The sequence below is a fragment of the Gobio gobio genome (genome assembly GCF_949357685.1).
Source record: "Gobio gobio genome assembly, chromosome: 20".
NCBI lineage: Eukaryota > Metazoa > Chordata > Actinopteri > Cypriniformes > Gobionidae > Gobio > Gobio gobio.
In genome coordinates, this window is record NC_137113.1 from 33,316,993 (window position 1) to 33,380,821 (window position 63,829).

Sequence of the window (63,829 nt, forward strand, 5' to 3'; positions counted from 1 at the left end):
GACGTCGTTACAAAGTCCATCTCACTACAGTGGTTCTACAATAACTTTATGGAGTGACGAGAATAGTTTTTGTGCGCAAAAACCCCCTAAATAACGACTTATATAGTGATGACTATTTCAAAACACGGCCTCATGAAGCTTCGAAGCGTTATGAATCAGTGAGCCGAGTCAGCAGTTTGACACGCGATCCAAATCATGATTCGACTCACTGATTCATAACGCTTCGAAGCTTCATGAGGCCGTGTTTTGAAATCGTCATCACTATACAAGTCGTTATTTAGGTTTTTTTTGCGCACAAAAACTATTCTCGTCACTCCATAAAGTTATTGTAGAACCACTGTAGTGAGATGGACTTTGTAACGTCTTTAGTACCTTTTAAGGGTCTTGAGAGTGTCCCGTGCATTGTGCTAATGGAGGCCTTTCAGAGCCATCAGATTTCAACTAAAATATCTTCATTTGTGTTCCGAAGATGAACAGAGGTCTGACGGGTGTCGAACGACATGAGGGTAAGTAATTAATGACAGAATTTTCATTTTTGGGTGAACTAACCCTTTAAGTAAATGAGAACAATGAAAGAGTTTAACAGTCGAGAGATGGTTTCTAAAACTCAATCAATAAAAGCTTGAACAGTCCTCTATACAGAACGATAAAAATCTGTATTTAGTATTCAGTGTCATATTTTTCTATGAGTAAAAAAATACACTTAAATGTTAAATCAGGTTTGTCCAGCCTGCCACGGCAATGCTACTTTTATGACCATACAAGTGTGTGAACATTAAAGAATCAACCAAATAAAACGATATTACTGTAATGAAAAATGTGTCATTTGTTTACATTAGTTAAACATGTCAATTTTCATATTCACATACTCTTTTCAAAAATGTTAAACTTAAGTTCAAATCCTTACATAATACAAAATTAAATAAGACAGCAATTTGCTACAATACAATATTGAAATATATTACGAATCTAAAAAAAAATGAAGTACTATCAAAACAATTAAATGTAAAAGAACACCTACACAGTGTTAGTGTTATTACAATTTCATTACAATCAATACAAAAGGGTAAAACTTAATTATTTTGTACATGGATAATATAACGTTCTGTAGTGAATTACAAACAGTTGAGAGTGTCATTCTTGTTTTGTAAAGACATTTTACAAAAGAAACAAATTATGTAAAGCTCCTGTTAGTGTATTTTAGGTCATTGTTTTATGAGTGGCAAAGTGTGTTTGTTGGTTGAAAACCTTTTTCTAGTGTTCTGAAAGAATAGCTTGATTTGAGACATGTATGAAGTGTTTTGCTACTTTTAGTGCATTTTGAATGTGAAATAAACTGCTGTGCCAAGCAGAAAGTTGGTTATGTGTGGAGTTTTGAAAAAGTGACCTATTGAAAAATGCGTCCAAACTATTGTAAAAAAATAAGTTAAAAAAAGTAACAACAGTCCATAGTCAATTATTCCTTACTTAATGCATTAACTACAACACTGACAGTGAACAATATATTTTATTAAATTCATTCATCTTAGCAAATAGGTTAATGTTAACAAATTCAACTTTTAATTAAAAAATGTTTTACAAGTAAATGTTGGAATTAACATTAATAAATGCTGTAGAAGTCATTCTTAATTTATGTTAACTAATGTTAACAAATGGAACCTTATTGTAAAGTGTTACCATAAACTATAATTACATACAAGAGTCGTGTGCATAAAGTACAATCCATTAAATCGTAATAGCTCATAATCATTGCAGTGGTCACATATTGTGCAAATAAAAAAAATTAACCCTGAGTCTCATTAATCCAAGTATTAAATTCAGTAATTTAGTGCAATAATAGAGTACTACTGGAATTCTGGCAGCGGCATATTAAAGCATAATATGTTTTACGGAATTCCAACAACATGCAACATTCACAGATTTAGCAATGACAGCATTACTCAGCATATTTTAAAATGTATAGTCATAAGCTTTGCTAATTTTTCATGCAGTAGTTTCTATTTTTCTGTTGCCAATTGTACATAAAGCTAGGTTTTAAAGTAGCTTTCCTTAAATCCGTTTTTTCTGAATTTAACACAGAATAATCCTTTTATGGATACATTCTGGGCTTGTATTTTTTCCGGTAACATGTTTTCCAGTACTCCATGGTCATCATATAATGCGTCATCTGATTGAAATATTAAAAATAAGGGTGGTCCATCATGGGCATAGATTATAGCAGCATGTCAGAACAGTCTGCTGCCAAAACCTTTATTATAAGTGCATTTGACTGTATTTTTATTTTTTTTAACATGTCCCATCTGCATAAACAGTCAACCTCTACATGGGAAAACGATAAAGTATGTAAATGCTCTTTTCTAGATGTATGTAACCATTTAGAATATTCATTCAACATTTCAGAATACATTTTCTTTAGGAAAAATGATGAACAACTATACAAGTCAGGAACACAACCAGAGAGAGAGAAAAACTACCATCTAAATCATAGTTTAAGTGATTCTTGAAATGTCTTTAGAATTCTGTGGATTCTACAGCTGATGTCCAGAGTAACAAAATAACAAATGTACTGTTCTCATGAACACCTAAACAAAACAGTACTTTTTTTTTTTTTTACTAGAGATGCTCTCAATTTAATGAGACAGTTAACATGTGCCTTTGCATAGTTTTACAGTTTTTGAGAAAGGGATGGAATACCAGGAACCAAGTTTCTAAAAAGATACAGCAGTTTTCAGATTAGTTTGCATTTTAGCCCATTGTGTTGAGTGTGCTCAGATAATGGTAAATGAGCTCATATTTATGTTCAATCTGCAAATTAGAACAACATTTAAAAATGTTGAAAAATAAGACATATATCAAGTATGGGTGAGCTTTCGTTTACCATAATACCATATTCAATGTGCTGTATGTACAGTATATAGGCCTAAATTTAATCTGAAATCTTTTCATCATATTGTGTCTCTTCGGAAGACTTGGACTAAACCGCTCATATATACCACTCATTCATATGGATTACTTTTTCTGCATCTTCGTGAACTTTTTGAAGCTTGACATTTTTGGCCTTTGGCTTTAAATCGACGGATTTAAATGATACTAAAAATATCTTTGTTTTTGTTCCAAAGATGAATGAAAGTCTTGTTGGAATGACGTGGGTCAGTAAATGATGATGTACGCCAACTGAATGTGCATCGTATTAACAATGACAATAGCTTAATTTATTGTGTGTCAGTTGTGTAGTTGTTGTAATTTTGAAAACTTACTTGGCAAGGACATCCGGTCCCCGGATTTGTGTTTTTTTGTTTGTTTGAGACCAGCAGGTTTTAGAGGTGTCTTTCTCTGCAGTACAACAAGAAAAGTTTCCTGATGATCATTAACTGCTGTGCTGCTAGTTCCCATTTAATCATACTCATGAAGTTATGAAATTCACAATGAAAGGACAGTTGTGTCAATTGAAACTCAAACTGAAGTTTTGGTTGCAGAATCTGTTTGAGTTGTCTTGATTTGAATCTTTCCTCATTATTAGTCCATCAGATCCAGGCACCATGTGGTCTCTGAGCTCTCAGATTCGCTTTGAAGTCCTACACTGGATCCGCTAGACCTGCTCTCTGATGTCTCGCCGTCCTGGCCCAGCCTTTGATTACCCAATAGGCACTCCCGACTGGTGTGCTCTATCTCAGATGACTCCTCGAGAGAACAGTGAACACCCGATTCCTTTGGAGAGGGTGGAGAATTCTCTGGTAGGAAAGTGGAAGGGACCACATTCTGGTTCTGACTGAGGGCCACTTCTGGAGTCCTGTGCAACTCTACCAGGGTTGGAGTGGAGTAGGAAACGGCTGGTTCTGTGGAAATGTGTAGGTGTGAATACGAGCTAGGCGTGACCTTGCAGGACAAAGAGTTACCACCCAAGTTTTGTGAAAAAAATGTATTCAAAACAGGCTGCGATTGGCTGATATTGGCATGAGCTCCAGCACAAACGCCCAGTGGTAAGCCCTCTGCTCTGGGGCCTTCTCCAGGTGTTGGCACCTGGGTTCCTGGGCTGATGCTAAGGAGAGTGGAGCCAGTGGAAAAGTGATGGTGGCTAATTGAGGAGTGGATGGAGCTCCAGTCATGGGAACAGGGGTCATTTGCTGTGACAGGACAGTGTTGATTAGACTCCTGCTGGTGAAAGTGTCCCTGTTTCTCAGTGTGCTGAGTAAAACCAGATCCATCTGCACATACCAGAGAAATATTTTAATCAAATGATGCTAAAGAAAAGTAAAAGTCTTTATAGAGTAAAATAGAGAAATGCAAATGGTTTGTGGTCATACCACCAACTCTGCTATGACTCCATGATGTGGACCCCAGGTGACTCTCAGGGACAACATGATCTTTGTGCTGCACGTGGATGCTGGATCCCAAGATGTAGGCTGGAGACAAACTGACAGAAGAATTGGACATCATGTGGACTCCATAGGGACAGGAGGACAAAGGTGCTGCGTAATGACGAATGGCTGTCTGTGCTTGCAGCAGGTGCATTATGTGATGCAGATCCTTTGTTAGAATTGACACTTCCTCTTTCAGATTGCCCATCTGGAGAGAGTTATAGGGAAATTGCGTTAAAATATATTAAAAAGTAGTACATTTACATAGTATTCGAGGGTGTCATGTGTAATATTGTGTCTTCTGCCATTTATTTCTTCTGCTGAACACAAAAGAAGATATTTTGAAGAATATGTCGATGGGCCCCATTAACATTAACTGTTTGGTTACCGACATTCTTCAACATATCTTATTTTGTGTTCAGTAGAAAAAATTAATTCATATAGGTTTGGAACTTGAGGGAATTTTGATGTAAATGATGACCCAAATTTTCATTTTTGGGTATCCATTTAACCCTCATCCTTCCCTTGCACTTTATAATAAATCCTTCCTTCGCGGGTCAAAATGACACGAAACCCTAAAATTATACTTCATTTTTTTTATGTGCAGAAAGATTATTTTATTTCATTTTTATAGTATTTTTTTCTATTTGTAATGCAATATTTTGTTTAGTTTTTTTGTTATTTTATTTACCTTTACATTTTTTTAATTTAATAAATAAATCATAAATAAATAGTAATTTAAGCACATTCTTTTGACTTCAATTCAAAATAACTCACAATTTCATGCATAACCCTTTTAATTCAGCTCAAAATATCGTTGTCTTTGCCAACCTCTTGTGGAACAAAGATAATATAACATGATATTTCATGACTCTTGCCACTATGGCCTTATAGCTCTGTTGGAGAAAATGAGTTGTTCCGCTGGGTCCTAAAGTCAGTTTCTCTTCAGTATGCATTCAGATACACGTGTAGATATTATAAAATAATTTGGTAGTTTTAGCATTTTCAGTTTGAATTTCGAGCATTTTTAGGTTTTTCAATGTGTATTAAAGCATTCCTCGCATTCAATTCATTCCTATGGGGGTCGAATTGACCCAGGAGGGAAGGATTTGTTACTTTTTTTAATTTCTCACAAAACTCCTCGAATCCAGTAAAAAAAAAAAAATTGTGCATTCGTGGTTCAAGTGCGACAAAAGTCCTAGGGTCTTGGACCACTCTGATGAATTCTCAATTTTTTAATTTTTTAAAAAACTTTTTTTTCTTTTTCTAAATGACCCGAGGGAAGGATGAGGGTTAACTTGAATTGTTAATATAATATTTTTTGTACTTCATTTTCATTTGAGTGCACCTCATGTCAATTCCGATTACTGAGCTTGTAAGTAGAAACATTTGAGGTTTTAATATCTCTGTGTTTAGGAATGATAGAATGTTACCGTACCTTCTTGCTAAGTTGGGCAATGGTCTCTCTCACTTCTTTTGTCTCCTGAAGCAGTGAATCATTCGCCTGACCAGACCCTGCAATAAAACAAAGAAGCAATGACCCAAATGATCTATAAGTTACTTAGATTCAAATATCCTTTCCATCCAGTATCTTACCACCCAATGATGTCACTGTACTAGTTTTGGCAGTTGTGTCCTCCACATTGAAATGAAACACATGTCCGTTGTCCTCAATTCCATCTACAACTCTATAAAAAGCCAAACAGTCAGTTATAGAGTCAGTTAAAAAAATCCTTTAAAATGACTCAATAAAATGCAATTATTGATTAAAACGGACCTGTACATGCCTATAATTTTCAAATAATTCTGAAGACTTATGGTTAGATTTTTCAAGGGTGTTTGAGTAGGTTTGAAGTTAGCAGGACAGTGGACCTTAATTGCCAGAGTTGCTTAGCCCTGAACTAGGGTTCGGAGTTTTGTTCCTTTCAAAAATTTCAAATGTACAGTCTTTCACTTTTTCTTAACTTGAGTTTTTTGCGCTGTGTTCCACACAGTCTACTCTGCTCTAGGCGGACCCTGGCGGCAGCTTTTTGGTCAGAGCTTGTTGAATCAGTGTTGGGCAGTCGGTGAGACTGCTTTTAGACAGCTTGGCGAGAAAAGTAATCCGGAAAAATTGAAAATGATGGCACGCATTGAAGGCTGTTCTAATTTTAGGTCTGGAATGAATAAAGTGAAGACCAACTGATCAACATGATTCAAAATCATAGTCTTTGCGGTGTTCAAGGGCAACATTTTGGACCAGACACAGGGAGTGTAAGGTGATAACACAGTCAGTTTGGTGTGTCACAGCCTTAAAGGCACAATATGTAAGATTTTTTTATTAAAATATCCAAAAACTACTAGGACAATGATATATATTTTGTTGACCTGTATACTTACATTATCCCAAACGTTTCCAACAATGTTTAAATCCAGAGAAACCAGCTATTTTAAAGTGTTACGAGCCGTGTCCTTGCGTTGCCTGTCAATGAAATCATATCCGCGCTATCCTTGATTTCCGTAGAAACCATAGAAACACGCATTAATATATTATGTATTTTATTAGACAGGTGAGCAACTGTTTGGATATGCATTTATCAACAGAAAACGAATCGTTATACGGCGCAACACAGTTAGTCTTATTGTTTAAATCGCTTGTTTTCTTGATTCACCACGAGTAAAGTTTTTACCATGCCTGAGAGAAAACACTATTTTATCAAGTGGCTAACATAGCATAATAAGAGAGAGCTTTCTCCATTATCATACAATATATTTTAAAATGAATTACATGTCATTTAGCAACAGTCATCCTGTTTTTATTAATATGATATTCAAATATCAATCTAGATTACTGCAAGTCTGACTCATTATAGTCATAGTCATACCAGCCACTGAGCGAACACACAGAGTAACGTTATAACAACTTTCAACACACTTAAAGGGTTACTTCAGTGATTTAGCATTAGGCTTTGTATCAGTACAAACCCGGTATAGTATATTTGAATGATCTTGCTTGCCCCCCATCATATACCCCTGAGACTAATATATTTTATGTCTGGAAAAAAGCCTCCGATGACGCAAATATCATCATTTTGTGATCATCTGGTCTGTCAGCTCCTCTGATGAATGAAATCTGACTCCTGCTGCGTTTGTGCTGCGACACTCATTCAGCTCGTGCTGTATTGAGCAGACACGTTCAGTTTTTATTGCAGTGTCTGTTCTTTAACTTTCAAAAATACATTTTCTGGCTTTTCTCAGTCTAGAAGGCACCAACATCAAAAATAATTACACATTTCTACTACATAAATGACCCCAATTTAAATACACATGCATCTTTCCAGCGCTGAAGTACCCCTTTAAATGTATTTAGTATGATTGTTTTAACCATGTAAAACAGCGCTGCGTTACCCTACATACGAAAAGAACGAAAACGTCAGACTGCAGCATAAACATAATACTGTAAAAGCTCAGAGACCGTTGTTTCGCACAGGTTTCTCTCATTAGCATCCACTCCCAAGGGCTCTCTGCGTGTTCTGCTTCATACCACTGTAACATTAATAAAACTTGAATACATTCGCTCATTCATGAACATGAGTCTGTCGGATTTCTTTCCATCAGTTGTGGTGGTGAAGAGTCAAGACGACAACTCCCATGATTCCACATTCATTCATGACATCATCAAGCTAAGCCTTTATTTTGTTTCCCAAAGAGGTTGCTTTGTGAGTGACCTCTAGCTGCAAACTTACATACTGTGCCTTTAAGATCACTTGTCACAGCAAGTAGCAAATGGGTTTGTAGAGCTATGGCATGAAAGTCAAAATTTATCTTCAACTCATGAAAGAGAAATGCATTCATCCAAACATTTAATGGGGTGATGTATTACAGGTTTTTTTTTTTACACTTTTTTCCAAACTCTTTACCCAATGAGCACAAGAGCAGTCTATGTGGGCTAAACTGTGGATCATTTGTCATTGCTTTGACCCAAAATACATACCTCAATCAGGCATAACATTGTGACCACCTTCCTAATATCGTGTTGGTCCCCTTTTTGCTGCCAAAACAGCCCTGCCCCATCGAGGCCTGGACTCCACTAGACCCCTGAAGGTGTGCTGTGGTATCTGGAACCAAGATGGTAGCAGCAGATCCTTTAAGTCCTGTAAGTTGCGAGTTGGGGTCTCCATGGATCGTACTTGTTTGTTCAGCACATCCCACAGATGCTCTATTGGATTAAGATCTGGGGAATTTGGAGGCCAAGTCAACACCTCAAACATGTTGTGCTCCTCAAACCATTCCTGAGCCATTTTTGCTTTGTGGAAGGGCACATTATCCTGCTGAAAGAGCCACCAGGGAATACCGTTTCCATGAAAGGGTGTTCATGGTCTGCTACAATCCTTAGGTAGGTGGTACGTGTCAAAGTAACATCCACATGGATGTCAGGAGTCATGGTATCCCAGCAGAACTTTACCCAGAGCATCACACTGCCTCCGCCGGCTTGCCTTCTTCCCATAGTGCATCCTGGTGCCATGTGTTCCCCAGGTAATGAACACACACGCACCTGGCCATCCACGTGATGTAAAATAAACCGTGATTCATAAGACCAGGCCACCTTCTTCCATTGCTCCGTGGTCCAGTTCTGATGCTTACATGCCCACTGTTGGTGTTTTCGGCGATGGACGGGGGTCAGCATGGGCACCCTGACTGGTCTGTGGCTGTGCAGCCCCATACTCAACAAACTGCGATGCACTGTGTATTCTGTGTAAGACACCTTTCTATCAGAACCAGGATTAACTTCTTGAGCAATTTGAGCTCCAGTAGCTTGTATGTTTGATCAGATCCACAGGGGCCAGCCTTTGCTCCCCACGTGCATTAATGAGCCTTGACCGTCCATGACCCTGTCGCCGGTTCACCACTGTAACTTAGATACTGACCACTGCAGACCGGGAAGAGCTGCAGTTTTGGAGATGCTCTGACCCAGTGGTCTAGCCATCACAATTTGGCCCTTGTCAAACTCGCTCAAATCCGTACGCTGGCCCATTTTTCCTGCTTCTAACACATCAACTTTGAGGACAAAATGTTCACTTGCTGCCTAATATATCCCACCCACAAACAGGTGCCGTGATGAAGAGATAATCAGTGTTATTCACTTCACCTGTCATAATGTAATGCCTGATCTGTGTATTATAGCTACATCTTTCAAATTACATTAATTAATTTCTCACTTACATAAAAACTCTTATTTACCACAGGCCAATTTGCACACACATACAGTTTTTCTTTTTCAATTGCTAACAAGCAAGGTCAATACTGAAGCCACATTTCCAAAACTCTTCACACATTCAGCAAAACAGAAGTCTCTGCGGACCAAACAGTGAATAATTTTTCTTTGCTTTCACACAAAATGCATTCAATGACCACATTTTCCAAAATCCATGAACACTTTTGTCATTCCTACTACACCATCTGCAAAACTATATATTTGCAGCATATATTCGAATGCTAACACACTGCTTTCAAAATGTATGAAAGCACAGTAAAATCAGATTGATTGCAAACATTTCTGCAGGAATTATATGGAAATATAAAATCTTAGCAGAATATTTAACACAATCAATTACAATTTCAGCTGAAAGCCAGACCCAGGTGTCCTATTTTTAGTCTCTATTACAGCAGTCATTTTTTTCCTCGTCATCTTTTGGTAAATTGGGATGGCTTCAGAATGATTTTGTTTGGAAACATGGTGGGGAAAGAAAAGTGTATTCCATACATTTTCTTTCACCAATTTAACATGTGCTTGTTCTATGTAGGGTTATGGGGAGGCTGGACCCTTTCCCAACGTCTTGGGTCGTAGGCAGGAAAACACCAACACAGGGATGACACACACACATTCGTATTCACACTCACACCTACGGGCAAACTTACAGTCTCCAATTCACCTGTCCTGTAAGTCTTTGGATCGTGGGGTAAATCCAGAGGAAACCAACGTCAACACAGAGAGAACATACAAACTCCACACAGAAAGGCCTCCTGCACAGCTGGGACTCCAATCCTGCACATACGCCATTATACTATATGCCATTATACTATGTTTTTAATGTTTTTTTTTAATTATTGCCTCAGGAATTTGTAACTAATTGATGCATTTCTCATTCATTTTTTGCAGCAATACAGTCAGTAAAATGAAAAGATCTTATAATCCAATGATGAAATACTGATTTATGTGCAAAATCATTTAAACTTTAAAGGCCATTATTTTATGAGTAACAAAGTGTGTTTGTTGGTTGACAACTTTTGCTAGCGTTATGGAAGAATTACTTAATTTGAGACATGAATGAAGTGATTTGGTGGTTTTAATACATTTTGGATGTGAAAATGTACTGCTATGCCAAGCTGAAAGTTGGTAAGGAAAACTGTGTGAAGAGTTTTGAAAAAGTATTGAAGTATTGAGAAATGTGTCCTACTGATTGTAAAAATGTGTAAATCTTAAGACTCTTACCTTGGACTAAGATCTGGTGGTCCAAAGCAGTTGAGAGTAGGGATGAGCAGTTTGACAGGTTTGCGTCCTGTACCTTCAGAATCTGTCTGTGTCCTATGGGTGGGTTTAGGTGTAGATAAGGGTGAAGGATGGGTTTGTTTCTGTACTTTGGTCTGCGGTTTGGGGGAGGGGTTTGGACTCCTCCAGCCTCTGACAGGTGAACGACAATGTCTCAGTGCGTTGAATTGCAGTAACTCCTCCCCTAAAAGGTTCCCCAAGGATGTACGTCGCACTGGGCTGCCTAGATTGGGCAGAAGAAGATTTCGGCATGTATTGGAAGCAGGTGGGACGTGGAAGTACTTGTTTGGATCATCAGCCTTTTCAATAATGGATGGAGGCTTATTGTCAGTTGAGGCACAGGAGTCAGGGTAGTTGTGCTGCAGGGTGAAGACAAACAAATGACAACAGTGGTATATGAGAGAAACATAATAAATGGCATAAAGTAGAACACCCAATATGGCAACGTTAGTAAAGTAACTCCCGCCTTTCAAGTGAAAGAGACAGTTCAGTTATGTTTGAAATTTAAAACAGTTTCTGTTGGTTTTGTAGTATAGGTCTAAGGAGTATAGATTGTGGTTAGGTTTACAGATGGCTACATAAATCCCTTTTTCTAAAAGAGACTACAGTGTTTCAAAGATTGGCAAATTCTGGTTTGAGGAGGAAATTCCACTCAAAAGACAGAAACAAATAATTTAAAATAATAAAGTACCATTCAGTTTGAATGAACGAGTTGTACATTTGAACATTTTCCATGCCCTATTTTTGTCCATCAAGAAAACAAAGTAATGCTTAGTATTTTAATGTGACATTAATAAGACGAGAATCTGTGGCAAGAGCTTTTTTTTAAATCTGCAGTGTTATGTTTTTCTTTGTATTCTGATTTAACAATATGAAAAAGACCACAGATACTGTGCAGGCTGCACATCCATTTTCTCCCCAAACCTTCAGTCATGTCTCTTTCCTGGTTTGCTTTCATACAGGTGCTTTAAAAGGGAATTTTCTCTATTAGCAGTGTGTCCTGAAATGTTTCTAAAGCAGGGAAATATAACATTTATCTGTCAAAATGAGGGAAAGAACTTTGAAACATCCATCAGCTCCAGTTAATGAACGTTTTTAATTAACGGAATATAGACATGTTACATTATGTAGTCTTACACTCACCTAAAGGATTATTAGGAACACCTGTTCAATTTCTCATTAATGCAATTATCTAATCAACCAATCACATGGCAGTTGCTTCAATGCATTTAGGGGTGTGGTCCTGGTCAAGACAATCTCCTGAACTCCAAACTGAATGTCAGAATGGGAAAGAAAGGTGATTTAAGCAATTTTGAGCGTGGCATGGTTGTTGGTGCCAGACGGGCCGGTCTGAGTATTTCACAATCTGCTCAGTTACTGGGATTTTCACGCACAACCATTTCTAGGGTTTACAAAGAATGGTGTGAAAAGGGAAAAACATCCAGTATGCGGCAGTCCTGTGGGCGAAAATGCCTTGTTGATGCTAGAGGTCAGAGGAGAATGGACCGACCGATTCAAGCTGATAGAAGAGCAACTTTGACTGAAATAACCACTCGTTACAACCAAGGTATGCAGCAAAGCATTTGTGAAGCCACAACAAGCACAACCTTGAGGCGGATGGGCTACAACAGCAGAATACCCCACCGGGTACCACTCATCTCCACTACAAATAGGAAAAAGAGGCTACAATTTGCACAAGCTCACCAAAATTGGACAGTTGAAGACTGGAAAAATGACAGTTTTTCCAGTCTTGTCAGTTTGCAGTCTCGATTTCTGTTGAGACATTCAGATGGTAGAGTCAGAATTGAGTAAACAGAATGAGAACATGGATCCATCATGCCTTGTTACCACTGTGCAGGCTGGTGGTGGTGGTGTAATGGTGTGGGGGATGTTTTCTTGGCACACTTTAGGCCCCTTAGTGCCAATTGGGCATCGTTTAAATGCCACAGCCTACCTGAGCATTGTTTCTGACCATGTCCATCCCTTTATGACCACCATGTACCCATCCTCTGATGGCTTCTTCCAGCAGGATAATGCACCATGTCACAAAGCTCGAATCATTTCAAATTGGTTTCTTCAACATGACAATGAGTTCACTGTACTAAAATGGCCCCCACAGTCACCAGATCTCAACCCAATAGAGCATCTTTGGGATGTGGTGGAACAGGGGCTTTGTGCCCTGGATGTGCATCCCACAAATCTCCATCAACTGCAAGATGCTATCCAATCAATATGGGCCAACATTTCTAAACAATGCTTTCAGCACCTTGTTGAATCAATGCCACATAGAATTAAGGCAGTTCTCAAGGCGAAAGGGGGTCAAACACCGTATTAGTATGGTGTTCCTAATAATCCTTTAGGTGAGTGTATATGTTACTACAGTAATACTTGAAGTACTTTTTTTAATGTTGTTTATATTTCTATTTGGTGTTCTTAATATGCTGAAAGACAATTAATTGCCATGCGCAAATCCATAAGTCAACACCATTGCTGAGTATTTTCTCCTTAAAACTGCAGTGAAAAATAAACAATCTCAAAAACACGGTTTGAAGTCGCTGGTGTTCTCTACATAACAAACCTGTAGTAACCAATAACGCATGGGCTTTAGCATATCATGAACTACTCTCTAAAGTAGGGGAGTCTCAAGAAAAGCCAGGTTATCCCGGTATATTTTTCTGTTGATATGAAAAATCAGAATTACATATATAATGTCTATCACGACGTTATGATGAACTACAGTATATGCGGTTCTCCACTGACGTTCTAAGTTGTTCAAAGTGTTTATTTAGGATGCAGATTTTTAGAAGGCAGCTGTCCGACTCTGAGTTGGCAAGCAAGAACATGGTTGGCAACACATTATTAGCTGTTTATAGTCAAGCCAAAGGCTAATTATATCAATTACCATTATGTGTCCGACGTAGCGATACATAAAACGCATTACCATACATCAACTTGTAGATGAGCCTATAATTCACTCTTCCACTTGTTCTTCTGAATCAGTTTCTGGTTCAAACATGGTGGAATTAAACCAGTATTTCCACTTGTGATCTAAAACTTATGATAAATAGTTTGAAACACATCTGAAAAGTCCATCGATGTTTTGGCCTTTACTGTACGGGTCTGAATTTGCATTTCCTTCGAGGCTGACGCTTAAAGGCCTGTTTACACCAACACACATTTGGTGTGAAAATTCATACCATTAAACATTGCAATAAACATTTTAATTTGAATGAACAGCCGGTGATGAGTCTGTTCACACCAACACAAACATTTGCCATCAATACAACAGATGTTTTTTATAGAGAGATGTTCTAATCTCTTTTCCAAGAAAAAACTGCCTAAAATAAAATGTGCTCTTTTGGTCATAGAACCACCGCTGTTACATAAAGACTTGGTGGCTCCCACAAACAGACTATTTTGTGACAGTGAATAGCAGAGAAACAATCTGGAACTGGTTCTCTTGTTTCTGAACTCTTGTATTTAGCGTTTTTTGATAAACATTTTAGTGAATACAAAAATCTGAATAGCTGTTTGAAAACATTTTTGACATGCTTTCTTCTACGGGATAAGCAGGTGTAGTCATGATTCATTCAGTCATGAAAAGCCTTTCTGCCTTGCATTTGGTGTGAAAGGGCCTTAAGCTGCTAAGGCCTGTGTTTATGTGAATACTTGCCAAGATGGGCATTTTGACAAAATTCTGTGGATATTTTGATTGTTCACTAAACCATGAATAAGAATTCACTTTGATACTTGCATAGATGCACTCTTTCTGTGTGCTTCAGTTGATTGTCAGACAGTGCAAATGCCTAATTGACTTCTCTTCTGGGGCTTACTTTCTTTTGTATTAAAAATAAAAAAATCTACAAAAAATCATTCAAGCACTGCTTGAAAGTCAAATCTGTTTACTATTATTTCTACAAAGGACTGAATAGGCAAGTAAACTAACCAATTTTGATATGACAGATTTGATGACGATAATGACTTGTTTAGTGTACTATGCATGTAAGTATGCATGTTCGAGATTGTAGTCATACCTCAGTCTCACTGCCCTCTCTCAGATTATATGTGAGGTTATGGTGGATGTCGGTAGTGAAGATTTTGGCATACTCAGGATATAGTTCGAGCACATCACTTAAACCTTTCACACTGATGTACTGTAGGTCACAATATGTCAGGGCCTTCACATCTGCATTCGTCTTGATCACATGATTCTGGCTTGGAAGGTCTGAGCCAATCAGATCTCCTTTTCCTGTAATGACATCAACACTATATTAAAGCTGTTACTCTTTTACAATTCAATTCCATATCAATCTAATGTTTAATTATGTTTATCTATGTATAATACTGCAGTTGTTAAAAGAATGTTTTGGGTTCAATATACTTTTTACAGTAATGCAATGGAAAGGGCAAGGTATTGCGCTAAAGACTTAAAGGATTAGTTCACTTTAAAATAAAAATTACTCCATGATTGACTCACCCTCAAGATATCCTAGGTGTATATGGCTTTCTTCTTTCTGATGAACACAATTGGAGTTATATTAATACATATCCTGATGTTTCCAAGGTTTATAATGGCAGTGTATGGGGCCCACGAGTTTGAAGCTCAAAGTTGAATATGGAAGACAGTCTGGCAGAAGCTAGATATTTTATTTTATAAAGTTTTAAATATGGATATTTTTCTACACAAACGCATCGCTTCACATCAGAAGGCCTTTATTAACCCTCCGGAGCTGTATGGAGTACGTTTATGATGGATGCACTTTTTTGAGCTTCAAACTCATGATCCTCATTCACTGCCATTATAAACCTTGGAAACATCAGGATATTTATTAATATAACTCTGATTGTGTTCATCAGAAAGAAGAAAGTCATATACACCTAGGATGTCTATGGGATAATTTTAAAGTGAACTAATCCTTTAAATTTAACATGAGATCATGTATGGTTTGTTAGGATAGGCTGAGATACAACTATTTGAAAAACTGGAATCTGAGGATGCAAAAAAAAATCTAAATATTGAGAAAATCGCCTTTAAAGTTGTCCAAATGAAGTCCTTAGCAATGCATATTACTAATAATCGTAAATCTTTTATATATTTACGGTAGGAAATTTACAAAATTATCTTTACTTAATATCCTAATGATTTTTACATAAAATACAAATTTATAATTTTGACCCATACAATGTATTGTTGGCTATTGCCACAAATATACCCATCCAACTTATGACTGGTTTTTTGGTCCAGGCTCACATTTGTGCTTTTAAACTGTCTGACACAATTGGTCCTAATGTCCTACTCTCACCAATGGGATTCAAACCAGCGTCACAGGCATGGGAGGCGGCTGTGCTAACAAGGACGCTAAAGACCACAGTCGCTAGCATCAATTGCTAGTGCACCTCTTGAGGCCAGGAGAGTGAGGTTAACATGCACAGCACTTTACTATCTAGACTCTGTTACATTCAACCCCCTAAACCTCCATCCAGTTCAGAGCACAATTATAAACGGTCCTACTCACACCGCTCTGAGTGGGATTCGAACCAGCGTCACCAGCATGGGAGGTGATGCTAAAGGCTACAGCCTCTAGCATCAGTCATGACTTGACAGTGCACATCTTGAGACTAGGGGAGTGAGGTTTACTTGCACAGCTCTTTACTAGCTGGCCTCCATTACACTAAGGGTCAGATTTACAAACAGCTTGTGGCAGCGCAAAACCCTCTTTTGGCATTAAAAACTACTGTCAGGATTCACTAAAAGGCACGCAGTGAAAAATTAGCGCTGAAAGGCGTAGACACAGTTATTTTTGCGCATTACCTTATTGCATGCATTTGTAGGAGTTTCCCTTTCAGACGCAAAATTTATGAGTGGAGAGTATTGCAAGGTTCTAGTCAATTTACTGGTATTTGCACCATTATTTTCAACCCCAAAAAACTTAAACCAGACGCTAATTGCGCTGCATAATGCGCTGATTGCGTAGGTCATTATAGAAATGATCCGACTGCGTCTGTGTTCTTTAATTTGCGCGTTGTAAGTAGATGACTTTCCACTACCATCCTCGCTTTATTGGAATTGTGCTCTCATGCTAATTTGCCCTGTTTAGTAAATCTGACCCTAAGACTTCTATTGTGGGGTGTTTCTGTAAACATGATTTTAATTTGTTTTCACAAACTGGAGAACAGTTGAAATGTTGTGGTAATTGACAGCATGTCACAGATGTTGTACATTGAACCTGAAACATTTCTTCAACATAATATAGTACTATTACATTGTGCCAGCTGTCAAAAGGTAAAAAAGCTACAAAGAAATGTTACAAACCCAAAGTGTGTTACAAACCCAGAATAGCCAAGACCATGTTGTCCTTTAGAACCTCCAGTGACCCAGAACAGACAAAGTAGTTGGCCTGCAGTGCATCCCCTTGTCTGATGAGATATTCTCCCGGCGTACAGAAAGAGGTTTTGATGTGAAGGGAGAGAGAGCGCAGGCAACCCCTACTAGCACCCTCAAACACAGGCAGTTGCAGGATGTCTTTGTTTAAGTGCATGGCTATATCAGCACGTAACTCGTCAGGAAAATCACGCAAGAGCTGCAGAAAAGACAGAAAACCTCCTTTACTATTTGACAAGAATGATATAAAACATTGATTTTGGTTATGAAGATTCAAACAAATAGATGGAAACGCAGTTGCTAGGCTGTTCTGTGGGCTTTTTAGCCAGTTGCTATGGTGTTCGTTATTCAAGAATGTAAGGTTGTCTCTAAGCTGTGTGGATGCTTCCTCATTTCCTCTGTCCTCCACCTGTGACCCATTAACCCGTTCAAAGTTAGCCATCTTGAAGTCCTCTCAGTTCCCTAATTGGACTGCAAGGAAAGAGACGTGATGCAGCTTCCAAAGGAGCTGTAAGCGAGGATGTGCATCCAATGTGAAGCCTGACGCACGTATAAATTCTTCTCCCCCTTCCCATCTGCCACAATAACTTTAATTTATGTTTTATCTTTGCAGTTTAAATAAACCGTACATCTAATATCTAGCTCTAGCTTATGACATTTTTAAATAACCAAACTTTAACAAAATAAGGGCAGATCCCTTGAGCGCAGCTGATGACGCTGTGAAGTGGTGTTCGAGGGATCATGAATGTTCCAATATACAAATAAGGTTTCCTTTGATTCCTCTGTACTACACTTGATTGTAGATGTGATTCTCTGGCCAAAAAATAAACCATACAGAAAAAGCCTGTAAGGCTTGCAATGCCCCATTCGCGTGAGAGCCCGTTCAAAAGAGACATCTGCCTGATAGTGGGGGGAATCATAGTTACCCAACACCAATTTATTAATAGGAAATTAAAGGGAAATATGTAGATTTTAAATAAGTAGATTTTGCTGTTTACAAGAAAAATAAATGTGTTCAAAATGTTTATTTTTGGCCAAGTAGCATTCTCCAACACAATACTTATTCAATACAATACTCACTTAATACATGCAGTAAATGTAAAAAAATAAAAAATAAAAGAAAGGACATCCTCACCTCATTGACATCAATGCCATTATTCACAGACCAGGTGGTCTGGAAATACTCCAGCATGCGTTGTTTCAGCTGCCGTGGCAGCCGGTGAACACGAATGAAGTCCTTCAGATCTTTCATGCGCGTGTGATATTGTGAGCGACGTGAGTACATGCGCTGGATGATGGCTGTTACATTCCCAAACACCACAGCGTGCATGAGAGCTGTTAGAGAAAGAATCAATATGATTCATAATCTAGCAATAAGGGTGTTAAACATGCAAACATGTACAGTACTATGAAAAAAGTCAGTGATCTTGTTTTTGGTTGTTATTATGAGGTTTTGGCTCATGTGCAAGTGATTTTAGTTTAACTGTGTTCAGATTGTGGGGATCAAGGGTCAAGAAGTACTAAACTTCATTTTCTGAATATTAAAGTGCCCCTATTATGGCATTTGAAGGGTTCCTATTTCTGTTTTGGGAGTCCCCAACAACAGGTTTACATGCATGCAAGATCAAAAATCACTTTCATTGTCTTATAATATGCATTTATTTTTACCTTATTTGCTCAATGACTCCCAAAGGATTCACTTAACGATACATTTTTCTAAACCTCTCCTAAACCGCTAATCTGCGGTGATTCGTCAGATGACCCAGTCAGTTGTGATTGGTGTACTGCGTGCAGCGCATGTCGGAAATGGAACGCCTTTCACCATTAGAGGATTATGGCTTGTCAAGTGTTGAAAATTGTATACAGTGTATGAAACAGACATGGCATCAATTTTGCCTTACCAATTCGAGCCAGAGTCCAACGAGGCAACGTCCAGAGTTGCTGATGAACCAGAAAGTCAATCGCAAACACGACTGGAGTAGGACTGTTCTCAATGGTAAGTGTCAATGTAGTTTATGGCACTTCAAGCCGATTGAACATGCGGAATCGGAGTAAGAATGTCTGAGAAGTGACATTAATCTGTTGTGCTGTAATCTGTTTAATCTTGCTGTCTGTCGCCATTTGTTATTTCAGTGTAACGCGTGACGCAACAAATTAATTATTGAATTTATTTAGGTGTACGTGTGGGAACTGTATCAAGATGCCAAGTGAGGCTGAAAATGTGGGCAATATGCTAATGTTTCGTCTTGAAGTCACAGCGAAACGGCTTGGGATTCGTTTTAAAAGCGTTTTGTTTAATTGACGCAGAGTCGACTCTTACTTTTGAGAGACAATAACTTTATATACGGTGCACTTTCAGATTTAAAACTTTGCAGGATGCTTTCATTCACTTATATGTTACACACAACATGAAAGGTAATTTTCAAAAATCCATAATAGGGGAACTTTAAGAAAAAATAAACAAATAAAATCATAGATCTAGGACTAACGTGGTTAGTTGTGGGATTTTTTTACATTTTTATCTTTAACCTAGCTGTGTCTCATTTCGAAGACTTCACCCTCAATTTCTTCAATATTTCTTCAGCCTTAATAATATATGTGGCTGACAAATGCTACCTTTGTATGATAATAAGACCAAGACAGGACAGCACGCCAAATATGCATACCATTTATTATCAGAATTATTTGTAAGTGTGAACTCGGGAACCTACTATTTGGGATATTCACTGTAGTGTTTTATAAAAAAATGTTAAAAAAATATTGAATGAAGATATAGAATAACGAATTGCCATTAGTAGGTAATTATGCAGGATGTAATGCAGTACAAATGAGTAATAATAATAATAATAATAATAATAATTAATTACATTTATATAGCGCTTTTCTAGGCACTCACTCAAAGCGCTTTTACATAGAAGGGGGGAATCTCCTCAACCACCACCAAAGTGCAGCATCCACCTGGATGATGCGACGGCAGCCATATTGCGCCAGTACGCCCACCAGCTGATTGGTGGAGAGGAGACTGAGGGATGATACCAATCGTATATATATATGGGGATGATTAGGAGGCCATGATGGACAGGGGCCAATGGGCACATTTTTTTGGCCAGGATGCCGGGGTTACACCCCTACTCTTTATCGAAGGACATCCTGGGATTTTTAATGACCACAGAGAGTCAGGACCTCGGTTTAACGTCTTATCCGAAGGACGGTGCTTGTTACAGTATAGTGTCCCCATAACTATACTGGGGCGTTAGGACCCACACAGACCACAGGGTGAGCACCCCCTGTTGGCCTCACTAACTCCTCTACCAGCAGCTACCTAGTTTTCCCAATTTGGTCTCCCATCCAGGTACTAACCAGGCTCAGCCCTGCTTAGCTTCAGTGGGAAAACAGTCTCTGGCTACAGGGTGATATGGCTGCTGGCTGTAGTAGTACTCCATTAACACTTCAGCTACTACTATCATAAAAATGAATGGTCTAGAATTCTGTGGAGGTTTCTGCTTACCTCCAATGAGCATAGTACAAACAGAAAAGATCTTCTCAGCATCCGTGTTGGCACAAACGTTTCCAAAGCCCACACTGGTCAAACTGCTCAAGGTGAAATACAGAGAGGCGATGTAGGCACTGCGAACTGAAGGACCACCAACTGTACTGTTCAGATAGGGCTTGTCCAAACGTCTGCCCAACTCATGCAGCCAACCTGACATAGAAAGAAACAAATGTTATACATTCATCTAAACATTACACTTTCAACATTAAACCATCAAGCTTTGCACGGTGATGTTAAATATACACGTATATTTAAATATAAGTGTTAAGAGGTACATAAGGTACATTGTAATGCTTCTCATTTCTCACAATGCTCTATTAACAAAATTGTTGGAATAATATGAATGGGAAAAATGAACCTGGCACGTTGCATACCCAAATGCATATTATAAGTGACTCAGATTCAGGACACATGCAGAGATGGGGCTTGTGTGAGGCAGAATTTACTGTGAACCAAACTACTTGTTGTGGGACACAGTGTTTCAGCCAGAAGGCATCTCATGTGCAAAAGTCCCCAATGGCTTGATGGCAGACGCATCTTCCCCAGCTTTATACATGCCAAAAACTGATGAATAGCTTGTATGCGCTCGACTGTGAAACACACATAAGGTGATGATACACGGGGCAACTTTTTGAGCAATGTTGCTGGGCAATGTTAATGTCAATGGGCAACCAGGTGAGACACAGGGCCCACAACCAATCTAAAGTATCCAGATAGACATTTGTTGCCCATTCTCAATGGGAGAGTGCCCAAGCAACATTGCCTGGCAACATTACTCAAAAAAGTTGCCCTGTGCATCATCACCTATAGTCACTGCAGAGTTGGAAATCTTAGTTGTTGATTTTTTTACAATCTTTAAGACCTAAACTGTGGAAACTTTTTAATTGGTTTGGCACAAAATACATTCAATAACTACACTTTTCAAATTAAAAGAATTATTTTCTCACTCAAACACAACCACCAATGTACCTACCAAACAATTTGCGCTTTTACATACTACATTAACATAATACAAAACTATACAAGAGAACATTTGAGTGCATTTTGGATGTTAAGGCGGACACCTTATCCCGTCTCCACAGTCCTGAAGAGAAAGCTGAAGAACCTGAGCACATTCTTCCTGAGAAACTTTTTGTGAGCCCCATCAATGCCCTCCTCCAATGCCCTCTGCCCTCCTCCAATGTCTCCACCAACACTCCGACGGGTTGCCCACCAGGTTTGCTATACATTTCCCAGACACGGCGCACTCCTCTCATCCACAATTCCCACACGTCACTGGGCACTGGCCACCCTGTGGTCAATGAGACCCTCTCGCTGCTAAAAGAACGCTTCTGGTGGCCGAACATACGGCTGACGTCAGAAGGTATGTGAGAGGTTGTAAGGAATGCGCCATCTGGAAGAGCCCTCAACATCTTCCCTCTGGAAAACTCCATCCTCTGCCCGTTCCCAACAGACCCTGGTCACACCTAGGAGTCGACTTCATTACTCCCTGCTTCTGATAACTGTACCTGCATTCTAGTGATAATAGACTCTCGAAGTCATGCCGCCTGATTCCTTTGGAAGGACTTCCCACTGCCATGCAGACCGCCGAGCTAATATTCAACCATATCTTCAGACATTACGGAATTCCCGAGGATATCGTGTCGGATAGAGGGCCGCAATTCATCTCCAAGGTATGGAAGGCCTTCTTCTCACTCCTAGGTGTGACCATCAGCCTCTCCTCAGGGCACCATCCACAGTAGAACGGGCAGACAGAGCCGAAGATACAGGAGATTGGTTGCTTTCTCCGTACCTTCTATCATGGCCACCAGAACTCTTGGAACCAGTTCCTGGGTTGGGCCGAGTACGCACAGAACTCGCTGCGGCAACCTACCACCGGACTCATTCCCTTCCAGTGCGTTCTCGGTTACCAACCCCTGTTATTCCCTTGGTCCGGGGAACCGTCGGATGTGCCTGGTGTCGACTACTGTTTCCGAGAGAGTGAGAGGGTTTGGGACTCTGCACACCACCAACTGCAACGGGCACTGCGCAGGCGCAGAATGATAGCCGACCTTCATTGCTGCGACGCCCCAACTTACCAGCCAGGACAGAAGGTCTGGCTGTCCACCAGGGACATCAGGTTGCGTCTGCCATGCCGTAAACTAAGTCCCAGATTCATTGGCCCCTTTTCCATCGTGAAGCAGATCAACCCTGTCACTTTTCAACTCCGATTACCTCCTCAATACAGAATCCATCCCACCTTCCATGTCTACTTGTTGAAACCTCACCACCCCTCTGTTTCTGTTTCCACAGAGACTGGAGCAGCCGCTGAACCCCCCCTTCCTCTCATCCTAGAAGATGGTGCCACTTACCAGGTTCACGACATCTTGGACTCCCGGTGCCGTGGTGGTCTTCTGGAATACCCTGTGGACTGGGAGGGCTACAGTCCCGAGGAACGCTCATGGGTACCCAGAAACGACATACTTGACCCTAACCTGCTTGACCATTTCCGCGTCACTCATCCGGAGAGACCCGCACCCCGGGACAGAGGCCGACCCCCACGACGGGGTAATGTCACAAACATGCCAGGCTCCACCTTCACCCAATCACAGCACACTTCCTCTCCTGAGTACTGATCACGCACACCTGCACCACATCAGCACGGCAATCCACTCCAGCACAAAAGACACTCTCTCACACTCAGTCTTTGTCCAGTCTCGTTTGCATTAAGACTTACCTGAATGCTTACCTCTAGGACTCCCAAATCTACTTACCTGTCTCCAGTGTTGTCTCCAAGTCTCCCTCGTTGCCTCCTCATCTCCTGTGAAGTTCTCCCGATTCCTCTCCGCTCCTGTCAGTCTCCAGTCTGTTTCCATCTGCAAGTATAAGGACATTATCACTCAGTTATCCACTTCAGTATCCAGGCACTTCCACGTTCACTCACCTGCACTGCTGATACCTCATCTGGTCGTTCAATAAATACATCCGTTACCTGCTTTCGTGTCTCTGTCCCTTCTGTGTTGTAACACCTGTCATCTCATATATAAAAATCTGTACAAACAATAGAACTAATGAAACTACGGCCGACTTAACTTTGTCTGGCTAAAATGATAATTATTAAAACTTTATACTGTAAATGTTGGCCTGTAAGAGCAATGTCTACCAACAGCTGTAAACCTCCTCCCTCCACACTGTTTGCAATGGCTAATGCCAATTGGATTGGGTGGCATTGTGCAAATTCTGGGAATCAGAGGCACAGAAAGGGGATGTTTTATCACTCTGTAATGTTTATATGGAACCGAAGTGCTACCACAAGTATTTCTGAGGAAAATCTAATCACTGGTTCTGTTGAAGTTGGTTAGGTTAGTCACATCAAATCAAAAAGCTTTGTTTCAAGCTCAGTTATCACACTATTGAAAAGATAGAATATTTATGTTTTTTGTACAGCTGTTTGTGGAGTTCCACACTGGTCTATTTTTGCAGTTTGCAACCCCTAAACACCATGTAAACACCCAAAATGGTAATTTTACACATTGATCAGATGGCCTCTTCCTCTATGAGACTTGCTCTGAGTGTTTTTTCTATTCAAACATCACATATAACCTGAGCAGAACACCAATCAGCTCTTTCTAAGATTTATTTGATTGATCAGAGTATGTGAATATCTCACCAATGTCCCAGGCTCCATTGGCATTGGTCTCCATCTCTTTGCGGCCGATGATATACCAGATGCAGGCCATCCAGTGAGCCAGCAGAGCGAACATCGACATGAGCAGTGTTAGCACCATGGCACTGTACTGCGAATATCTGTCCAACTTCTGCAGCAGTCTTAACAGACGCAGCAATCGCACAGTTTTCAGCAGGTGCACTAGAGATGTCTTGAACAAGCAAAAACATGTGTGGTTTCAATAACCTGTGTAAATATGAATAACTTGTAATCATATAATTTGTTGTAATTATAAAAATGGAATATCATGATAAATGAACAAGGTAATCATTCTGTACCATGGCATATACACACTATATTGCCAAAAGTTTTGGGACGCCTGCCTTTACACGCACACTTTAATGATATCCCATTCTTAGGCTCAATCCCATTACCCCTTACCTTTCCCCTACAATTCGTTTTGCGTGTTCACATGAAGGGGTAGGGGTGTCTCGATTCTCTTTTGGCTGGAGTGGTGGGGTAAGGGCCATCTTCAAACAAATATTTTTCGGGACAACACTTCGAACAAAGGGGTATGAGGAATTTCCCTGCATACACAGACTACCGTGCTGCTACAATGCATGTAGCGACGTTGCCACTCGGGATCAATCACTTGTGTGTCACCTGGGTGCCAGTTTCTGGCAGTTTGAGTGATGTGAACACAAATTAATAATACAGTTAAAAGAAATATCTGGTCATCCTTCATAACGCAGTCGCTTTTTACATCACATATCGTCTGTAAACTTTGCGTTATCAAGGCAACAACTGACTTTGTATTACATTGCAAAGAGCTCTGTTATCGCAGCACCACAGTAGAAAACAAAACCATATCTGTATCGGCTGGCTCGGATCGGCAAGGAATGGAACACTTTAACAAAGAGAACAGTTTGGCCCGATGGAAAAGTGGCTCCACCAGTCTTGTATGTTCTGTATCGTCTTAGCAAAATCGAAGGATCATACGTTTTCAAACTGAAAACAAGCGCTGTTTTCTTACAGCGCAAATACAGCGCAAAACAACGTTGAGAGTGAGTAATCTGATAAATGTGCTCACGCCTGATTTCTGTTAGACATGGACACTTCATTTATACTGTTTATACTAGTTAAATGTTAAAGGACACTAATAAAAGAAACAGTGTATGATGACATGTAATGGTGTAGTAGTGGTGTCCCATTTCTTAGGGGAATATTTTCACCCCTACACCTTGGGAAGGGGTAGGTGAAGGGGTATAAAATAGAATTGGGATTCGGCCTTAATCAATAGGGTTTAATATGGAGTTGGCCCACACTTTGCAGCTATAATAACATCAACTCTTCTTGGAAGGCTTTCTACAAGGTGTTTATGGGAATTTTTGACCATTCTTCTAGAAGCGCATTTGTGAGGTCAGGCACTGATGTTGGACGATGAAGGCCTGGCTCGCAGTCTCCACTCTAATTCATCCCAAAGGTCTTCTATCGGGTTGAGGTCAGGACTCTGTGCAGGCCAGTCAAGTTCCTCCACACCAAACTCGCTCATCCATGTCTTTATGGACCTTGCTTTGTGCACTGGTGCACAGTCATGTTGGAACAGAAAGGGTTCATCCCCAAACTGTTCCCACAAAAAGTTGGGAGCATGAAATTGTCCAAAATGTCTTGGTATGCTGGAGCATTAAGTGTTCCTTTCACTAGAACTAAGGGGCCATGCCCAACCCCTGTAAAACAATCCCACACCATAATCCTCCCTCCACCAAACTTTACACTCGGCACAATGCAGTCAGGCAAGTACCGTTCTCCTGGCAAATGCCAAACCCAGACTTGTCCATCGGATTGCCAGACAGATAAGCGTGATTTGTCACTCCAGAGAACACGTCTCCACTGCTCTAGAGTCCAGTGGCGGCGTGCTTTACACCACTGGATCCAACGCTTTGCATTGCACTTGGTGATGTAAGGCTAGGATGCAGCTGATTGGCCATGGAAACTCTACGCACTGTTCTTGAGCTAATTTGAAGGCCACACAAAGTTTGGAGGTCTGTAGCTATCGACTCTGCAGAAAGTTGACGACTTCTGCGCACTGTGCGCCTCAGCATGCGCTGACTGTGATTTTACATGGCCTACCACTTCTTGAGTTGCTGTTGTTCCCAATTGCTTCCACTTTGTTATAATACCACTAACAGTTGACCGTGGAATATTTAGTAGTGAGGAAATTTCACTAATGGACTGGGCATCACGGTACCACGCTTGAATTCACTGAGCTCCTGAGAGCAACCCATTCTTTCACAAATGTTTGTAGAAGCAGTCTGCATGCCTAGGTGCTTGATTTTACACATCTGTTGCCATGCAAGTGATTGGAACACCTGAATTCAATTATTTGGAGGGGCGTCCCAATATTTTTGGCAATATAGTGTATAGTATAGTATAGTATAGTATAGTATAGTATATATATATATATATATATATATATATATATATATATATATATATATATATATATATATATATATATATATATATATATATATATATATATATATATATATATATATATATATATATACATATAGTCGATCATGGTACCACCACAGAACTGAACAGAAACCCTCTCCTTTCCACTATTTTAAATAAACCATTTGATTCTACAATAGTTTCTACAAACACACATATGAACACAGTTCATACAAAATGGGAACTTACAACAGTAACGTTAAATGCATAGAGCAGGTCAAAGGGCAGCGCAGCCACAAGATCCACAAAGAACCACGTGGTAGCATAATGCAGACAGATGGAGCGAGACTCGTACACCACCTGCCCTGATTGACTCACGTAGGTGGTGCGAAAGTTAAGAATGATGTCTGAAAGAGAAGGCCGTTTAATGACTTTTGCTTGAAAGTCTCACTTAGTCTCACAAATAGATTGGGAACACAATTGGATCATCATATGTTCTTACATCATATGCTTAATATGAGAAATATAAAATAGCCTAACACAACTGAAAGACAAACTCTTCATATATTACTGGTGATGACTGTAGTTTGATGTGCTGATGCTACAAGGTCACTCAAATGTTCTATAGTTCAGATTAAACTCACCCAGAATAAAAAGCATTTCCACTACGATGTCACTAACTATTGTGCTCCTGCCTGCAGTCTCCAGATCGCTGTACGGTGTAAAACACACATTGTACGGCACAGTCACAGCAACATAGAATGTAGCCAGCAGAATCATCCAATCCCACAATGCCTTGGACACACTGTAATGCAGCAGGATGAATCGAGACTTCTGCACTGCTGCCACTTTGTACTCAGGCAGGGACGGTTTTTCAAACATGTCCTGAGGAGAGAAAGCAAGCCACAGATAAGTTATCATACAGTGCATCCGGAAAGTATTCACAGCGCTTCACTTTTTTCCACACTTTATGTTACAGCCTTATTTCAAAATGGATTAAATTAATTATTTTCCTCAAAATTCTACAAACAATGCATCATAATGACAATGTGAAAGAAGTTTGTTTGAGGTCTTTGCAATTTTATTAAAAATAAAAACGCAAAAAATCACATGTACATAAGTATTTACAGCCTTTGCTCGATACTTTGTTGAAGCACCATTGGCACCAATTACAGCCTCAAGTCTTTTTGAGTATGATGCTACAAGCTTTGCACACCTATTTTTGGGCAGTTTCTCCCATTCTTCTTAGCAGGACCTCTCAAGCTCCATCAGGTTGGATGGGGAGAGTCGGATCTCTCCAGAGATGTTCAGTCAGGTTCAAGTCTGGGCTCTGACTGGGCCACTCGATATGACATAGGACAAGGACATTCGCAGAGTTGACCCATAGCCACTCCTTTGTTATCTTGGCTGTGTGCTTAGGGTTGTTGTCCTGTTAGAAGAGGAACCTTCGCCCCAGTCTGAGGTCCAGAGCACTCTGGAGCAGGTTTTCTTCAAGGATGTTTCTGTACATTGCTGCATTCATGTTTCCCTCATTCCTGACTATTCTTCCAGTTCCTGCAACTGAAAAACTTCCCCATAGCATGATGCTGCCACCACCATGCTTCACTCCAGGGATGGTATTGGCCAGGTGATGAGCGGTGCCTGGTTTCCTACCTTACGAAAATGAACCATGGTTTTACTACAAATGAAACCAAAAAAACATGATTATTATAGTTAAACCATGGTAACCACAAATTAACCATGGTTTTGCAACTCTAACCATAGTTTAACAATGGTATTTGTGGTAAAACTGTGGTTATATAAATGGTAATCAATTAGCCAAAAAACCATGGTTAACTACATTTTTACTACAATAAAACTTTGTTAAATTTTGTAAGGGCTCCAGACATGACGCTTGCCATTCAGGCCAAAGAGTTCAATCTTTGTTTCATCAGACCAGAGAATTTTGTTTCTCATGGTCTGATAGTCCTTCAGGCAAAGTGGCTTCCGTCTGGCCACTCTACCATAGAGGCCTGATTGGTGGAGTGCTGCAGAGATGGTTGTTCTTCTGGAAGATTCTTCTCCCTCCACAGAGAATTGCTGTAGCTCTGACAGAGTGACCATCAGGTTCTTGGTCACCTCCCTAACTAAGGCCCTTCTCCCCCGATCGCTCAGTTTGGCCAGGCGGCCAGCTCTAGGAAGAGTCCTGGGCTGAGTTTCCCAAAATCATCGTAAGCTTAAGTTGATCGTAGAACAATTGCCACCAATGGTCTCTACGATCAATTTGGGCTTACGATGGTTTTGGGAAACGCAGCCCTGGTGGTTCCAAACTTCTTCCATTTACGTATGTCCTCATTGGGACCTGAATTTACCACAGGTGGACTCCAATCAAATTGTAAAAACATCTCAAGGATGATCAGTGGAAACAGGATGCACCTGATTTTTGAAACAGGATACCCATGTAATTTTTTCATTTTTTATATTTAATAAATTTGCAATGATTTCAAACAAACTTCTTTCACGTTGTCATTATGGGGTATTGTTTGTAGAATTGAGGGAAAAAATATGAATTTAATCCATTTTGGAATAAGGCTGTAACATAACAAAATGTGGAAAAAGTGAAGCGCTGCAAATACTTTCCAGATGCACTGTATCTCAGTTCTCAATGTCTTCAAGGCAGCTGTGAGATTAAAAGAAGAGCAAATAAGGAGTTTTGCTGCAGTATTTTGCTTCTCATATGTTTCTCCTGTGAAAGTTTGTTAATACCATTAAAGGGGACTTATTATGCCAATTTTTACAAGATGTAATTTAAGTCTCAGGTGTCCCCAGAACGTGTCTGTGAAGTTTCAGCTCAAAATACCTCACAGATAATTTATAAATGATAAATGATAAACTAATTTCTGACTTCTGTCAAGAACAGGTTTTTTTCATGCATGTGCCTTTAAATGCAAATGAGCTGCTGCATACTGGCCCCTCTCCACACAGTTCCTACCTCAATCCGATTCTCTGCCAAATACTAACAAGACATCTACTTGGTTTTGATGATCATCTTCTATATTGCGATCACTCTCATGGATAGCATTAACTTTGAAGAAATGACAGGATAATCTTATTCATTAAAAAAACAAGAAACTACATTTAATCTTCACTTGCAAGGACATCACACAAGAGATGATAAATCTTCGTGTTTCTTTAATTTAACTTTTACATCACATAGGTCAGGGTAAGGGGCGAGCTCATGGTCTTTGCTCAGGATTAGTTTGAGGCAGCAAATCAAGTTGTTTTTAATCCACCATGCTCTCATCTGCCACACTCTTCATTAAGATTAAAGAACAGACCCATGATGCAGCTGAACATACTGCAGTACCTCATGCCTTTAGATACTCTCTATGAAAATATATTATGCACTGGGAATCTGTCAATATTTCTTTAATATAGTGAAATATAGTCCAGGACCCTAAATCCACAGAAACTTTTCTCAATAATTAATGTTTAGTTTGTCAAGTATACATTTTTCAAGGGGACAAAATGTGTTACGCAATCTCTAAGCTTATTAAACCCTCTGGTGCTCTTCAGTTTTCAGAAAAAAAAATTCAGAAATTTTAAAAATCACTGCTTCATCGGAATGATATGAAACTTGGTGACTTTTCTAGCATTAGGAATGTGAACACCCCCCAAAAAATTGAGGGCATGATTTGAGCATGCTAAGTGGTCGTAAAAAAAAATTTGTGCTCTTCGGTCAAAAATGACACGATAGGAAATGAATGGGAAATCTGCAAAAACACAAATTCACAGAAAAAATCTATATTTCTAACAAAAAAAATCTAAAACTTAATAATAAATAGTCTTTGAGATTTTTTAAATATATATTCAAATCCATCAACAAAAAAAAAATCATTAAATGTGTCCAAAACAGAACTAGGGAATTCTCAAGCCTCTCCATAGAGACCTCTAGTGATTACACCATAGACTGTAAAAAAATATGGACGTAGTGTCCGTGACGTGACTTCACCCATAGGATTCTGATGAGCCGTTCTAAAGCGTAAAGTAGGGACGAGCTGGCCGTGTCCATCTTGGCAGCGCGTCATCGCGCGTCACTCCTGGATAACAGAAAATGGGCAAAAAGGCGGGACGTGGGCGGAGCTGAAGTGATGCGATGACTAGCAGACAGCAGATAAATGGCTATCCACCTGTCCCTCGAAGTGGCCTCGCCCTTAATTATGCAGAACTTTAATGCTTTATATAATGCAAACGAATGAGTTATAAAAAAAATTCACCCCCCTCACAGTTGTCATGAAGGGCAAAATTAGCCGTATAGACCAAAACCACAATTTGTACCAGGCTGTAAACATGTTTTAATCTGCTGTAAAGTTGGCCATTTTAACATGGGGCTCAACGAGATTCTGCTCCCTTCTGGAGCCTGTCCCTAGCGGCCAGTAGATTAATTGCAGTTTAAGGCACTTCCGTATTGGCTTCAACAGAAACTGTGGGAGGTTGCCGCTTGGATTACACCCATGGTTGCATGATTTCTTAAATAATTCCAAAAGAGGGCGCTAATCTGCCTTCAAACCTTTTTTATTTTGAAGGCCTAGTCTCTTTTTTAACCTGAAATACTACAATAATGAAACAAAATGAAAAAAAAATAATAATAATTTTTTTAATAATTTTCAAAAGGCAAAAATAGACCATAATTATTGCATAAATATAAAAAATACCATAAAATCATCTCAAAATACAAAATTAAAAAGAAAAAATATTATTGAAGAAAAATAAATTGCATTGGTTTTACTGGGGTGGAGGAAGTTTAATTTTTAGGTGTCCGTCACTTATGACCGGGAAGACAACCAATGCTACCCCTAAACGAAGAGCACCAGAGGGTTAAATCAAAGCTGCACCCCTTTGCAAGCAACCATCATTACACTTAAAGGGTTAGTTCACCCAAAAATGAAAATTCTGTCATTAATTACTTACCCTCATGTCGTTCGACACCCGTAAGACCTCCGTTCATCTTCGGAAAAGAAATGAAGATATCTTAGATGAAATCTGATGGCTCTGAAAGGCCTCCATTGGCACAATGGCACGGTTCACTCTCAAGACCCTTAAAAGGTACTAAAGACATTGTTACAAAGTCCATCTCACTACAGTGGTTCTAAAATAACTTTATAAATCGGCAAGAATAGTTTTTGTGCGCAAAAAAACCCTAAATAATGACTTACATAGTGATGACGATTTCAAAACACGGCATCATGAAGCTTCGAAGCGTTATGAATCACTGAGCCGAATGATGATTCGGATCGCGTGTCAAACCGCCAAACTGCTGAAATTTGGTGATTCAAACCGCTGATTCGACTCGCTGATTCATAACGCTTCGAAGCTTCATGATGTCGTGTTTTGAAATCGTCATCACTATGTAAGTCGTTATTTAGGGTTTTTTTGCGCACAAAAACTATTCTCGTCGATTTATTAAGTTATTTTAGAACCACTGTAGTGAGATGGACTTTGTAACGACGTCTTTAGTACCTTTTAAGGGTCTTGAGAGTGAACCGTGCCATTGTGCCAATGGAGGCCTTTCAGAGCCATCAGATTTCAAATAAAATATCTTCATTTCTGTTCCGAAGATGAACGGAGGTCTGACGGGTGTCGAACGACATGAGGGTAAGTAATTAATGACAGAATTTTCATTTTTGGGTGAACTAACCCTTTAAAGCTACACTGTGTGATATTTTCCCCCATCTAGTGGTGAAAAGGTATATGACCATCCAGTGAACTTTAGTTTCTGTTCCTCTCAATTCCGATTTCGTTTCAACTCCTACGGTGGCCGATTTAGTCCAAGATTAACATGGCTTCCAGTTCGACCTCGTCCACATTCGACACAGTGCCTGTGGGATATTCTGTGCGCAGTGGGATGGTTGGAACTCAACTGGCCTAATTATTCGGCTAGAAAGAACTGCAGCTAATCCAGAGTGAACTTTGATGATAGTAATGTTTATTCAGTCATCCAATTGCAAGGCATAAACAGGTTTGCGTGGATATGTACATAAATGTGGTTTCTGTGAGAGAACAAATAAGGATGGTAAATATACATACACAGTTAAGAACTGTATAACTATACTTATACATTTGTATAATGTAACCGTAAACCAGAGCTTATTGTACCATATATAGGCGCTAAAGGCAGCTGCATTAAAAGGAGCGGAGCTGCCGCTGCTAACAAGCGGTGTCCGGTTACAAAAGTGTGTGCGGCGCTTTAACGTTAGCACTGCAGTGCGCTCTGTATAACAATTGTTAATATGCCGATCAGACCTGATACATATTTCAATCAACATACATTACAAGCAAATATTTTCTATAAACGAATAAACATTGTTGATAACAAAATAACTGAATGATTATTCAAATAGGTGAGCATTACGCTATTGTAGCCTACGTTGACACAAAAATACTTCTGAGGTGACATCAACTGAATTACGCGATGACACACTCTGAAACACAACTACAATGACAATAACTATTATTACTTACGGAGTTATTAACGCACAGAAATACCACACAAGGAATAACAGACTTTTGAGGAATAAAAAAGCCAGGAAAACTCCTTATAACTCTGTTACTGACGCTGCTGAGATGAAAACTCTCTGCACATGCACCAGACAAGTCTGAACAAGTTGACGCGCACATGCGCGAGGCAGAGAATTTTGTACAGTGCCATCGAGTATTAAAACCGGTTAAAACGCGAAAAGCGAAGCTTGAATTTACGGGTATGTCCCTCTTTGGCTAATGTACTTTCAAGATGGAGGGGCAACATGGCGACCACCGTTAGATCCCATTACCTAATGTATTTTCAATGGCATATTATAAACTTACGAGAATACTTTATTACTTGAAAGAAGTAAATATACATTAATGAGCACATATATTTTTGAAAGAACTAAGTGTTTTTAGCTAAGAATAGACAAAAAAAGTTACACAGTGTAGCTTTAAGGTGTTTGTTGATATTGAGTAGTTATTCAAAACAAATTCTTAATACACCAATTAGGAATAACATTATGACCTAATATTGTGTTGGTCCCCCTTCTTCTGCCAAAACAGCCCTGACCCGTTGAGGCATGGATTCTATGGGCACTAGACACTAGATCGGGCACCAAGATGTAAGCAGCAGATCCTTTAAGTCTTGTAAATTGCAAGGTGGGGCCTCCATGGATCGGAATTGTTTGTTCAGCACATCCCACAGATGCTCTATTGGATTGAGATCTTGGGAATTTGGAGGACAAGTCAACACCTCAAACTCGTGCTCCTCCAACCATTCCTGAACCATTTTTGCTTTGTGGCTGGGCGCATTATCTGAAAGAGGCCACAGCCACAAGGGAATGCTGTTTCCATGAAAGGGTGTACATGGTCTGCAACAATGCTACGGTAGGTGGTGCGTGCCTTCTTCCCATAGTACATCCTGGTGCCATGTGTTCCCCAAGTAAGGGATGCACACGAACCCGGCCATCCAGGGTTAGCTTGGGCATCCTGACTCGGCTGCGGCTTTGGTGCCGTGATGAAGAGATAATCAGTGTTATTCACTTCACCTGTCATAATGTTATGCTTGATCAGTGTACATAGACATAAAATAAAGTAACTGGCTTTAATATAAATAGATTTTAATATAAATCTGTCAGTGGTGTTATTCATATAGCAAATCTCCACTGGATGATCGTTCTCATTGCCTAGCTCTAAAGTGTTAAATGTGGACAATAAGGCCGTATTATAAACAATGTTATAGATGCTTTGAAGCAATGTGTATTTTGAAAAGCACTGTACAAATGAACTGAGGTCACTAGTCTGAAGGTCATAATGCTGAATAAATGGTCTCAGTTGTTGCTTTCCCACTTTATGTGGCTGAAGTAATCAAAAACACTCAAAATCATAAACATTTGTTTGCTCTGTTTATATTGAACATCTAGCTGGTTGATATGTCAAGATCGCATCAGTAACACAGGCTGAAGCTTTTTGCCTTTACTCACAGGACAGTAGACTGGAAGGAAGGGGTGGGAATTATGATTGAAATGGAACCTGGATCCCCATGAGCACAGCATCTCTTATACAGTATGTCCTGAGCATATACACAGCCCTGAGCCATCAAAAGTATGAAATGTTTATGAATTTATAGCGGTCATGGAGTTTTGGACATTTTAGCTATAGAATTTCCAGCTTTATTGGCAAAATTATTATTTATTGAAAACCACATACAAATTTCTGACACTAGCATTTTGCTAAGAGAAAAAAATATGATTTAGTTATGGGGCCAGTGAAAATATTGGCAGGGACATTCATGAACTACTGGGCCAAAAATCCTTATTGTTGAGCCCTGCTCATGATGCTTTTGTTTGCCTATTTTTCTCTCAGTCAGTTGGAGTGTGATAGAATGAAGCCAGGTGGCTCTGCTGAGAGTAAAGCCAAGCTGAAAACATGACCATCTGTTACCAAGCGTGATCGGAAGTGCGACCTGCCAGTCTGGCCCCCTGTTCCGCCATTGCCATGTGACGTGGAGGATTAGACATGTACATCTGTCCTGCACCTTTCACACTGTTTGAACAGACTATTTGAATACATGAATGGTCTGCTAATCATTATATAATGCATGCTATTGGCTTAGTAATGTTATTAGTGGTGTTTGCTATGGCAAGCATCACTGTTACCATTGCTCTTTATGTAGGGTTGGTGATTTGAACAAATCCCAGCCCTAAGCAGACACCTACTGTATACCCAGAAAACCCTACAACCACATACCAATGTCACCATCATGGCAGCACATTGTGCAAAGGCAAGGAAATTCTAACAGAATTGTATTGTAAAGTCTAGGGCTACGGTAAAACTGTAATTCTGTAAATTACTTGATAATGTAATTTTTGCTCTTAGTGCAATGCGACATTGTAAAACTGCAAAATGTTAAAAAACAGGTAACTTTAACTAGTTAAGTGCTGACTAAGTATATCCTCTTTCTTGGAATCACAAATCGATAAAATTCCAAGCATACATGGAACCTTTCCATTCCACAAAAGGTAAAGTGGAAAACGGTTCTTTAGATTATTAAAATGGTTCTCTTAAGAACTGGTTCTTTGGGGAACATTGTATGCATAGGAGATTTTTACTTTTATAATATTTATTAGAGGTGTAACGATACAGTACATTGATATGGATAGATGCATCAATCTTGACTACTGATGGTATATATATATATATATATATATATATATATATATATATATATATATATATATATATATATATATATATATATATATATATATATATATATATATATATATATATATATATATATATATATATATATATATATATATATATATATATATATATGTATAAGATTTACTACAAGACTTGTTTGATTGTTATAAAAATATGCCAATTTGTCTATGAGCTGTCATCTAATATTTGATCAGTTTTAACAACTTAATTGGTTTAATATTTATTTTTCTGTAAAATATTTTTTTCCAACAACTGGAGTATACCTCATATTGTTATGTATAATGCAAGTACAAACATTTTAGAGAGCACAAAAGACATTGCTTATTACTTATCTCATTGCACAAACCAGAAGACTGCTGATCTCATGTGCGACTTGATTTTTTTTAAAATAGTGTATTTTTGTTATGCATATCCCAATTGGGATACAGGATTTTTCAGTTTTCAGAGAGTTAAATGAACTATTCATGTTAATGAAAATGTAACTAGTTGTGTAAAATTGGTAGCCTACATCATAAACTATTTACACCCCTAGTATTTATCATAGAATGTCCATGAGAAATTATTCTATATAGTTTTAGTAAGTAGTTCACACATGTACTCACCCGACTTAGGCTGACGTCATTTTTGCTGTCACGGGTAAACTGGCTGGTTAGCTGGTAAATCATAGTGTGACCCCTCCTTCTGGCTTTACTGATATGAGAGTTTCCAGTGGTCCTGTTGTATGGCTTATTATCTGCACAAAATTAAAATAGCCTTAATAAACTTGACAGTTTACAAATTATAAACATATTTAAATGTCTAACTTTGTCGTTGTAAGATTGTGCCAGTGTGTCTATGAGTGATGTTCCATGTTTTTTAGCAGTTGTGTGCGTTTTGTAGATGCAACCACCAATTGTGAAGACTATATAAAACAGTGATTTTATTAGATCATATGGTATCTAAAAAATTATTTTTTCACTTTATAATTTTGTCCAATCTTATAGTATTTTCATTATACAGTACATGTGCCTTGCTATTTCTTATCAAAAAATTTGAAAACAAAATGAGTGCTTTCCAAGCTTTTTTTATTAAAAAGTCTACTGAGAAAAATGTTTTTTAGTTAAAACAGTACCATCAGTTTTGCTGCTGTGATGGCTCTTGCCATATGTTTCTGTGATATCCTTGAATGAAAAGAGAAAAAGCACCATCTCCCCCTTCTCATTCTTAATGGGCACAATGTCCAACAGACACCAGAACGAATTTCCTGTGATAACAGACCAAAAAGAAGTGTTACATCTTTAAATCTGGGACAAACATCAAAGACACTTACGTTTTACAGAGAACAATGAAGTAACATAGCTAATGTTGTCATTGTGTTTAAATTCTATAGCCAGAAGAGAACTGGCCCCCCCAATATAGCAATATTCTCGTGTATATAACCAAATTTGGGTTTTTCACAACAGTCGCCTCTGCTTTGCTCACTGGGGGACTAAAGGATTATGGAATAACTTTCTAGCAGTGTATGTCAGGGGAAGTGCCCAGAGTGGTAAAAAATGTATTAATTAATTAATTAATGATGAACAATTCCAATCAATACATAGTGGAAACAATACTTTAAAAAGCAAAAATAAGTAGGTTTTTGGACAATAGGACTTCGCTGTTATGTTTCCGCTCCTCTGTTTTCAATCAGATCATTTTAAACCGTAAACTCCTGGAAAGTACAAGGATCCAGTAAGCGAAGCATTAAACATCCCTAATGCAGAGGCAAAACCTGGTCGATTTCATCAGAGATGGTGTATTTGGCTTCAAAGCATGATCTCTCTCCTCATCGTGCTGTGAAATACAGACTGAATGCTGGCTAAAAACACCCAACCACTGCATGAGCATATGATAAGCAGAGGTGCGCTAGAAAAGTTTTGATGGATGACGATTGTAATCATACAGGAGTCGTACATTAGGCACAGAGAGGAGATGTCCGTTATTGATGCGCATACCGTGTGTGTGCAGCACTCTCGGCACACTGATTGGTATAAAAAATGTGTAAAAATTGGGGGGTGGGGAGGCACCATTGTACCATGTACGTTGTGTCAAAAGGGAGGTCCACTGTCTTTGACTTTGAAAATAAATAAACCTGACTTGACTTGATATTGTTTAAAGGTGCGGTATGTAGGAATGACAGCTAGTGGTATTGCAGTGCAAATTCCAAATATTGGCGAACAATGATTCCCTGCCCCCTCCTCCTCATGACTCAACACTCACGCGGGTTGGCAGCTTGAGGACACGCAACAGAAGCGAGTGCAATTGACAATGAAAGGTGAGGAGACTAACACACTGTAGGTTGATGAGTCAATTTATCCGCGTTTTAATGTGTTAGACATTTTTAGATGGATGCAGAGGCTTTTTAGGTCGGGTATAAACTGCGATCTCTGACCCAGTTTGTTTGCTGGTTTCCATGGCAGCAATATGCTGTATTTCCCGCCAATTGGCAACCTGGGATGACGAAATACTATTGGGTTGGCGGCGTGCAGTTTCGCACAGACCAAAACAAAAACAGCCATTCCAACACAGAACGCAAACTTTAAAGTAGAATAACTGGCTGTAGCAATGGTTTTATGAGAAACAACTAGGTGAATTTAGCATGTTTCCTAAATATCTGCAAGCATATTATGTTATTTATATGCTTTAGTAAAGTGAAAAACTTACATACAGCACCTTTAAATGGACAAGGCCTAAAAAACCCAAGCAACCGCAAAGCAACGCCCAAGCAACCAAAAAATGTAAAACTCAAGTTAAGTCTGATTTATTTACAATATATACACCGTTACAATACAATCCAAATTGCTTCAAATCAGCTTTATAATAGTAAACAGGGGAATAGCATCTGTTTCAAGTTCTTCAGTTAAAAATACAAATCTATGTAAGCCTACCTGTAATTTGAAAGTACCTTTGAAGACATTGATTAGCTTGTTCAGGTGGGTTTTCATTTGGATGCTTCAGGATGCATCTTCTCATTCATTCCTACCTTGAACTCAAAGGTACTCTTTAATCTAACCATTCAATAACTATAGTAACACAGATGCCTATTTTTGACATTGTTTTGACTGTATAGCCAGAGGAGAACTGCCGTCCTGGTGTGGCCTGTTTTCTCCAAAGGTTTTTTTTCTCCATTTTCCTACAACAAATGTTTTACGTTCCTTGCCACAGTTGCTTTTGGCTCACACACTTTCATTTAACTTCTTGATGAAACTGCTTGCGGGTAGGCAATATGCCTTAAATTATATGCATCATTTTTTATCATGGCAATGATTACCTAATATATTAGTTGTCAACTGAAGTTAGTAAGGTATTATTACTACAGTATTATTACCATTCTTCTTGTAGAACTGCACCTCAGCCTGGTACTCCTCCTTGCCCTCCAGAGCTTTCTCCACACCCTGAGTAACCAGCTCACTAGTGCCCAAGCCATTGAGGAAATGACAGCTGCAGTTCTTCTGCATCACCTCTGTTCGTCCGTACCCCGTCAACTCACAGAATCCATCGGAGCAGTATACAATGGGATAGCCACGGTGACCCTGAGCATTCCCAAGGAGGAAGTTGCTGTCTGAGGGACAAAAAAGTGATTTAATATACATTTTTTGAAAGACATTGTAAAACTAGTTGTGGGTATTGTGTTATGTGCAGTACTGTTTTATAATTTCCAAATCAATATCCCCACTTTGCGGTCTTTGCATTTGACCACTAGTCTAATGCATGAGATATTTCTGGTATTCGGTTCAAGTGGATGTGGTATTTTGTTCAAGTAGATGTGAATACTGCAAGTGTGTGAATAACTTTTAATAACTCAATGGGACGCACTTAAATTGTTGTAAAAAAAAAAACATGTTACACATTTATACACAAAAGCTCTATGTACACATTTTGATTTTCAGTACTTTGTACTTTAGAATAAAAGTTTGCAGTGCCATGTGAAATATACTGCAAGTTGTTTCTTTACACATTTTACATAAGATATTTGTCAATGACGCTCAAATCCTCCGACACCGACCTGTCAGTCATCTCTCCTACTATCTTCACGTGATAACTGAAATATGACATACTGTAATGTAATCGACTACCGCAGCAAGCCTAACCCTATACCTTTAGGGGCTCTGTGGTATGCGTTATTCATTCTGGGTGCCTTTCCGAATTCTGATTTAGGCTTTGGGTACATCCAAAGAACTTACCCTACTTATACATTTAAATGTGAATTTAAACTATACCCTACTTTGAAATAGTCTGTGGGTGTTATAGAATTGTGAATCCATTGGATTACTCAAGGATCCATAGGTCTTCAGGTAGGTGGACAGTTAGGAGGGACAAGACCAGGTCGTTGAGTAGCCATTTATACTACTTGATAGTTTAGCTGTGCCAAAAGTAAGGGAGCCCCCCCTTTTTCATGACTGTATTTAATTATCATAAATATCATCAAATGTGGGCAGTGCGGGGGCTCAGAGGGTAGCACTGTTGCTTCATAGTAAGAAGGTCCCTGGTTCAAGACCCGGCTGAGCTACAGCCTCCTGGGACCCACGAATAGACTTTTGATTTTAGGGAATTTTTCTGACATCATACATGTGATCATCACATGTCATAGTCTGGATGTCCTGTAAAGAGCACACTCGGTGCTTTGCACATTCCTTTGTTTCACCAGGACAACAACAACTTCTTGGTCTTTAAAAACGGCTGACATTAATGTTTAGCAATCTTATGGAAATATGATAATATTTTTAATCATTATTTAAATCGGATTCATTTCCAAATTGTTTGTTATAAATCAACATCTCAGGAAAATGTTAAGGGGATTTCTAATCAAAATATGACTTTGTTACAAAACAGGGCATTGATTTCATAAATGTCCACTGTAGAGGACGCCAGGACTTAAATCATGTTTATCAGGCATTTTAGAGACATAAGTGAATAGGGAAAGAAATTACATATAAATATTCCTATGAAATATTAGATATTATTATGAAAATGTTGCCAATTATTACTCCCATTATTACACTTCTTTTTCATTACAGTTGCACCAAGAACACATTCATATGCAAATTAGATGCAGTGTATAGATACATTGTATTGAATGGGAAAATCCAAGTATGGCCATGTTTACCCACATATTGCATAAAGTAAAATGGTATATCAATGCATTTCGTTATAGCTTTCATAACATAGTTCAGAATCATCTTTAAAGTTTGTTTTAAAAAAATCCTGAAACCTAAAAATTGATTGGTGAATTAAAAATAAATCCCATTGTTTTTGCCTATACATGCAATTTAAACAACTGAGTCCTAGAGTCAACTACAGATGACATATCATAGCATATGAATAAAATATAAATTTTCAAAAATTATTTTTTCCCCCCATTTGTTTCTTATGCTCTAAACCAGTGTTTCCCAACCACGATCCTGGAGGCACACCAACACTGCACATTTTGCATGTCTCCTTTATTCGACACGCCCATTTCAGGTCTTGGAGTCTCTGATAATAAGATGATCATTTGAATCAGGTGTGTTTGAATAAGGAGACATGCAAAATCTGCAGTGTTGGTGTGCCTCCAGGATCGTGGTTGGGAAACACTGGTCTAAACAATGTAATGACATGAAAAAATACTACAAAAAATTCTGGGTCCCAGGATAGGTATTTCTGTCATTTGAGAGATGTTCATCTCCTTGTCAGTATTGCCCAAAAAGGACATCCTCCACCAGGCTGTGGACACAATAAGGATTGTGATTTAGGCATTCTGTCTGCAACTTCTACTCCTTTGACTGCCTGCATTCATTACCAACAATCCTTTGAGAGATCTAATTCTGAGCATGTTTTTACAGCAGGCTCTGCATCTCGGGCAGACCGAACAGTGGGTTCACTTGCGAAAATTTAATTGAATTATTCAACACATATGAGAGCCACCAGTTTAAATATACATCAGCAGTTTCTCTTTTGCTCAATACTTCACCCTTATTCTTTTCAGTAAGCCCCCATTCTGTCTGAGACTGCCAGTAGCCCCAAAAAACTCTTCAAATTCACAATACCACATTTGCCGGTCTCTCTTGGAGAATGAGAAAAAAACACATGGAGACCAGTCGCACATGTGCAATTGGGGAGGGGGGTCCTTTGGTGATAAAAGTGGATCTGTCCCCTTTAACAGATTTTGCACACCCTCTACAGAGGCAGAAAAACTTTCTTGCATTGATTTTTATTATTATGACAATCATTTTCTACCACTTTCATAATACTTTGATTTGATATATTATGAATTTATTCGCATAACGCTAGGACTTCTACAACATTCAAACCAAGGTGGGTGGGGGTATTTGGGCTTGTGAGGGGGCATCATCCCTTCACCCGGACTATCCTGCCTCCTCAGTCAAGATGAATGTGAAAATTGATTTTTAATTATGAAATAGAATAAGAATAAAAATCATAATTGCCAAGTGCATATGCTTTCTAGCATTAGGCTACACATTTTATTTGCAGTTGGTGGTATTCTGATAACTTGTCTGTATTCATAGTAAAACTTATTTATGTCTGGTGGTCTAAAACTTGTTTATTTCATGGATATTGATGAGTCAAATTTTAGAATATTTTGGCCTAGGCAGTTTTCCTTTTTGTTTTATGTACTAATATTACTCAATGCTCTGCCACATGTATTCACTCAGTAGCTTTTAGTTTCATAGTTGTAATCGTGACAGGTTTATTTACATTACATTATCGTACGTTACTAGACACCCCCTCTTCAGTACTCCGCTCTGACTCAAACTATTATGACTTTACTCTAATAATGCTATGACTTTAAATTAGCATGGCATTAATCTCATAACTCTGCAACTTTATTTTTTAAATGTGCATTTATTGCGTTACACCAGCTGGTCTCTCTCCCTGTTCAATTAACTGTCATTACTGTCACTATAATACAAAAGTGGTGAAAAAATGCAGAGCCTTAGATTTTAAACATATTGTCAATAAAGATTAATTCATTTGTTAAACAGTTCAATGTAATGAAAAATAGACATCGAGTTGAGCTTGGATTATCCTACTCCTTTAATAAAATAAAGTGATAAATACGTGTGTCAAGATCAACAAAAGTATTTTAATGGATAAGCAGAACACGCAAGAGAATAAGAGTAAACTACACACTCACATAAATAATATCAACACTGAACTGAAGAAACTAAAGGTGATGATGTAGCACTTTACAGTAAGGTTTCATCAGTTAACTAGTTAATGTATTAACTAACATGAACTAAATATGAGCAGTACATTTGTTACTGGATTTATTAATCTTTGTTAATGTGAGTTAATATAAATACAGCTGTTCATGGTTTGTTCATGTTAGTTCACAGTGCATTAACTAATGTGCACAAGATTTTAATAAAGTATTAGTACATGTTGAAAATAACATTAACAAAGATAAATAAATGCTTTATAAGTGCAGTTCATTATTAGTTAATGTTAACTAATGAACCTTATTATAAAGTGTTCCCAGTGATGATACACGGGGCAACTTTTTGAGCAATGTTGCCAAGCGTTGTTGCTGTGCACTTTCCCATTGAGCATGAGCAACACATTTCTATATGGATACTTTAGATCTGTCATGGGCCCTGTGTCTCACTTGGTTGCCCATTGACAGCAACATTGCTAAAAAAGTTGCCCCGTGTATCATCACCTTGAGGGTTTAAATATCAGACAGCTGATGAGTAAAACTGAAACCGGTATCGGATTAATTAACAGTCAGGGAAACAAATCAGAAGCATAACCCTGAGAGTGTGCTCCATCTTGAATTCTAAATGTGCCTTTACATAATTAATCTTGGCTCCACAGTTGTGTCTCATGTTCACTATACAGTCAGAAATCAGTGGGTGCTTCTCCATATTCCTATTGAGTTTCCTCACTCCTACATCCTCAAGCCTGTAACCCTTAAAATGATCAAACTCAGCCATCTCAATTATCTAATTTTACTTCAAGGAGAAATGAGTAGCAAGGAAGCTTCCCGTGGCCTGTTGCACAAAGCCGGTTTCAGTTTCTACCAAGGTAATTCTAGATTAGATTGAGCAAGCTCTGTTTTTTCGGGCTCAAGAAGGTAGATTGTTTTTTTGTTTTTTTTGCATGTTTCATTGCTATGGTAACTTACGCTACATGGCTAACCTGTCCTGGAACAGGTTTTATTCTGGATTAAAGATCTCAGACCAAAACTGGACCTATCAGATGCAATAAAGCCACTCCCTGTATCTGTATCTCTCACTCCAAATAAAGAGAACATTTATACTGAGCGTTGTGAGCCCTTTGAACTTGATCTAAACCAGGCTGGATTCATTTGGATTTGTCAACTCTAAACCTACTCTGAAACTCAGAGTTTGATCAACTAGCTTAATGCAACAGGTCTCTGAGCAGTCATGAGCGAGGATACACATGTGTATTCTTCCCTCGCATCCTAAGGGGGTGGAGCTTAGACAAAATGGTGGAGCTGATCAAAGAATGTGACACAACTGCCACCTAATGGTTTTGTCTCACCAGCACTGACTAACTGAGTGACATACCACAGCATATTGAAGGATCACATACTCTTTCTCATGCATTTTCAACGGACACATCCATAGAAGGCACAAGGGTAGAACTTCGCTGAATCCACTTGTTGTTGTGAAAGTACAGCCCCAAACCTCATCTAACGCCTACTTCAAAAATAAAGGGTTTTGTGTGGTCTAGATGGTGAAGGAGAGGAGCTGAGGTGAATCTGTCCTTGAGAGTTTGGAAGGCTATGTTAGAAGTGTCCATCCACTATAGTCTCTTGGGTTTACCTTTCAGAAGTAAGGTGTGTAGAGGCAACGGAACTATAATTCCATATGAAGCACCTGTACAAATTGTGAAATCCTAGAGAAGGTTCAAATTCTTTAAGAGTTTGGGGCTGTGGCCATTGTAAGACAGTTTAACCCTCTGAAGTCTGAGCTGTTTTGGGGCCCTTTAGAAGTTTTGACATGCTCTGACATTTGTGCTTTTTTCAGTTGCTTATAAACATATTAATGGCAACATGTATGTACATTCTTCTATTTTTGAGAGGATAACGTTTATGCATGGTTTTTGAAAAAACGAAATGTCAAAAGTCACTGAATTAAGGCCTCAAAACACACAATAGATATGTGTCCACAAGACTTTTGACTAATGGGTGTTGTTGCCTAGAGTTTTTGCTTCAAACTGATGTGAAAATCATTGTGCCTACTCATTCACATACATATTCAAATATATTAAAAACATTGATTAAAATTAAGATACAATTTATACAAAACGAAATTCACTTTAAAGAATGGCTTTCTACGAAACAAAACTTAATGAAGTGGTCAAAATCATTTCTGACAAACTCCATGTCTCCCGACATATTGCACATTTTATGATGTGTCCTTTATTAATTGTGCTGTTCACTTTTCACAATCAACATATATTAAATAAAAAAAATAACATTAGGCTATAATATTTAAACATCAATATGAAACAAAATACGTTTTAACCACTTCAGCTCTGCACCCCTCACCAACCCACCCGTGGGTCCAATATTGCATCATCATAATCCTTTGAAAAAATCTATAGGTTGTACAGCACAAAAGCTATATATGGTCTCGTTTGAAAGATTAGAACCTCAGCTTTCTTGATAACCCAATCACTTTTGCATTTATTTTACATAGAAAAAGATGAACCCCCCCCCCCCACATGTAGATCTCGAGAAGGGGCTCGCTGCAGCCTGCGGTGGATGTCCAACCCGGCCCACATCCAAGTGTGACGTCAGAGGCCAGGCCATTGCCGCACTGCAGCCGATTTTTACGATTTTATTGGTCATATCAATCACAGTAGAGACTGCCTCTACACCAAACACTGATCCCTAAACCTACCCATCACTGTAACGAATTAAGTACTGATTGCCTACACCAAACTCTTTTCCCTAAACCTACCCGTCACTGTAACGAATTAAGTACAGATTGCCTACACCAAACTCTTTTCCCTAAACCTACCCGTCACTGTAACGAATAAAGTACTGATTGCCTACACCAAACACTGATCTCTAAACCTACCCGTCACTGTAACCAATGAAATTAGCTGCAGGGCGGGATTTCTGACGTCACACTTGGATGTGGGCGGAGTTGGATATCCACTGCAGGCTGCAGCGAGCCCTACTTGGAGATCTCCCTTTACAAAGTTGAGGAGGCGGAGCCTTCTTTTCTATTTCCCAGCGGCTATGGAAAATCAATGCAGATGAAGAGGAGTCATTAAATAGTTTGCACAGATTAATCTCAATAACTTTTTTTTGGAGGGAGATATCAAGAAAATTCTTGTTTACTGACACCTAGTGGAATCCACAGAAACTTTCTGAAGGGAAAATTATAGATTTTCAAATAACAAATTAATTAAAAAAATAAATCAAAATATGACTTTATCTATGTTTATCATAAAATTGTGAATAAATACAATATAATATATGCAATATTCCACGACTGTGTTAAAATTGAGTGTTTTCTGTAAAATGAGACCATCAATTTACTCCAATGTATGTGGGTAGGGCGCTCTTTTAAATTCAGATATGCCTAATTTGCGAATAAAAGCTTTATTGATGTGACACTAGGCAATTTTACAATAAACACTTCATAATCTGTCCAAAACAGGCCAAAGAAATCTTGTCTAAACAGTCTTCAATTATGACATTTTATGTTGCAGCAGGATTCATATCTTTTTGCATTTAATATTCACAGACACTAACAGAATAAAGTTAAAGGGTTAGTTCACCCAAAAATGAAAATTCTGTCATTAATTACTCACCCTCATGTCGTTGGACACCCGTAAGACCTCCGTTCATATTCGGAACACAAATGAAGATATTTTAGTTGAAAGCTGATGGCTGAGAAAGGCTTCACACAGGCCTCCATTGGCATTCAGTACATTGACACTTCCAAGATCCATGAAAGGCACTTAAAACGTCGTTACAAAGTCTATCTCACCACAGTGGCTCTACAATAATCATACAATGCGACGACAATAGTTTTTGTGCGCAAAAAAAAATCAAAATAACACCTTTATCCAACTTGTTCTCGACTTCCGTGTGTGCCTCCACGACGCATGCGCGAGAATATGACGCAGATCCGGTGTTCGGGAATCCATGAAATACACACTTTAACCCCATTTTGAGCACTACGCCGAGACCTAAAGCACGATCAATGTAGAATTCAACAGCTTAGATACGCGCGTCTTCCTCTGCTCGTAAACAAATCGCTTCTGGGTCATGTGTCCGAACGCCGGATCTGCGTCATATTCTCGCGCATGCGTCGTGGAGGCATACACGGAAGTCGAGAACAAGTTGGATAAAGGTGTTATTTTGATTTTTTTTTGCGCACAAAAACTATTGTCGTCGCATCGTAAGATTATTGTAGAGCCACTGTGGTGAGATAGACTTTGTAACGACGTTTTAAGTGCCTTTCATGGATCTTGGAAGTGTCAATGTACTGAATGCCAATGGAGGCCTGATTGAAGCCTTTCTCAGCCATCAGCTTTCAACTAAAATATCTTCATTTGTGTTCCGAATATGAACGGAGGTCTTACGGGTGTCGAACAACATGAGGGTGAGTAATTAATGACAGAATTTTCATTTTTGGGTGAACTAACCCTTTAACTCACAATCAGCAGCTGAATCTGTTGCTCTTAGAAATAAACAGCTTTTCATATGAGGTAAATTATTCCAGGATTATTCCTCACCGCGTCTCAAAACGATGTAAAGTACATGCAGACTGTTGATGTGTTTATTTGAGTTGATGTGGGTGTTGACTCTGCTCGCACAGATCACGTCAGTATTTGACTTCCAAAAGAACGTGCACTCCGTGGGCATGGCTGCATTAGCGGATAATGAAGAGGCTCGCGAACGACTGACATCTCTCTTTTCAAACAGATAACGTTAACAGAGAATATTTGTTTTCGTTTTGATTTACATTATTTAAAACCATTTCAACATTTCTTTAGACATATGTTTCATGTTTGTGTGATAAGTATTCACTAAGTTACAGTTCATTTTCTGAAGAGAATCAGATTAGATGTCATTGAGAGCGCCGGCTACAGATCGAGCATCATGTTTGTTTTCTTTATTTTCCAAAACTACAACATTTAGTTTTTATTGTGACGGTAAACAAATAAAAGTAGAAACTTAACAGATTATAATGATGTATAACATGAGTTATTTGAGTCTCTCTGGCACTGATAAGAAAAAAAATCGAGGGTGTTACGCCGGCGCGATCATTAACCTCTAGGGGCTTGTAACTCAGGATTCAAACTCTATCTCTGTATGAGGAAGTCGTATGTCATCCCAGCCACTTTGGGTTGCCAGGGTACGGAATATTAAAGAATATTTGAAGCAGTAAGCTAGTTTGAGGCATAATAACTAGACTCCAATCTTTCTTTCCCCAGCTGGGTATTATAAAACTTCATGGAAATGCTCTATAAATTAAATGTAGTCCCTCCAAACCTCAGCATCATTTCCCCAAACTGCAGTGGCCCAGTCTCTTGTCTTTCAAGTGAGTAGAGAAAAGCAATCTTAGATGAGTCATCAACATACTCAAGGATGTTGTATAAGAAAAAACTCAACATTGATCTTGTGATTCATCATAACTTTCAGGTAATGCCATTAAATTAAGGGCTTGAATTTCTGATGGATGGGGATTGGGGAAAGTAATCTGTAACATGGAAGACTGAAAGACTCAGGAGAAGAAGACTGATACATGTGCAGAGAAATTTCTTAAAGTAGTAACAGGATAAATCCAAATCAGTAACCTAGGTTACAGAGCTAATGGTCATAAACAGAAAAGGCAGTCCAGACAGGCAAAGATTGAAACAACCATGCAGCCTTACTAGAGAAATATTCTGTATTCAATATTCTGGAGAGGGCACCTCTGGTCATCACCTCTGGAACATTGGGCTGAGATGTTACAACGACACATACTGACTCTTTGTAAAAGGAGATGCAACATTTCTTTTTATAAAACTAGCAAAAACGTCTTGGTATGGCTGGGTACGTCTTGTCATAGCTTACGACATCTACACTGGCTATACAGTCAATAACTATTTAATCTATCAAAAATGTAGTGCTGCTCAAATTATGTTTTCTGCATATTAATTAATTTATGATCATAATTATTTATTTGAGACTATTTTAACTAATCTCCCTTGATTTCGCTTAGTTAAATAAAAAATGATATTTGCAGAAATCCTTCTGTAGCTGGGCACACTTAAGTAACATTGAAGTAACCTTTGCGTATGTTCACTGTGCTACTGTTGTGCAGGTGCCTGATAGGATAATCAATTGTAATTCAAATCAATTATTTTAATGACAATAAAATAAACCCCCTTTTATGTCTGTATGTGTGTGTGTTACATGTGCTAAAATGTTGTGAATGTAAGCAAGCCAATAATGATTGTAAGACATGTTTTCAATCGATAAATCAGTCTGTACTTTAACAATTTTTTGGGGGGACTGTCTTCAGAAATGTCCTTTGTGTTATGTTGTAGTTGACTTTCAGATTTACAGTTGCTGCACTATCAAGGCATTCCTGTAGCTCAAACAATAGAACATGGCACTATCAACACCAATGTCATGTATACCAAATGAACGCAAGTATACCTTGAATGTAATGCAAGTCACCTTGGATAAAAGCATCGGCTAAATATGTAGCCTAAATGTAAATTCAATCTGATTCAGGCAATAATCTGGTTTATATTGGACAGGGCCAGCCAAATAAAAGCTGTTCATTAACCAAAACAACAACAAAAAACTTCACAATTAACTCTTTATGATGTACAAAGTTCAGAAAGACGTTCAGATATTTTACCCAAACAGCGCGAGGACACCTATATTTAACTAGCCGACTAACCTCTGCCCCATGACAGTTTTCAGGGATCCCTCCTCCACCCCAACCCCTCAATCATATCTGTTCTTATCCCAGCCAGGGATACAGGGGGAGTACTCTGGGTTCGGGTCACATTCTGAGCTCGGAGCCCTCCCCTCGACATCACGCCATTTACACATATTCTTTACTCTATTCGATTATGTAACTTGTGAACTGGTGGAAGAATTTTGAAACCACCTGACTTTATGTATATACTACCACAATCTATAATAAAATCTCAGCTCATGCTATATTATAAAAATGTGCACAAACTCACAAATTCAGACGGGGACATTACTTCCATTATAACTTCCTTGATACAGTTAGACAACATTTGTTAATACGGTTACACTTTATTTTAATGTGTCCTTGTTACAGTGTAATTATGCATTTAAGTACTGTGTAATAATAATAATTAACTACATGTCCTTACTATAGGGTTAGGATTTAGGTTTTTGTTTAGGGTTTGTTGCATGCAGTTATGCATAATTTATAGTTATTACTACAGTAACTACGTGTAACAGGGACACTGTAAAATTGTTACCGTGCAAAAAAAAAGAAGGTGTTTCCGTTAATACATACAATATTTGTTGCCCAAAACAATAGTTTAAAATGTTGAATATACAATTTTTTTCTGTTTCATAATTTTTTTTTTTTTGTGATAATCTACAATTTTGCTGTAAGTCTGTTTAATGTAGATAAATTAGCCAGTATAGTGTGACAACGTGCCCCAATAGCAGGGCCAACACATGTTAAATTAACTGCATGTTTCTTTCTGAAACATCAGTAATGGTAGAAGATTACAGTGACTTGTAATGGTAGAAATGTTCAATAGTGTTTTTTGTATAGCTACAGGCAAGGTGTATATGCCTTTTCAGAAATGGACATTCAAATATGATCTACCCTGAGAAATATTCACTGGAGTAAATTGTGAGACAGCTAGCCCTGATCTGCATTATATATTTTATAAAATTAAAGGTTATAAACAATAAAAGTAAAACGATCAACATTTGTTGTTTGTAGAAGTGTCTTCAGTAAGTCATTGGCTAGAACCACAAGCTCAGCTTCACTGCAACTACTGCGCAGGAAAGCTGGTCTCTACGGCAACAAGAGGGCAGCTATTTTGGGCTGTGAGTACACTGGTGCTCTGTTACCCAGAAACATCCAGCATTGTGAGGAAAGCGCAGAGGACCTGTCTCAAGAGGAGAAGTTAACATCAATGACACATGTCTCTAGACTCTTCATCTCAAACTGTTGTAAGAAATATAGACCCCAGTGAGAGAACATCAGTAACATTACCTTCCTCATAGTGTCAAGCTACAGTTTGTGGATTTGCAATGAATCCACAAGCAAATAAAGCAAATAAAATATCTTACTGAGAGTCGATGGCAGCCCACAGTCATGTGGTAAAAAGTTGTAATTTGCCACATTGATAGACGAGAGTATAAACATTCCTGGTGGCCACTTCTCTCTATCTCAAACCCTTCAACATCACCAACAAGTCAAAGTTGCATTTTTTTTTACCAGCACCTTGGTCTCCTTGGTAAACATTGTGGCGATTTTGCTCTGATGTTGTGTGAGCATTTAGTGATAAAAATATATTAAAAAAAATTTGTTTTTTATTACAATCATAATTTTGTCCAGTCACAAGTCAAATTTATTTATATAGTGCTTCATACAATACTGATTGTTGCAAAGCAGCTTCACATTAATAAAAAGGAAAATAACAGTGTTAATGTCAAATTCAGCAATTAGGATCAACCACTCATAAAGAGTACAATTATCTCTTGCAACATAGCATATTGTTAAAATAAGAAGCTGTGAATGTGCATGAACATGCAGTTGTGGGTTTGTGTTAGAGAGGTGTTATCTAACAGAAGAGATTAAGTCTGCATAAGCTGTGTGAAGGGTTTTCTTCATTACTATGGTAAGAAAGCACAGATGGGAGGGTTTTATGCAACTTTTATATCATCAGATTTGTGTTGTATGGCTGACCATAATCTTGGTACATATTTTATGGAATAATATTGTTCAGATTTCTTCACATTTTTGTTAAATAGTGTCAAATTGTTTTGCTTTAAAAATCTTAGTCATTTGACATACATTTTGATGAACTAGAGTAAAAACACATCCTGTTCTTATTATTATGAGAACCTTAACCTGTAGTCAACCTTTTAACTAGTGGCTTAGAAGGTTCAGGGTAAAAGGATTACACAAACAACTATGTCCCTTGACATGCACTTTTCCCATGGCACACGTTTCTCAAAGTCTTATGCCATGAGATAAATCCTGCTTCTACAAAACAGGAGATTTATCTCCCATGATAAAACAAGAATAAACACACAAGTGTTTGGTATCTGTGCACTACTTGTACTTGTATTAACTTGCAGGACAAGATGCAGTACATATAAACATATTTAGAGTATAATATGTATGAAGTATATCTATACAGAAATACAGTATTGACACTATTTCACCCCAGCATTGTTGAATCGTTTATGACATAACTATTTGCTAACACAGTTATTTTCACTTTGAAGCTTATGATATGCCTTCATTTAGCTGTTAAATGAGCAGTAAAATAATAATAATAAAAAAACACTCCTAAGAATTGATATTCAAGATTGATCCACCCACTGTAATCTATAAAAAAATGTTGGTTGCACTGTATTTTACAGTACAGTACTAACAGTGTACTTACCTAAGAAAATACTGGGTAATATGAGGTAACTACAGGGGTTAAGGTTAGGTTTAGGAGTAGGTTCAGTTATTGTTAATCAGTTATTGTAATTATCGTCATAAGTTAATCGTATGCTCTGTAAACACTAATAATTAGGCAATCAGTTGCCTCAATTTTTTAAGTTAAGAAATTTAAAGTTTAAGTTAGCATAACTAACAGATTTTCATTTTGTAATCATACATTTTAATTGCTCTGAACTTGAAATATATGAGTAAGCAATACACATTTAAATATTTCGTGTAATTGTAAAATGTAAATTTTTTGTAGTGGAAACTTGACTAGCTTTAAGTAGCTAATTTAATAAATGCCACATTGCTAATTGGTTACACAATGCTTTGGTAGCATTAGCATAGTACTTGCCGAATCAATGAGGACAGCATTATAAAACATTTAACATATATCTGTTCTCAAACTAAGCTCATGATCCACTCGTCACCATGATGGAACCCTACAAAAAACACAACATAACAGAAACTCTTGTAAACTAGCATAACAAAACATTAAACACTACTAAACTTAATTTTAATCTTGCACAAAAAAAACATATTATAACACTTAATTTTGGCATTTACTGTAACTTTTGAGTGTCATGGCAAAGCATTCTGGGAAATAGAAATCCCAGCCCAGTTACGGTTACATTTAAGTTTGTCTAAATGAAAAGAAACAAGTTCATAAAACTCAAAACAATGAAACAATTCAGATTACTTAAAATGTGTCAGTTTTGAGAACTCAAAAGAAAAAGAAAGTTCTAAATACTCAAAAGTACTAGATTACTAATTTACTAAAAGTAATTTGTTTGAACTGGTTTGTTTAATTTGAGTTGGCTCTACTCAAACCAATTAATTATTTTGAGCGTTAGGGTTTACAGTCTGTACATGGGGAACAGGACTGAAATAAAGTGCTACCAAAATGTTTATCATTTGAATAGGAAATATGCTACTGTAAAAAAAATTGTACACTTTACCAGTTTATTATAAGTTACCATATATGGTGAAAAAAAATTCAATTTATACAGTCATGCAATCCCCTAGAAATTAACCCATGACCTTGGCGTTGCTAGCACCATGAGCTATGGGATTGCAGAGAATTATTTAAGACGGTAAATTATTTATGACTGAATAAACCACACAACATTAGGTTGCCTAACAGAAGTAATTTTAAGTTTAAGAAGTAATTATAATAAGGTCAGATCAGTTAAGTCACTTTTTTAGCCAGAAACACTCTACACAAGTACATAAACGCAGATGCAAAGTGCAGCCTTCCTGTACATAATTAATGTGTGCTCTTACACTATATGACAGTATCAAACCTCAATGATCAAGGGGGTCATTAAACCAGATGGTATAATTCTGGTAGCTGTTATAAACATGTCAATAGTAAATTGTTTAGCAAGACTTTATGACGGTATAAGTTTGCCATTATTTTAGCTATTCCATTTGGTGATGCTACAGAAATGAAAAACATTCACCTTTAAGTTACCAACTGTATTTTTTCAGCTTGAGTGTTTTCTCTCCATGGATATGGGTTTGGTGTGTGTGCATTGGTGCCAGTACTTACGAGTGCCATCGAAACGAGTTGCAATGGTGTCCAGGAAAGTGTTCTGGGGTGCCAGCAGCCCCTTCATCACTGGCATGATGCCAGGTCTCCAGAGTCAGCAGATGTTTAGGGGAAAAGCCAGCATGAAGCATCAATCTTCACTACATCCCAAAGAAAGGGTGGCCAAGGCAAATGTGAGGTGCAGCAGAGAGAGCGCATCCTAAAAGAGCGAACGTCTCCCAAATGATGACTCCTCACTGTATACTTCCTCAGTCCAGTGGATATATGACCAAGAATCAAACAAATCTCCTTCCTTGTTAATGCATAGAGCGATGCACTCTTCCACTTAGTTCCTTCTCCTCTCTCTTTCCTGGTGAGTCTCTCTCAGCTGTATACACCTGCATGACTTCACAAGACGCGCATCTCCAAAATGGTGTGGGTTTGTTTTTGTTCTGTAACACACTGTGGCAGAGCTACAGAGACAGTTACATTTGTCTTCACCCCTCCTTCTCTGGCTCTTTCTCTCTTTATCCACACCCACTATTCATTCCCTCCAGTTCTCATCAGCCACTGAAAGCACACACACACACACACACACACACACACACACACACACACACACACACACACACACACACACACACACACACACACACACACACACACACACACACACACACACACACACACACACACACACACACACACACACACACACACACACACACACACACACACACACACACACACACACACACACACACACACACACACACACACACACACACACACACACATTCTTGAAAGAAATATATCAGACATACTCATCTTCACATATACCAATCATTCCTGCACAGTCACAATGACCTTCAGAATCACAGCGAAATATAGCAATTTGCAGAAACATAGGTAAAAATGTGTCTTCAAATTAGTATTACAAAATCATTCATGTAATAATGAGAGAAGTGGGCTTAGTATAGAACCTTAGGGTTCTTGACTTACACTTTATGCAAATAAGGTTCTAAATGAGGATAATTTTAACATAATAGACCATTATAATACTAACCTATTTGTGATTTTAACTTTTATGATGATTTTAACACACAATGAACACCATGTAATATCCACTTAAGGTATATGGATTATAGTTCCCCAAGTTATGTTAGGTTCCAGCATCCCTACAACCTTACGGAAAACTAACAGTTATAAATAGTTATAATGTATTATAAGTCTCGTGTCTTGACATTGTTTATCTAAAATCCGAACAGTATCTTACAATATCTTATGAGTGGTTGTTCAGATGAGTACTTACTGCATGTTTATTTCAAAGAAATTTGAACCAATTTAAGCACTCTGCATTTTGTAACCCATTTTCATCTGAAACAATTAAAGTTTACAGTAATTTTTTGGGCAAATAAGTATAATATAACCATAAAACCAATTCATGATATATTATGGCTATTTTAAAGAAAACTATTTACTTATCGTCGCTGTTGGGCGGAAACCTTGTATTGTATCTCCATATTTCTTCCTTTTTTCCCCATAAATCATTACTATAGGTCCCCCTTTATGTCTGTCTGCGGGTTTTGCAAATATTTAACCAATGAAAAGTATTAAAGGGGTCATGAACTGGCTTTTTATTTTATTTTTTACTGTTGTCTGAGGTCAACTTATGATGTTTGCGTGGTTTTTTAAATTCAAAAACATCATAATGAATAAGTAATAGGCTATTTTCTGCCTTGGTTTTGAGGCTCTCTGAAAAACGGTCGATGGGCATACCGCACTGAACACTTGGAAGTAAACGCCCACGGCTATGATTGGATAAGATTTGCATATTTAATGAACTTCAGCTCCCTTCAGTATATGTGGAAATTGTTTTGAAAGCGTCTGGACTCTGGAGAAACGCTCACAGGGCTCGAAAAATATCTTTATCAAACAAACACAATAGCCACGTTTACATGCGCATTTTTTGTCATTCCGATTAAAATCATTCCGATTGAACGATTCGGTGGACTGTTTACATGAGACGTTATCTAAACCGATCTGGTGTTTACATGTGCTGACTTTCAGTCGGAATCATTTTGTGACATGCGCACACAGTTTGTCTGTCGCATCAGATTCGTAACGTTAGAATCGTGGATCAATAGTTCTGTGTTGGTAATTTTTATATTTATTTATTTTTTCTGTGCGCGGACATGCAGTAGTTTAAACTAATTTGTCCTATACAATGGCTATTTCAACAGCTGTGAATGATGAATGCGGAATCAAAATTAATTCAATTCATTTATTTTGAAAAACACAAAATTAACTATAAAATGCACCCAAATTATTAATAAAAACATAGGATGTACGGTGAAACAAAGCATTCAAGACGTGCTCCGCATCATTACTAGTACTAAACGCATATTTCAAATGATTAAGGAAAGATACCATAATCACAAAGGTATAAATATTAACAAAAGTAATTAAAGTAGACTGTGGGTAATGTTACTTAACCAATTTAAAGCAGTTGTTTAACTTTTTTTTAAATATCTAACTTACGAGAAACAGAGAAATATTGACACGTCCTCTCCAGCAGCTCGAATGTTCCCCGTTGAAATGGCAACTCTCAACGGCCACCAGGACTTATACAGTTTTATAAAAGCTATTCATTATTTGTTGTAAAGTGTAAGAATCACCTCCGAAAAAGTTATTCTTCTGTCAGGCGCAGTTGAAGCCACAAACGCTGTCAAGATGAGATGGTGTAGCCAGGCTATGTCTGTGTCATTATTCCAACATCATGTTCATAACATGTTACGAAATAAAAAGAGTAATACCTCAGAAAAATGAACTTTCCTCTCTTGTCAACATTAGCCTGGTGTGAGCGCGGCGTGCGCTCTACAGTTGTGGAGGCGCGCGCTGTATATCACGTCACAGAAAGACGGACACTCAAAGTAATCGGATCAGGTCGTTTACATGGTGGAATTTTTTGTTTGATCGGTTCATGAAAAGGTTTATCCCACCCCTCTCAAACCGATTACAATTTCATTCGGTTTGGCCATTTTTATTCCGATTGAGGTGTTTATATGGAGCATTTTCATTCGGATTGGACTTTTAAACCGATTACAGTGCTCCATGTAAACGCACCCAATGATTCATCTCTCATCCACCCGCGATTGATTGGAATGTTGTATTACTTGGCCGGCCCGATCTGTGAATATAACCATGAACTGTACACACACACACCGCGCAAGAAAGCAATGTTATTTCACTATTTAAGATAGCCCGTTGGCAGGCCGGTGATACGTTTTGGTAGCCCGTCTGAAAAACACATAGCCCTGGAACGTTGGGTTTTGCGAGCACTGGCGTTACAAGTCCGAGCCTGATCACGAATGAACCAATAACACCTTCTCCAGCCTGTGACAGCGTGCTAGAGTATGTAATCAATAGATATCAAACAATCTGTAACAATGCAATACTAACATATATAACAAAAATATGTTTTACTCTTATAAGTGTGTTGCACCGTTCCTGTCGGATCCAATATAGAAGGCACAGCATTGTGTTTTAATCTCAATATGTCTGCAAATCCAGTCTCGACCTGTATCTTGTTTACAATCGATTCTGCGGTGAAATGAAGCGAACAAACGCACAATGTCTTACACGCGTGAGCTGGAACCGGCATGTTTGTTGCTCGGTAGCGACCCGTTTAGCTCCACGAGTCGGTTGGCGGGCTTGAGGCGGTGCTTCTGCATTCTATGACGTCAGTGGTCGACATATTCTGAGATCTCTCATTTTCTGGTCCTGGTGTCAATAAAAGCTTTTCTTTGACTTACAAAGGACGTTTTCAGCTCTGAAACTTACAGGATATTATTATATCACAATTAACTTTTATATAATTCAAAGGCTCAAAGGAAAGTTGATATCTCAATTCATCACCCCTTTAAAAAGAGCTTGTGACTAAACCTCGTAACTCCGCCCCATCTCTAGTGAATTAAAGGTGCTGTATGTACGTTTTTGACTGTACTAAAGCATACAAATACTATAATATGTTCACAAATATTTAGGAAGCGTGCTAAGTTCACATACTCGTTTCTCTGCAAAACAATGCTACAGCCAGTTATTTTACTTTGAAATGTGCGTTCAGTGTCGGAATGTCTGTTTTTGTTTTGGTCTGTGCGATACCGCACTTTGCCAGTTTATCCAATAGTATTTCAGCACCACAGGTTGTCAGTTGGCAGAAAAAGCAGTGTATTACTGCCATGGAAGCCAGCAAACAAACTGTCTCAACGATTTTTCAGAAATATTTTGAATTCCCCAATTGATTTCAATGGAAGCCAGCAAACAAACTGGGTCAGAAATCGCAGATTCTATCCAACCTAAAAAGCCTTGGCATCCATCTAAAAAAGCACATTGAAACGCGGATAAAGTGTGTAAGTCTCCTCGCCTTCCATTGTCAATTGTGCTCGTTCCTGTTGTGTGTCCTCAAACTGGCAACCCGTGTGAGTGTGAGTCTGAGGAGGAAGGAGCGGTGCAAAAGATATTTTGAATTTTGACTGCAGTACCCATTTCAACCACTAGCGGTCATTCTTACATACAGCGCCTGCGCCTTTAAGTTCCACACTCAGTTTGGAGCATCTCTGCTTGTTTGCAATGCAAGGTAAATATCACAACAATGTGGTTCATGAACTACAGTAGGAATACATGTTAATAAATAATTTATTATATAATAAGATTTATAAATGTACATTTAAATACTTTATTAATCCTTTACTTACACTTTCTAAATGATCATATGAACCACTGACAACTAAATAAATGGTTTGTAAATAATGTAATATTTAATTTAGAATTGATAAATTGATCATTTATAAAGTATGAAAATAAACACAATATAGATATATTTATATATCAAGAATAAAGCATTTATAGTTGTATTTATAAACTGCCTATTAATGTCCATTAATGCTTTATAAATGATGAATTAAATATTTACTAATGCTTAACTAATGCTTCAAAGAGTGTAGTTATTATAAAGTGTTACCGAGAACGGTATATTTCATTTACATATGTTTGTTCTGTTGTATTTATTTGTGCTATTGCTCGTAATTTGATTATTTGTTCTTATTTTATTACTGACTGTCTTTAACAAAATTTTAAATTCATATGATTAAGGCTAGCAGTTTTTGGTGTCATAACCTTATTTATTAAGGTCACATGGATCAAAAATAGCTAAAACAACAACTAAGTCTATTTTATTTTATTTATTTATTTTTTGTGGTGTGGCAAGTAAAAATTTGAATCTCCATATTTCTTCCTTTTTTCCCCATAAATCATTACTAGAGGTAGTAATGTGAGACTTAGTGAGACTTAAAATACATTATAATGGGAACTATAATGCATTGTAAATCAAGTAAATATAATGAGTTATAAATCATCATATTCTTAAAAGTCAGAGTGAAAATCAAGCGGTGATTAAAAAAATAATGAAGCTTTTTATTTTTTTAATATATTTTGATGTCAAACATCCCTAAAGAAAGCTCAGGATGGCTCAATGATTTTTCAGAAATATTTTGAATTCCCCAATTGATTTCAATACCACCCTTTTTGACTTCAAAATTCTCAATGTATAGTTTTGCAACAGAAATGCGATAACAACCAGGAAAGCTAAAGTGATGATAAATGTGTAATAAATTTAGCCAACAGTCTTTTTTTAGGGATAGATTAAACAATTAAAAGATGGTGAAAAAATTAAGATAGAAAAAGAGACCAGAAAACTGCTCACAATTTTGAATTAGGCAAGCACTTATTAAGCACTTATTGTATATACATCACATGCTTCCATCTGAGGAGACAGTAACATGAAATGCTACAAAAGTTTCAAAATTGCTCAGAGGAAGAGAAAGAAAAGAAGAAATAAAGAGAGAACTATTTCACTTGGAGACAAGTGCTGTAAGGTGGTAAATTTCTGATCTGCTCATATGAACCAACGATTTTAATTTCTCTGAGGAATTTCCCAGTATCTGTCAATCACAGTAAGAAATGGAAAGGTAGATTGATTGTGAAATCCCCGGAATGACTTCGCACAGTATCCATTGGCAGATGCACTCTTGTAAATCCCCTCTGGGTCACCAAAGGATACCCAAACCGTCTGCTAAGGACATTCAACCCTGCCTCATTTATACAGAAGACAAAACAAAACAACATAAGTTGACTTGAGTCAACATACTTTACAACAATAAATCAAGAGCCTTAAAATAATAATATTTGTGAGATCTGTTAAACAAATGTAAACTTTTGGGAAAAAGAATAAGCTTTATAGAAAAAAATAAAAAGAACATGCATTCTGTAGAGCTTGACACAATGCATTTAGAGAAAACCACAAAGCTTGAAGCTAGCATGCAGGATGTGGAGGTTATGGATTGACAGTAGTAGAGGGAAGAAAGGCCAGGACCATGGAAAATGAGGGGACCTAGTTTGGTCTGGTTCAAGGGAGCCAGAAGAAAGGATGACCACGGTATAGCCAGAGATCCAGATGACCAAGGCGGATCTGAGGGAATCAGAAGACTGAGGTGGAGCCAGAGATATAAAGGACCAGAGGACCTGTAGGATCAGAGGACCAAGGCAGAACTGGAGAATCAAAGGACAAAAGCTGACCAATTAGGAAACTGAGACAGAGCCAGTGGGATTGAGGACCAAGGCAGAGCCAGAGGGATGGAGGATCCAAGTGGAGTCGAAGGATTGGAGACCCAAGATGGAAGAATGGAGGTCCAAGGTGCAGCCAGGGGATCGCAGGCTAAAGTGGAGGATGGGTGATGAGGGACCCCAGTGGAAACAACAGGATGGAGCTCTACAGAAGGATTAGGGGGCCAATGTGGAGCAGAGAGATCTGAGATCACAGAAGTTCAGGAAACCGTGATAGAGTTGATGAAGCTGGAGGTCCTTGGTGAGCCAGCAGAGCTGGAGGGTTAGGAACAATCAGAGGAGCAGATGAAGACAACTGCAGAGACAGAAGTGGAGGACCATAGTTTCTGGATGGAACCAGAGGGCTAGGGTCCTGAGCAGAACCAGAGAGTTAATTAAGCTGGACTGATCCGACAGAGAAAGAGGGAAAACGGCTTTTACGGCCGGGATAATGAGAATTGTATCTACCTCAAGCAGGGTTGTAGGGGTGGGCATAACAAGACTCCAGACTTACATTTGAGAGCAGTGTCACCAAGTTTTAAAGGTGATGCCAACAACATCTGGCAGGACAGCGGGCGCTGGTTCTGGGATGGACAGTTATGCAACCTGGGACAGGCAAAGCCTCTGGCAGAGATTGGCTTCTGGCAGCCATGTTTGTTGGTGTATTTGAGTGAAATTTAAGAAAATGTTAGCATTTCCCCAAAGAAGACTTGATTAAACATATGGCTGCAGTCATGAGGGTTTTTCAGTTGTAGTGCCCCTTATGAGCAGAATTGAGCTAATCTGAAGGCCACACAAAGTTTGGGGATCTGTAGCTATTGACTCTGCAGAAAGTTGGGCGCACAGTGCGCCTCAGCATGTGCTGACCCTGCTCTGTGATTTTAAGTGGCCTACCACTTTGTGGCCAAGTTGCCTCTGTCCCCAATTTCTTAAACCTTTATAATACCACTAACAGTTGACCGTGGAATATTTAGTAGTGAGGAAATTTCATGACTGACTTATTGCACAGGTGGCAAACCAAATCACGGTACCACACTTGAATTCACTGAGCTCCCGAGAGCGACCCATTCTTTCACAAATGTTTGTAGAAGGTCTGCATGCCTAAGTGCTTGATTTTATACACCTTTGGCCACGGAAGTGATTTGAACACCTGAATTCAATGATTTGGAAGGGTGTCCCAATACTTTTGGCAATATAGTGTATGTTTCCATCACCCTGTTTTTATAAGCATTTTGAAATATTGCATCAGAAACGAGTGATGGAAATGCCAAATTGGAAACGCAAAATTTGCAAAAATATTTTTACGCTTGCTTAAGGTGGTTTTTGATTTGTGAGAAAAAAAGAGTTAATGCGAATAATAGGAGATTTGCCCAATAAATTCTGACGTAGTGAACAGTAAACCTGCATGACTAATCGGATGTTTCCGCTGATGGGGTTTTATTTACAGGCGGTTCCAAGGTAACCAATACCACCGTCATCTGCTTGATGGAAATGCGGCGAATTCACAATTTTTTTTTTTTTTTTTTTTGCGAACTTTAAAAGATTTGCTTCACGTTTGGATGGAAACCTTACAAATATTAATAGGGCAGAAAAAAAGAAGGCTTAGATTAATATAAATCGTCATATTTGTAAGTGCTAACCTGAATAATGAATATCTGTTGCAATGTTTGATAACGTAATTTGGTTCTATTAATTAGATACATAGTTTATGTTATTTAATCATAATCATGATAGCATTGTAACTGTCACATTTCACACAGTTCATATCTGCAAACAACTGCATACAAACCACACATGGAACTAGTAAAAACTCAATAACAAATAAAAATGCTGGAGTCTTAACTCATTTTCATTGCCTTTCATGTAGCAAAATGTCTTGCAGTACTGGAGTGAAGCACAATGACTGGTGGGTAATTTTCCCTTTCCACTTCAGTGCACTTACAAGAAATGGACCTAAACACAATAGAACCCCTCCGACCCCTAACAAGGCCCAAACAGCTAATAGACATTCACAAGAATCAGCTAGAAAGATATTTTATTATTTTAGTATTTATTATAATTATTCATAATCAAGTATTATATAATCAGATATAGTGTAAATATGTGAAAATGATTATGACATGCTATTGCTGTCAAATTGAAAAATAAAACATTTAATATTTTAGTCTGCAACCCAGTGTCGAGATTTGAATATATCCCATCCACTGGTAAAAGAGAAGTTCTTGCTGATTCTTGTGGTGGTAATTTTAGCCAGGGTCATTTTTATCAGGGTTTTCGTCTAATCACAGAAAGCAACTAGAATAAAGCAACCATCAGAAATAGGGCACTGCTAAAAATATTAACCTACATACAGTGAAGAACAGAGGACAGAGCTCAGCCAGCAAAAGAACAAGGGCACAAACCTATACTGCACACTCCTTTAGGGGTCTGTGCAGCACAAGCCTCTTCATGTCTAATAGTGCTTTCCACTGCACCAGTAAAGCTTTTCTAGAAACTAGAGAATAAAAAATGCTCTATGAAATTCAAAAGGTAGGCTATACACTATGGTAACTGCAGGTTTCCAGCAGAGGAACTATATTTGAGTAATTACATTAGTGTGGGATTTGGCTCAGCTTTTCAGTGTGGATAAATATGAAGGTTTGAGGTGTGCAGTACCACGTACCAATGGTTATAGAAGATTTTTTTTTTTTCATCAGAGCAAATGTTATTAATAATGTCAAAACTCACACCTTCCAAAGAGAATTATGGTTTATGATGGGGATTATGATTTTGTGACTGGTAACGATTATATTTACATTGCATTTACATTTAT

At 38.3% G+C, this 63,829-nt stretch overlaps 1 protein-coding gene across 1 annotated transcript; it reads right to left on the reverse strand.

Moving 5' to 3' along the window:
* Positions 1-2,612: 2,612 nt before the first annotated feature.
* kcnh4b (potassium voltage-gated channel, subfamily H (eag-related), member 4b) lies at positions 2,613-54,820 on the reverse strand. The gene is made up of 16 exons (XM_079846149.1): positions 54,376-54,820; positions 39,506-39,739; positions 37,271-37,402; positions 36,762-36,892; positions 27,570-27,810; positions 27,175-27,332; positions 24,472-24,679; positions 20,778-20,972; positions 18,405-18,604; positions 17,219-17,468; positions 14,922-15,136; positions 10,831-11,246; positions 5,955-6,046; positions 5,797-5,873; positions 4,305-4,566; positions 2,613-4,205 (listed from the first exon to the last, which is right to left on the reverse strand). The coding sequence occupies exons 1-16, from the start codon at positions 54,449-54,451 to the stop codon at positions 3,517-3,519; spliced, it is 3,576 nt and encodes a 1,191-aa protein (XP_079702275.1). The 5' UTR covers positions 54,452-54,820; the 3' UTR covers positions 2,613-3,516.
* Positions 54,821-63,829: the final 9,009 nt, after the last annotated feature.

What these genes read in the sequence shown, in the direction of transcription:
- kcnh4b (XM_079846149.1), bottom strand. Translation starts at nt 54,451, where the DNA reads ATGCCAGTGATGAAGGGGCTGCTGGCACCCCAGAACACTTTCCTGGAC. An exon ending in GAGAGGGCAGTGAGACTGAG is followed by an intron (nt 11,247 to 14,921) that starts GTATGACTACAA and finishes TTCACCCTGCAG; the next exon opens with CACAACTACCCTGACTCCTG. An exon ending in TTGCCCAACTTAGCAAGAAG is followed by an intron (nt 4,567 to 5,796) that starts GTACGGTAACAT and finishes AACTCTCTCCAG; the next exon opens with ATGGGCAATCTGAAAGAGGA.